This window comes from Mesocricetus auratus, unplaced genomic scaffold (genome assembly GCF_017639785.1).
Source record: "Mesocricetus auratus isolate SY011 unplaced genomic scaffold, BCM_Maur_2.0 Super-Scaffold_6730, whole genome shotgun sequence".
In the NCBI taxonomy this organism is placed as follows: Eukaryota; Metazoa; Chordata; class Mammalia; order Rodentia; family Cricetidae; genus Mesocricetus; species Mesocricetus auratus.
The window spans coordinates 11,005,845-11,073,534 of NW_024429184.1; the positions used below are offsets into that span (position 1 = coordinate 11,005,845).

Sequence of the window (67,690 nt, forward strand, 5' to 3'; positions counted from 1 at the left end):
GAATCTATAGAATTAGGCCTGCTATTTAGTTGATCTTGAAGAATTGGTATCCTTTCAGCAGCATAGGTGTTAGAGGGTGCAGGGAGGCTGGGAGCACCCTAGGGAGAGGGGTCAACAGGAGTGATGCCACAGAGCCTGCTGCAAAGCAGAATAACTGTGTTCAGTGTGTGTCACCTGGTGAGGAGGCTGGAAAGAATCTAGACAAAGTATCATTGTGGGTGATGATGGTCCTGGTGTCTCTTGGAACACACAAATCAAAACTGAGGTGTAGGGTGTTTTTTTAGCTTTGATTTTACAATCTGTAGGGCTATTCCATACAAGTATCTTATATAACACTATAGCAATTGTGAGCAGGAATTTATAGGTGATTAAATAATAACCAGGAGGTAAATGCTCTTTGCAAAGCCTCGGATTTGAACTGAAGGCCAATATAGGAATTTTGTGTACTAGGAATCTTAAAAGTATGAGCCAGAACCCTTGGGTCCAAATGTTTGACTCTTCATGTAGAAACCATACACAATGGGAAACATATACTAAAGTTTATAGTTCATTATGTGTCAGGTACTTTTCTTTCTTTCTTTAAAATTTAAGTTAGAAACAAGCTTGCTTCACATGTCAATCCCAGCTCTCTCTCCCTCCCCTCCTCACCCACCTCTCTTCAGCCCCCCAACCCCCCACCCAACCCCCACTCCGCTCCCCAGGAAGGGTGAGGCCCTCCATGGGGGATCTCCAGAGTCTGTCATTTCATCTGGGGCAGGGCCCAGGCCCTCCCCCATGTGTCCAGAATGAGAGAGATGTCAGGTACTTTTCTAAATGTATACACAATGCATGACCCAATGCTTCAACTCTTTTTCTTCTAATTTATTTTTTAAATTATGTCTATGTGAATATGTCTGTCTGTGTGTGCGTATGCACCTAAGAAGACAAGAAGGGGAAAGAGTTTAGGTGGTGGTAAGTCACCTGACCAGGGTGCTGAGAACTGATGTAGGCACAGCACATGCTCTTAACCACTGGGCCATTTCTCCAGCCTCCAACTACTGTTGTCTTTACTTTGTCATGGTACAAACCTGACTATCATTCTATACTTCAGATTTTGACTTCTCGTTTTTTTTTTCTAGTCTAGCAACGTTGGACAGCAACACCGAGGCCATGATGACACCTTGAGCTTGTGATAGCTTCTACTTTCCATGAGTCTTTCTGGATATTATCCCATTATTGGTGAAGGGATCTGTATCATACCCTTAAACGAACAATCCAACGAAACAAGTTGTATTGTTATTACAATTTTCAGTCCTCTCACCCTAAAAAACTCAAAGACAGTAGAGGAGGGTGGGAGACGCAGTTTCCAACCAGATTTTCTGTTCCTTGGTTTACGTCATAATCCCAACTCCTTGATGTCTCACTGGCACCCCTCTCCAATGTAATACGATGATAGACTGAACTACTGTTCAAAAATATTTACCTCCTCCCTCTACCTTCAGAGGAGGGATCTACTTCCCCTCTTGACTTTGGGTTCAGCCACGTCAACTGCATAGGCCAGGGACAGCAGAAGTAGCAAACAGAACATGGACTATTCTGCAGCTGTGCACTTCTGCCCTGGGATTAACATCCCTGAGTAGCTACAAATCATTTAGCCTGAGATCCTGGAGACCACAGGACACAGATCCACACCTCCCTAGGTGTTAGGTGGTTGAGTGACTGAATTAACTGACTCCCAATCCTGCAGAACTTGTAATACCAGCACATTCCAGTAATATTTGGAGACTTGTAGATAAGAATCTAGATTCAGAGGCTGGAGGGATGGCTCGGTAGTTAAGAGCACGGCTGCTTTTCCAGAGGACCCAGGTTCAATTCTCAGCACTCACAAGGCAGTTCACAATTGTCTGTAACTCCAGTTCCAGGGCATCTGGCACCCTCACACAGACATGAAGGAAGGCAAAACACCAATGCACATACAATAAAAATGAATAATCTAGATCCAGAGACTGAGGGTGTAGCTTAATGGCAGAGTGCATGTTTAACATGCAAGGAAGGCACAGAATTCCAGCTTTGTGCTCCATCCCTGGAAAATCTAGGTTCCTCTTGGCCTTACAAGCAGAGCACCAGCCCGTTTTCCCTTCTTGGTTGTCCTGGTCACTGAACTAGACGATGAGACACCTTGCGCCACTAATTCACAGCGTTTCCTATTCCCACTACAACAAGAACATTGGTTTGGGTGTTTTGAAGGGTTTTTTTTTGAGGGGGGTAGATGGGGTCTTTTTAAAAAGATTTTATTTATTTATTTATTATGTACACAGTGTTTTGCCTGCATGTATGCCCTTATGACAGAAGAGGGCACCAGATTTCATTATAGATGGCTGTGAGCCACCATGTGGTTGCTGGGAATTGAACTCAGGACCTCTGGAAGAACAGCCAGTGCTCTTAACCTCTGAGCCATCTCTTCAGCCCTCAACTTGCTGGCCTCAAACTTGCTATGTAGTTGGGGGTGATCTTGAACTCAGACTTCTCCTGTCTCTGCCTCCCACAAGTTAAGAGTCACAAAGGTGTGAGCCAGGCTGTATATATCCTTTTGATTAAAGAGAATCAGCCTTTTAAATAACAGGATTTCAACACCCCTCCTCCCAGCAAGCCTACAGAAGAGGAAACTCAGACCAGAACTTAGTATCTTAGCAGACATTTTAAAAATGTAGTCCAGATTAATGGCTGGAGAACTCCTACCATTCCCTTGGTAAATTAATGGCTGGAGAACTACCATTCCCTTGGTAAATATACGTGGTTGCCCCAATCGACACTGCAGTATTTCAGACATTTTGCCAGCAGAACTAGAGGTCTGGATCACATGCCCTGGGATTACCTGTCGTGTCCATTCACAGTGATACTGACCTTTCACTCATGGGCTGGGCTTTTGGATAGTGTGAGCATCTGTGCTTCCATGTAGGGCTGGAGTGTGGATCAGTGGTAGGGCACTTGCCTAGTATGTGTGAGGCTCTGGGTTTGATCTCCAGTTCCACACAAACATACCCTAGCTGATGACGATACACTACACTGTTAGCTAATAACCAGATTGTAAGCCTGTAACTGTATTGAGTAATGGAGAGTCAACAGCTGTGTCCTTTAAAAATACTCATAAATCACATTTCTAGGAATTGAATCGCACTCTAAATGCACCAGAGGACTGTTTAAAGAAATGCAATCTTGAAAATTTTCATAGGAAAACAATCATGGGGCTGGGGATGTAACTCAGTTGGTAGAGTGTTTGTCTATTAGGTAAGAAGGCTCGAGTTCCCTCCTCAGTACTGCGTAAGCTGGGCATGGTGAACGCTGGCTTCCACTATAGGTCAGCCTAGCCTGTCTACAGCAGAGCATCCATGACAACAGTAATGTCAAATGCTTGGTATCATTCTTTATTTCAAAAGTGCTTTACCAACACATACTAATCTTCACAACATCCAAGGGAGGTAGATAAGTATTACATCACTTTCACAGATGGAGAAACTGAGGCAGAGATTAGTAAACTGTGTGGAAGAGCATAATATATGGCACAATCGGGAAAGCATTTGTTGCTGTCACAGGTTCCTGGTCACCTTTCCCATGACTTTTGAGTCCCATGAACACAAAGGTAGCAACTGCAGCCTGGAAGCAAGTCATGGAAGCATGGACTGAGGCTACCTCAGGTGCTGAATGAGCAGTCCTCCGAGCATCCCAGCATCAGCACCCCAGCATCAGCACCCCAGAATCATCAGCACCCCAGCATCAGCATCCTCATACCTTCCACCTCTAGCATGGGAGAGTGGAAACTGAGATAAGGGCAGGAGGGGCTGGAGAAACGGGGCTTGGGGAGGAGAAAATACAAACAGAGAAGCAGGGGCACCGAGGAGTAGGAGGACCTCCTGGGAAACAGCCCGGTGGGAAGCAAGGCACTGCAGAAATGGAGTACCAGTCATCTGAAAAGCCCAGGCGTCCTGAAATGCTACCAAAAGGGTAATTCTCAGCAATGACATTACAGAGCCACTCCTCATAGCTTTGCCAAACATAATTATCAGGTCCTTGTGACATTCCCAGGAGGCACAATCATTCCTTTCCCCTGGTCTAGACCAAGTGCTGATGTAATTGACCTGACACTGCAGAGACCGTTGACAACTAAAATGTACTCTCCTGCCATGTCATCTCTGCCTCCTAGACTCTTCAGAAGTGGAACAAAAGGAAAATGCATTTAGAGATTGTCCTGGCAAAACCCTTGAAACATTCCTAAATCATGGACCCACTGGGTTGTAATATTCATATATGGAAGTCACCAACCTTTTTCAATCAGGATTTCTCTATGCAACATGGGACATTAAAAAAAAAAACCCAAAACCAAAATATACCTCAAATTGGTGGGTGCCAACTATCTAGAGAAAAACCGGAGGCCACTACATTAAAACAAAAGAAAAAACAAAACAAAGAACCTCTGGTTGTCTTAGTGTGACCCAATGGAAAAGGTATCTGAGGTGGGAGGAACAAGGACAGGTGAAGAGGAGGAAGTCACTGCAGAGACAGAGCACTCAGCACTGAGAACAAGTGCCAGCGTCTGTACCTAGGCTCCTCTAGGACAAGTCAAATGTCCCAGAGAGCATTTGCATTGTCCGTCCATTTCAGTCATCCGTATTATTCTCCATGAATCTAACTTTGAACACCCTCCACTCTTCTCCAACAAAAACAACCAGCACGTCTGAGTCTCCCCTTCGCCCTGGTCTCCTACCTCCTCCTGGCCCTGACATCTCACCCACGCCAAGTCAGACCCTCCTATCTGTAATCCCCAACTCCAGTCTCCTCCCCTCTCAGTCCCATTTTCTAATTTTCCTCCTGGCACACAGTTCTGATTCGATTTGAAAATTCTCTCTCCCATCTACGTGTTATCTAGTGATGTGTTCTGCTTTCCAAACCCCACCTGCCAAAAAAAATGTCAGCTCTAAAGACTCAATTCAAGCCCCACCCCTCTGTGATTCCTTTCCTCATTTTCCATCAACTGAGAAAGCATTTGATGATGTGTACCAGTTAAATCCATAGTCGGCCGCTTACAAGCCCACCCTCCCTCCTGGGCAATGTCCATGACGTTGAACCATATCTTAATATTTTTTCATATGTATCTGCCCCACAATCCCTGTCAAGAAATGGTTATTGCCTTTCTACCTCAGGTAATAAAAGGCTTAAGAGCAAAATGAATTGGGATGTGCTGTGTTTGCTCATGAATGAAGATGCTTCGGCGAGCACTCGGTAACATTATCCAGTCTCAACATAAAACAAACCGTTGACAGCGCTGCAAGAGAAAGGGTATAGACAGCAGGTTGGGCTGTGTGTTTCAGAACCAAGAGGTCCTGCCTAAAGTCCTCTTTTGCTGTTTACTAGCTACGGGCCTGGTGCCAGACGGGTTCTTCTCTGATCATCAATTCCTTCCTTCTCCATGGCTTTGTGGAATTAAGAACCAACAGAACTACATCTGTGAACTCTGCACAGAGTGGTTCTCAATCTCAATTATGCATCATAATCACCTACAAAGTTTCCAAAAATACTATCAGGCCCCACCCCAAGTCAACTGACTCAGAACCCACTGGAAGTGAGAACCAGTGGGACTAATTATTTAAAAATATTATTTCTAACACACAGTCAAATATTGCAAACCACTATTGTAAACTCATAAATACCATTAGCAGTACAGCAAGGGGGCTTTAGGCTCTGGCTTAATTATCCTGTATTTGTTCAGTCATGAATTAGTTCAATGCTTTTGTAGTCCAATTAAAATGCACTACGGTTTGGGGAAATTTTGGTTATTCTGTGTTGCTGTTTGTGAATTTAAGTCATAAATTCTTAGAAAAGCACAACCACCACACCACTGTATACAAAAGATGCAAAACTCGGTAAGATCCCTTTAAGTCCTGACGTTCAGAGATGTGTTGAGCAGACCAGGCACAACCTGGGACTTGAAAGACTTTCTGTCCCTGTCCTGTACCTGACTCAGGGAGTCAATCTCTATCTTCCACACGCCATCTGAGCTTGAGACTTTAAAACCCCTCACTCTCCAAAGGATCCATTTAATAAAAACCAAGAACAGAAACCCTCATCGAAAGGATCCTACTTCTAGTCTCTCATTGCAGGATATATCTAAAATAATGGACTAATTCCTCCAAAATACTTAAAATAGATTCAATGTACAAAATTGATACCTGCTTATGTTATAATTATGCAGTGCCCAAACTGGGAGTCTGTGAGAACCTTATAAAACCTTACAGGCCCCAGGCCCCAGATTCCAAGGCCTGGCCAGTTCTGGAGACTACCCTGTGCAGACCCATGCCCCTCCCCCCCTCCCCGGCTACCGTGATGTGAGCCGCATGCACACCGGCTACACCGTAGTTAAAGAGTATGTAGACCCAATGCCTTGTTCTGTGGACGGGAAGCACCAGGCCAAGGTGTTAGGGCGTTAGCCAGTCACACAGCAGGCAGGACCACACTTAGCACAGCAGCCCTGACGGTACTCCCGCTCCCCCGTACAGAGTCTCATTCTCAGAAATTGCTCATCTGCCTGGGCACTCAAGTGTCACTCTGCCACTTCCAGCTCCTTCTGCCCCCAACTCAAAATGATCTAAAGGGAACATTTTGGTGGGTTTTTGTTTTTTTTTTTTTAAACATTAGGCTACAGCAGAAGCCTCTCAGCTCAATCGAAGCACCCATTTATCCATCCATATCTCCAAATATGTCGGTAACAGATCCTAACAGAGCCTAATCCTGACTGAAGTGCAGCACCAGCAATACAGCATTACCATTGGCTAACACCTTGATGTGCACAGTGAGAGCAGGGCCTTTCCTAAGGAGGCCAGAGGTGACACAGAGTCAGGGCAACCACTCACTCAGTAGTCAAAAGCGGGGCAGGATATGGGCTGGGCCGGCAGCACCTTTAGAAACATACGCAGTGTAACTACAACATTTTAGGACGTTTTTAGTAAAACAAACAGGACATAGGAACCTAAAGGAACATGAAACCCTCAAAGTGATGTCTCTGCTTCTACTAAAGCCACCACTGTGGGAGACACTACTTGGAAAGCCTCTTTGGGGAAAGCCTTAAAAGGCAGTTTGTGAGCCCTGTTAGGAAATACCCTTCTAAAGGCTGGCTTCCCAGACATCCACACTCAAGAGTTTGACACCAAGAACGTGGAGAATCAGCCACGCAGGGCAGCCTCTAAGTGGGAGGGCTTAACATCTATCTGGGCGCAAAAGCCCCACTGTTAGCTGAAAAAAAAGAAACCCTAAAAAATGAAGTAGAAATCACCAGCCACGCTCCTGTACCACCACACTTGCATTTTGTTAAAATAAAAAACACTCACACACGGTTCTTCTATGAATTCTAATTAAGAAAGGTTACATTCAGAGTTATAGCACGCATAGTGGTGATTTTTCAGAGACTGTAACAGCTTCTTGGCCACTCGAGGGGGGCGCGGGGTGCAGCTCTTTACCTGAACGTATTCTTAAATAAGTGACTACTACCTCTCTAGTCATAGGCCTGTCATAGGCTACCGACCGCCAAGGTCACATCCCAAACTTGCCAGCACAGATTAACTACCGGGGGCCACGCCCAATCCTAGGGTGAGTTGGGGAAGGGCCGGTTAAACGAGGACACGGGCCATTCCTTGGTAAAAGTCTGCAGCTTTCTCTCCCAGTACATCTTCTTCTTGTTGAGGACCTCCATCTTGACCCTGTGCTCCTCCTCCGCCATCTCGCACTCGCGCTCGATCTGCTGGATCTTGGCCACGTGCACCTCGTTCATCTGGATCAGCTGCAGCTGGAGGATGGACATTTGCTGGTGGTGCTCCTCCTCGTGCATCTTTTTCAGAGCGCCTTCCTGAGCGGTTTTGCTCCTGTAGTTCTTGTTGGCTGTGGCTCTGACGGCGGCGGAACACGAAGGTTCGGGCTGTGAGGTCCCCTCGCACACCGGGAAATGGACAAACTCCTTCTCATCGTCGCACAGTTCTCTATTGGAAACAGGAAAGGATTCTAGAAACAATAACAGCAAAAACAGTAGCAGAAAACACGTTAAAAGATTTTAGGAGCAGAAGGCAAATGTCAGTCCAGTTCCAAACAACAGAGTCTCTCATTGCAGGATGACTCTAAACCAGTGTGGGCAATCGGCCCTCACGTCCAGGGCTTTGATAAAGTGTTTTCACTTTGTCATCGGGACATCTCGGGGACATGGTCAGAGAACACGGTTCGAGAATCAGAGATCCTGAGACCATTCCGAACTGAAACGTGCCCGACTCTGAGAAGCACGGGGTCACAGCATGGGGCGTGATGCTAGTTCCCTGTCTGTCTGGTCACCTTTGACAGCTTCTCCATCGGCCATGAACCTTTGTTCTAGAGAGCTCCGCGGGGCTTCCTGCCCATTGGAGCCAGCCCTGACATCCGCTCCTCCTTGGGGATGGTCTACACTCTGGCCTATCTCCCTCCGTCTCTTTAATCGTCTCCGTGCGCCTGTTGGCTCCAGCTTTGTGAGGAGGAGGCAGTGCTCGGCTCCCGGGGACGGAGACGGCTATTATCATCTCCCTTACCCTGTGCCCAGCACTGGACAAACCTTGAAACCTCCTTCCTCCATTAGCTTCTGACTCACTGCCCTCCCCTAAGGGATTTCGTGGCCGCCTTCCTTCCGATCGCGCCTCTCAAGTCTCTAGTCCCTTCTGCCTGTTGCCCTCCATTACTCCCTTGAGGTCCCCATCTCTGGCTCTAACTCACTTCAACTACAGTCTGGTCCCAACCTTGCTTCTTCCTTGTTTTAGTCTTCAGGACATCCTGTGCGCACCTGGCTCCTACCCCAAATACTCATCCTCTGAAGTCATGCTTCAGTTCCCAACTTTGGGTCTCACCGTTCCCACAGCTTGGAGTCCGGCTGGGTGAGCACTTCTCCACGCTCCAAGCCCAGCGAGCGCACGTGCACACACACCCACACACCCACACACCCGGGTTTCTCTTTCAACCTCCTCTGTGACCCCTGCTGGGTGAGCACTTCTCCATGCCCCCTGCCCAGCACCCCCACACCCAGCACGCGAGCGCAGCGTGCAGCGCGCAGCGCGCACACACACACACACCGGTTTCTCTCTTTCAGCCTCCTCTGTGACCCCGGCTGGTTCAGGGCCAACACTGCTTGTTCTGAAACCTCAGGCCTCTCCTTCCTAAGTGTTCTCCTTAACAACACTCAGCACACAGCGTTGTATTTTGGCACAGGTCTTGCTCATTTCATTAACCTTGGATACTAATCACTTTCCTTGGTACCCAGCGGACGGCTAGTAACACTTACTGGCCGGAATACACAGAGAAGAGAGCACATGGATAGGAAAAGGTTCCTTTTGGTAGCTGCAGTGTGAACACTGCTGGTTTTACAGGGTGATAACGTTAGCATAGACACTGTCCATAAGAAACCCACGAACTCCAATGGCTGTGGAGGCCCTGGTCTGCTTGCTTGTTTGTAACAGGGCCTCCACCCCGGCTGTACTCCAAGTGACCGTGCAGCTGAGAATGACCTCTGCCCTTTCATCCTCCTGCCTCTACTCCCCACCCCGCTGTAATCCCTCGGCTGGGATTCTGATTTTATGTGACGCCAGGCACTGAACTGGGGCCTTCTCAGTCTCTCTACCGCCAGCAGCCCACGAAGGTTTCTAGTTGGGACTCTAAGACTTTCCTGAGAAGCGCTCCACAATGAGAACCTTCTCCCTAGAGAAAAGCGACACTAATTTATTAACAGGATTGATTACATTCTATGTCCGTTACCTTGCTCTGGAAGATGGGATGCTGGGAGTGTTAGTAGCTGCTGGGGGAACCTAATTCGGGAAGCTCTGCTGGTGAAAGGAGGGTTCTGGGGGACTGCACTCCAAGGGGAGGTAGCAACTATGAGTAGTCTCTAATTAAGGCTAAAGAAAAATACACAAGTCTGAAACACAGCAGATTCTGGTAGTGAGGGAAAAAGAAAACTCTTCAGTATCATCTAAATAATGAAATGTCTCCCCAGTACCCCCACCAAGAGCTCTCGCCGGGACTCAGTGTCCTTTCTGCAGATTCTGTCTTCCTGGGACAGCTGAAGCCACTGTCCCACAGCCTGTCTCCTGGAACTCAGAAGAATGAGGTATGAGGTTCACCTGCGTGACCTCATCCGGGGCTACACAGCAGACTTCTGCCTCAAAAACAATCCCTGGGGCTGGAGAGGTGGCTTTGGCTGCTAAGAACAGTTGCAACTCTTAGGGCGCACCCACGTGCTGATTCCCAGCACCCTGATACAGGGGAATCTGATGCCCTCTTCTGGCCTCCGTGGGTACTGCAAGCTTGTAACAAAGACGTACTGGCAAAAACACTTACATAAATAAAAATAAATATTTAAAGAGAAATACCCCTGGGCTGGAGAGATGGCTCAGAGGTTAAGAGCACTGACTGCTCTTCCAGAGGTCCTGAGTTCAATTCCCAGCAACCACATGATGGCTCACAACCATCTATAATGAGACCTGGCGCCCTCTTCTGACATGCAGGTAGAACAGTGTATATATAATAAATCTTTAAAAAAAAAAGAAATACCCACCCTCCCCCCCCAAAAAAAAACAAAGAAAAAGAAAGGAGAAAATGCTTCCCCCCTCAAGTCCCCGCTCTTTTGAGGAACTCCCTGTCACGTGCAGCCCAGCGCAGGGCCTGGGACAGCAGCAAGCACTGGACACACGCATGTGGACTAAACTGGACAGTGGTGACACCTCTCCCCGCCCGACACAACGGGGAGAAAGGACTGGAAAAGGGTAAGGCTGGGGACTGGGGCCTCAGGGGTGAGAGCCAACCACGTGGCCTCACGATCCTGTCGCATCTCAAATCTGACAGTGCTTTGTTTGAGAAGACTGAGAGACCCTTTTCTGACACCTCTGCCATCGCAGCTTGAATGCAGAGTCTTTAAAGTTCGCCCATCCACAATGGAAAACTTTCTTCCAATTCTCAAAGAGTCCCCATCATCCTGACAATTCTAGGTTTCAAGGACATGGTGGCAGCAGTGACCGCAGAGGCCACTCAAGTGTACGAGAGCTTTACAACCCCTCATTCAACCCTTTGAGGGTGGTGTGAGTCGTCCAAGGCCATCTGGATACATGGAAATCCAGGGTTCTGATCCAGGCCTGCACAACAACAAAATCATAGCATCGCGATGTCTGTAAGCAAAGAAACGATTCCTTTTAACCCATCCTTTGCGAGATGGGTGCCAACACACATTCCAAAGAAAAACAGCCAGACCTCTTAAGAAGACTGGCAGAAGACAGGACTTAAAGCCGGATGAACTAGTAGAGCAACTTTCAAAGATTAGCACTGATACACAGAGGTCAGAATTCAGACAGGCTGAGCGACCCCTTAATTGGAAAAAGACTAGCCTGGGAATAGCAGCAGCTGCTAAGGCATACCCTACCATCTCTCTCCCAGGTGAAACAATGCCACCCAAAATAGAAAACCCAATTCTATGCAAAAAGAGCAGGAAGGCTTTTCTGGGACTGAGAACACAGCCAAGAGGGTGTTCTATCACTTGGGTAATTTGAGTAAATTTAGCATCCGCAGGAGAAGCCGACTACAGCAACAAAAAGAAAACGGAGCAGCCCGGCCTCCGGTTACTCTCATGAGAATGAGGGAAAGACACGGCTGGGAAAGGGAGCGCGGTGTGGGTGTGTAGGAAAGGAGTTCACATCTTCACTGAAATTCAGAGGCTGGGTTTGCACACAGCGAGGGGAGTGGATCTTGAACACGCTACTCCAGGTGAGCAAAGCACGAGCCCTAGCACGGTGTTAAGCTATGTGCACTGATAATGAGCACACGGGAGAGAACACTGGAGCCTGGCAGAGCCACCACGGTGCAACACGAGAGAACAAGACCCAACGTGGAGCACAGGCTGCAAAGTCTGCGTCTGGAGACGGTGGGAAGCAGCCAGTGCCTACAGGACAGACACTGGTTTTCCTATAACTACAACCCCATTTCTATTCCTGAAACGGTCAGACCACTGTGCTCAAACACGGTTGAACATGTTAAGAAAGTCTTCGATGAAGCCAGGAGCATCCCGGGGTTAGTGACATAGTGATGCTATCTCCCATAAAAAACGTGGCGAGAGGGAGGCCTCTAGTGGAATCTGTTAAACTCCATCCTGCTTAACATTTTATAATAAATTCCAGCACATCTCTGGGAACCCAGCACTGATCAGCAGAGTAGAACACAAACTTCACGAGTAATCCTAAATGCTTACACCCACGTGACAAAAGCTACACTGATTTTGTGATATCTAAAAACTTATGTAAACATCTCATTAACATAAATTTATTGATGAGAATCTTTTGTGGTATTTAGGCTTCAAATTGGTGTGTGTGACTACGAAGCATCTCAGTTTTGTCTACTCACATTTCCACTGCTCACTAGCTTCCTGCCCCTCCTGGCTGCTGTATTAGACACCACAGCGAGCGCTGCAAATAAAAAAGCAACACACACACAGAATCATGTGTCAAAAAACTTATAAGATGGCTGGGCGGTGGTGGCGCACGCCTTTAATCCCAGCATGGGGGAGGCAGAGGCAGGCGGGTCTCTGAGGCCAGCCTGGTCTACAGAGTGAGTTCCAGGACAGCCTCCAAAGAAATACAGAGAACCCTGTCTCGAAAAACCAAAAATAATAATAATGATAATAATAATAATAAAGAAAAAGAAAAACCATATAAGATGTTCCAAATTTTCTACCTTTCCCCCACCAGTTTCCAGAAATGATCACCGATAATCCTAGCCTCCTCCCACTCCTTCTTTCGTTTGTTTAATTTTATTGCCATTTGTGTGAGAGACAGAGACAAGGAGGGAGGGAGGGAAGGAGGGAGAAGTTGGCGGGATGAGCAGGTGCACACGTCCTCTAGGCCAGAGGACGACACCAGATGTCCTGCTCCATCGCTCTGCCCTATTCTCTTGAGACAGGGTGTCTCCCTGGAGTTGGGCTGGTGACTCTAGGGACCCCCAGTCCCCACCTCCTACAGAACTGGGGTCACAGCTGGCTATTTAGGTGCCAGACTCTGAACGGCACGCCCTCTACTCAGAGTCACTTCCTCAACCCTTCTCCCTGGTTTCTTGAAAGTAAATAAACTGAAACGTAAAATGAGTGGAAACCCCAAAGCCATTTTGAATTGCAAAAAGAGTTCCAGTGCCTCAACTGCGAGTGCTAACATTACTTGGGGCATACTCCCAAACTGACTGCTCTCTCAGGTCTGCAATTGGAAACAGGAGTTTTGGCTGTGTTCAGATAAGCACAGAAAGGGAAGTCTCCAGTGTGACCTATGCACAGATATCTAAGTTAAAATAACGCGCAGAGACGGCTTAGTAATAAGAGCACTCGCTGCTCTTGAAAGCACTGGAGTTTGGTTCCCAGAACCCACACCAGGCAGCTCACAACCCATGTAACTCCAGTTCCAGGGGATCTGACACCTACTCTGGACTCCATGGGTATCCTGCACGCATGTGGTGCATACACATACACACATACATACAAACACTAAGTCATGCACACACACACACACACACACACACACACACACACATGGTGCATATACATACAAACGTGTGTGTGTGTGTGTGTGTGTGTGTGCAAAATCAAATAAATCTTTAAAAATGTCTCACAAATGAGTCTCCAGCAAATGCCACTACGGAAAGAGCATCAGGAATCCCTGTTTTGGCCAGGTGTAGTGGCATACACTTTTATAAAAGTTCAAGTATTTGGGAAGCAGAGGCAGTAGGCCCTGTATTAGCTCACTGTCAGCCTGCCCTATATAAAGAGTTCCAAACCAGCCAGAGCTATATAATGAGACTAAATCAGAAAGAAAGAGGGAAATAAATGCAGGAGGGAGAGAAAAACATTTAATTTCATTGTTTGAAAGTTCTATTTGCATAAATGAATTGCATTTTTTCCAAAGGAAAGAAAAAAAAGTCATGAGACGAAATCTCTAGCTCCTACCTCAGATTTTAAAAGTGGGGTACGATGGGGTAGGCATCTTTTGTTCCTCAAACACAGTCCTACAAGAGCTGGTGAGATGGCTCATGGATAAAGCTACTTGTCACCAAGCCCGAAACCTGGGTTCAGTCCCCAGGGTCACATGATAGAAGGAGAACTCCAAAGGTAAAAAGAACAGCTACAAAATGGACACGCAACAATCTAGGACACACATTTGTTAAATAAGTGGCATTCACACGTGTATCCTCCTCAGCACAGCATGGGACCAGTCGACCACATGAAAAGCAGTTCTGCTAACGCCCTTCCCCCATCCCAGAACCACGCCTACAGCTGCACTGAAGGAAGTTCTTCGTCCAAAGAGACAGAAAAGCCAGGGAAGCTACAAAGGTCAGCAAAGCAAGTGCACACCCCGCAGGAGCAGCGCGGAGGGGTACAAGGGCCGACACACCCGCAGGAGCAGGCGGAGGGGTACGAGGGCCGGCAGTGCCCGCATAAACTGTATCTGCCAAGAGTTAGCTCGGCGTGAGACCCTGAGTCAAAACCCAGACACAAGTCTCCTGTATCAGGAAATGATGCATAAGGCCCATGACAACTGACCCCAGTGGTCACCCGGCCTGCCTACTAGCCTGGACTTAACCTTAATCAGCTGATTAGCAAGCAAAGTTTGTGTCACGATTTAGCTTCCTAGGATGATCTGCCCACAGGGAAAAAAGTGTTAATCAAAAGCATGTATTTGGCTCACATGGTAATTACCTTTCTCACTCTACACAGCATTCTTGGTTTCTAACAGTTTCTTACGACTTCTAATTAACAGAAGCCAGGCCCTCAGAGCTCTGTCTTCTCTGGGGACACTGAATTCAGTGTTCTGCAAGCTAAGAGCCAGATTTTCCCAGGCAAGCACTTGCTGGGTCCTTGGAACACCTCCGTGCAGTCCTGTAGCAACCCCACCAACCTTTCTCTGCTTTACAGTGTGCCTTCTGCAAACTGCAATGGACCTGTCTGTAAAGGGGCTACTTCCTGTCTTAAAAGAGGTGGGAACTGTTGGAAATGAATCTACAGACATTTCCACTCTCTGTCTGCCTGGAGACGTGAGGCACGCTTTGATGCCTGCCTCTTGAAGCCACAAGTAACCCTGACTACAGTCTCTTCCTTCCCTAAGAATTGTGTGTAACGGTTTGCTCTTTGCAACAGGAGTATGATGAAATTTAACTCTTGTCCCTAGAATTTCTCTAGACCCCTAGAATGCCACAAATGAAAACTTTGGATCACGATCATTACAGGGAGTAAATCGTTGTACAGGGAGTAACCCATTGGTATGCATACGAATGGGTGCTAAAGGGTGCTGTGCTTTATTCAGCCTCTGTGCTTTGGATGCATTACTTTTTTAAGATCTGTATTTCTAGCCAGGCCGTGGTGGCACATGTCTTTAATCCCAGCACTCGGGAGGCAGAGGCAGGCAGATCTCTGTGAGTTCGAGGCCAGCCTGGTCTACAGAGTGAGTTCCAGGGCAGCCAGGGCTACACAGAGAAACCCTGTCTCAAAAACAAACAAACACAAATTCATATTTCTTTCATTTATCTTTGTGTGTGTACAACCTTATGCGGTTCTGCATGTGGGCATGAGGGTGCCTGCACAAACCAGAACGGGGTACTGACCCCCAGGGCTGGAGCTACGGCAGTCGTACCCTGCCCAGTGTGGGTGCTAGGAACCGAACTCTGGTCCTCTGCAAGACTAGCAAGTGCTCTGAACCTCTGAGCCATCTCTCCAGCTACTAACCTCTGTACTTTTGTTTTTAAGTTGGAAATAATTTACTCATTTAGTATGGCCTTTTGAGTGACTTAAAGTAGTACCTTACACAGTAGGTCCTCAAAAAATAACTTTTTACAAGACTGAATGAACAAACAGAAATCTCCATCCAGTTTCCTTTAATAAACCGGACATAGTTTGAGCTAAGCAACCCAAGTACCTCACTAATGAGCGTGATGCATGTGCGTTCTTCATGGTTAAGCAACAATCACCTCTAAGAGAGGCTGCATAAAAAAACGAAACTTCCATCCCGAAAGCCCTGTGTAACAACCCAGACTTATAGCAACATTTCTTACAAGATTCCTAAAAATGGAACATTTTACAATTCAATGTTAACAGCACTGGCTGCTCTTCCTAAAGTCCTGAGTTCAATTCCCAGCAACCACATGGTGGCTCATAAGCCCCCATAGTGGGATCTGATGCCCTCTTCTGGCGTGAAGTCGTACATGCAGATAGAGAACTCGTGTATAAATGATCTTAACAACAAACGCCAAGGTCAGGCTGTTCCCACTGCACGGGAAGGGGTACCTTGGACAGCTGCATCCGGGTGGTACTCGGGCTCCTCCTCAGGCGGGCTCTGCAGGAAGTACAGCTGCTCCGGCAGCATGCTGCCGATCTTTTCCTTGCCCAGGACGTGGTTACTCAGTAGTGGGCTCCCGCTGCGCTTCACCTTCTCCCGCCTCTCATGGGCCATAATTTTTTTGGTCCGAGCCTTGATGTTCTCCCAGCACTTCTTCAGCTGCTTGAAATCCCGCAGCGACACGCTGGGCTGAGAGTTGTATTCGTGGGCCAGTGCCTGCCAGGTGCGCTGCTTGAGGGCAATAGTTCGCGCATCGCTTTTCTTACATTCCAACACATACTTGTACTTTTCTACTAAAGCAAGCAAGATGCTCTTCTCCAGCTCTGAGAAGTATTTGGCCGGTTTAATAATTTCGTTGTTTTGCATTTTCCACTCTATTTCTCCTGGTCGTTAGCTAGCCTGCAAAGGCAAGTTTGAAGCAAGAATTACCACTTCTAGCAATGACGAGCTCACAATTCACTGACGCTTAATCCCTACCTTGGTGCCCTTCTTTAAACGGGGCAAGCAACTTCTTTTTCATTAACGCTGAGCCACAGGAAAATATCCAGAACTTTACTGAGAATGGGATTTCGCGTTCTCCAGGTTCATTTCCCAGGAGTCTCTGGACACCTACTTATCATCACTCTAATTTCCTAATTCATCTCTGCTTAATGTAAGGATCTGGTTAGTCTCCCAAATGTCAGGCAGCTTTGGAAATGAAAGACTTACTCTTTTTCTTTTCCTTTTTTTTTGGGGGGGGGAGGGCACGGATGAAGGTAGAAGGAGGCCACTGTCTAATCAAACAGATCAAGTTATATAAAAGCATTACCAAGATTTCAGACTCACAAAGAAATTGCTCCTGGATAGATGATCTTTATTTTAATTATTTTTAGATTTATGTATGTGTATGTTTTGTCTGTACATATGTCTATGTACCAGTCACACGCCTGGAGGCCAGAAAGGTCGGAAGAGGACCTCCTGGAACTGGAATTACAGACACTTATGAGCTGCCACATGGTGCTGGGAATCAAACCCAGATCCTTTGCAGGAACAAGTGCTCTTCACCACTGAGCCATCTCTCCAGTCCTGGTATATGTTGTTTTTAGTTTTGTATCCTTGCCTTAGGTGATGCACCTTGGGCAGCCTCAGGTCCTTCTTCAAAGGGGGAAGCCCAGCATGATCGCTTACACCTGTAACTCCGCTACCACTCCAGCAGCTGAGGCCAGGGTCTGCTGTGAGCTGGAGGGCATAGTGAGTTCTAGACCAGTCTAGGCTACAGTGTGAGATCATGTCTCAAAAAGAAAAGAAATAAAAAAAAAAAAAGAGAGGTGAAGTCTATGACCTATCAGGTTTGAGAGCCACGATTTATTATTTATTTACTTTATTGGTTTTTTGAGACAGGGTTTCTCTGTGCAGCCCTGGATGACCTGGAATTCCCTACGTAGACCAAGCCGGCCTTGAAGTCAAGGATCTGCTTGTCCCTGCCTCCCATGCACCACCACCACCTGGCAACTGCGGGCCACTTGTAACATCGATTATACAGAGTCAATTGGTGGTAGCCAACTCCTTTAATCCCATCATTCAGTAGGCAGAGGCAGGCGGATCTCTGTGAGTTCAAGGCCAGCCTGGTCTACAAAGCAAGTTCCAGGACAGCCAGGTTTGTTACACAGAGAAACCCTGTCTTGAAAAAAAGGAGTGACTGTACAGTTTTGGGCAAATGATTTCTGTAATTTCAGAATTGAGTCTGGATACTTAGAGACAAAGTTCAGTGCTCCTCTCCATAACTGAGGGAACCAAACACCAAAAAACAAACAAACAAACAAACAAAGTGAATTGCCCAGGGCATGCAGACAGTGACACAGGGGAGTCTGGGATCTTTTGTCCCAGAAGTCTGGTGTTCTTGGTGTTGTTCTATGACTATTTCTTGGGCTTTGGGCAGTTTCAAACTATTCAACCAGGACTCCTTAAGTCACCCTGCCCTCCTCTGCGGTTCTGAGTATTTCGTAAATGCCTTACTGATCTGATGTACATGAAACCTACATTTCCCACATCTTCTGCTCACAAGACGTTTCCTATGAGAGGAATCCCTCACGTAACAGTGATGGCAAACACACTGGACACAGCAGCTGCGGGAACAGAGTGAGCACAGGAACAGCCCCTGCTGGAAAGGACCAACACAGCCCTGGCCCCTTTATGTTCTCCACGCCTCTGATCTTTCAGCGTAATGAACAAGCATCAGGATTCTGATGATGCAGTCCATTTAAAACTGCCCGCTTCTCATCAAAGGAACTGGGAGCCAACTTCAAAGCAGTCGGCTGATGGCTAGAAGTGAGGTCATCCAAACACCAAGAGTGGCAGACACACCAAGTTCACTGCATTGTTTTCTCAGTCATTTGTGTGTTTGAAATGTTCCATAATAAAAATGTAGGGGGTAAGGCTGTGGCTTTTTTTTCTTTTCTTTTTTTATTACTGGATCTCATGTAGCCTGTGACTTTAAGAAAATATATATCACATTATGGGGGCTGGAGAGGTGGCTATGTAGTTAAGAGATCTTGTTGCTCTTCCAGAGGATCAGAGTTCAGTTCTCAGCACTCAGCAGGGTTATAGAGCAGTTCACAACCAACTATAACTCCAGCTTTCAGTGATCCAGTGCCCTGCCCTCTTCTGGCCTATACAGGGGCACGCACACACACAGACACAGACACACAGACACATACACACAGACACACACACAGACACAGACACACACACACACTTTTTAAATCTTAAAACCATCCTATAAAAATCAAATTTTAAGCCAGCTACTCACACCCATGACACCTGCTGAGGCGTATCCTGTTGCTGTATCAGACTGAGACTGGATCAGACCAGACCAGACCAGCAGCAAGTCTCAAAACTGGGCCTTTATATGAGGGCAAAAGAATCTTATGAAGGCCTTCACAATGCTCCACGCCTCACCCAAAACCAGGCTTAGAAAGAATACTACCGGGTGAGTGAGTGAGTGAGTGAGTGTGTGTGTGTGTGTGTGTGTGTGTGTGTGTGTGTCTGTCTGTCTGTCTGTCTGTCTGTCTGTCTGTCTTAGGCCCTCCCCAACCAGATTCCTCTCTTCACTGCCACACTGGGCACACAGAGTACCAGACTTACAAAGACAACTAAAGATGTGTCAAAAGCAGGTTTGCCTCGGAAAGCAAAGCTAAATAAGGAGCCATTCTTTTTTCAGGGATGTGGCCCTGGCTCCCTTGAACTTTGAAGCCTACGCTTTGATTATATGACTCTAGTAGTCCACAGTGGCACCCAATCAGGGCTCACTGCCCCCCCACGTCAAAATTAATTCTTCACCTTCATCAACGTCTACTCGCTATAATCCAGCGTTGCCCAAACTATAAAGTTTGCGAACACAGGTCCTGCACAGCTGCCTTCTTCCATATCATCTCTATCTTAAAACGCACCCATGTACAACTGTCTGTGGTTTACTGTAGAGTCAGTGCGCACAGTAGGTGTTCTTTAAAAAACAGATAGCTCCCAGAGCCAATTCTGAGTTCCCCACACCAGCGCCTCTGCCTCAGGAGACATGGTATGTCTACTTTCCCCATTCCCCGGCCTCATTCTTTTAAGGATGGCGGCACTCAGGGCTCACATTTCTCTCTTTTTTTCTTTTTTTTAACACTTTTTATTATGTATTTAAATTAGAAACAAGCTTACTTCCCATGTCAGTCCCAGCTCCCTCTCCCTCCCCTCCACGCCCACTCCCCCCACCAGCTCCCCACCCAATCCCAAAGGATCCAATTAAAAAGTGGTCTACAGAACTAAATAGAGTAGGAGTCTAAAATGGCTGAGAGACACTTGAGAAAGTGCTCAGCATCCCTAGCAATCAGGGAAATGCAAATCAAAACAAGTCTGAGATACCATCTCACTCCTATCAGAATGGCTAAAATCAAAAACACCAACGACAGTTTACGCTGGAGAGAATGTGGAGAAAGGGGAACACTCCTCCACTGCTGGTGGGAGTGCAAACTCGTACAGTCACTATGGAAATCTTTCTTTTTTTTTTTTAAGATTGTATTTATTTATTACTTATACAGTATTCTGCCTGCATGTCTGCCTGCAGGCCAGAAGAGGGCAGCAGACCTCATTGCAGATGGTTGTGAGCCACCATGTGGTTGCTGGGAATTGAACTCAGGACCTTTGTAAGAGCAGCCAGTGCTCTTAACCTCTGAGCCATCTCTCCAGCTCAAATAAGATTACTAATTCACAAATGAAAAGGGTTTCACTCCCTACTTTTTCTGTTAGGTATAAAGCTATTTTATATGTAGCCTATATTTGTATATGCTTACTTTCTAAAATATTTCTCTTACCTTGACTATTTCTTCAAAGTCTTTTTACACGGTGTGGCTGACTCACATCCGATTCATGGCACACCAGTGTGTCTGTCTGTCTGTCTGCTTCCCCTGCTCTTGTTGGTAACATTCTAATTCTACCCAAACCTGGAGGTGGAAACCGTCCTTTCATTGCTTAACGTTCTCTGCTCCCGAGCTTCAGGCAGACAGAACACACTCTGAACCTCAGTCTCCGTGACACTTGGTAGAAATGAAACTGTCAGGCACTTTAAAAATTCTCCTTGTCGGGCTGGAGAGATGGCTCAGCGGTTAAGAGCACTGACTGCTCTTCCAGAGGTCCTGAGTTCAATTCCCAGCAACCACATGGTGGCTCACAATGAGATCTGGTGCCCTCCACTGGCATGCAGGCAGAAGACTGTATACACAATAAATAAAATATAAAAAAAATAAAAATAATAATAAAACCTAGCAGGAGACAGGGAACTTCACTCCCTCTAAGGGCTGCTAGCCAGACGGGGTCCCTGTTATTAAAAAAAAAAAAAAAAAAAATTCTCCTTGTCTTGTGTGCAGTACCACCGGCTGCCACCGGGTGGTGACGGAAAGAGATGGATTGGGGGTAAGAGTGCGTCAAATTCACAAAGAGGTTCACAAAGAGGTCGGCCTTAAGGGTGGCCAGTTGAGCCCCGATAGGAACAGATAAGTTTTCCTGAGTTCTTATTGTGGGTTAGACTGCATACAAGTGCTTTAGTTACAGAATATCGTCTCACCTTCCCCTAAATCGCTCTGAGACCAACATCCATTACACTTCAATTTTTCTGTTAAAGAAAATCTAAGTACCAGAAGAAATTATACAACTGCTCTCAAAAGCAAATACCCAGAATTACCAACACCTGGGGACCATTAACAGCCTATTAACTAAACTGTTATTTAATCACTAGCTAAGTACAACCAGAGTTGCTAATTTACTTTGCTTAATTTCATAGAACACCAGGCCTCTCTGGGCCATGTGGATATGCTCAACAGAAAGCTAAAAAGGGATTCTGGTGTAAGCCCTAGCTTTTGTACCCCAAAGTTTCCTTGTGGGTTCCCAACAGTCTTGCAAAGGTAGGCTGCTTAACTCTACAAACTAATTACTATTTCTATTTCCAATGTAAGAAAGCTGAGGCCCAGGAACCTGCCATGGCCACAGAGAGTGGGCGGGAGAACGGAGAGTCACAGCCAGCACGTCTGGCAGCCCACACCCCTCTACGCGGCCTAGTTCTCCATTTCAGCTCCAGTGATGGTTTTTCCTTCCCGCTACAATGGCATCGATTACCTCGCAGTCAGTGATGGAGAAGGTCCAATGGCAGGGCAGCTTGGGGGGGCTGCGTCTGCGCCGCCCACCTCCATTTGCTGGTTCTGCCTCTTCCCTCCCCACCCCTTTGCCTCCCCACCCGCTCTCTCTTAAATTGAGGACCTGCACCTTCCCCCACAAAAGCATCCCTCACTCAGTCTAATCAGAGCTGGGAAATAATTCCCCCAGTCGATCTGATAAAAACCGTCTGGAAGTAACTACAGAGACAATGCAGAGCTTTAAAGTGGTCCACACACCCCCCCCCCCCGGGGTAGGCTGGCATCCCGCAGGAGCATCTGACTGGCAGTTCTCGTCAAACAAGCAACTTGCCGAGTAAGAGATCTCTCCAGCAAAGCTTATCACTGGAAATACCAAGGCCAAAAAGCATAACCTAGCTTAACACTAATCCACGATGTCCATAACAGGTTACCGCTGGCAACACAGTAAGCTTCCCTGCTGTGTGAGTGGGCTGCCTTCCTTGCCCCCTACCTGCTCAGTAGCATCCTCCTTACGGATGTTGTTCTGCTAGCATACTACCTGCTAGTATATTAATTACCATGGCTGTATCCAACAGCAGCCAGTGACTCCCACAAGTGGGCCCCAGTAGACAGTGGATACATACATACATTTTATACAGGCATAAAGCTACCAGCCACACGCAGAATATCATGTAAGACAAAGCCGTGTTAAAGTATACTAAACACTGCGTTAAAGTAAAAATGGTCAATAAAACAGCAAAATCCAAATGCAGTGAAAGTTCCCCTGGGGCTTGGCAGAGACCTGAAAACAGGTCTAAATAAAAGAACACAATAACTCTAATATCGTAAAAGGACAAAGAGAGCCGGGCGTTGGTGGCGCACGCCTTTAATCCCAGCACTTGGGAGGCAGAGGCAGGTGGATCTCTGTGAGTTCGAGACCAGCCTGGTCTACAAAGTGAGTTCCAGGACAGCCTCCAAAGCCACAGAGAAACCCTGTCTCAAAAAACCAAAAAAAAAAAAAAAAGGACAAAGAGGAAGCGATTAGTACAATTCCCAAAACACTGACACTGATTAAACCACCAGAAGTTGACGACCAGGTACTAGTTCATTTGATATTCACTCTAAAAGGAGAATCCAGCTGTCTGTGAACTGAATGGCTGTATGTTACCAACTTCCAATGCCAAATCACTAGTCTCCAGTGGGCTGTGCTTGGGATTAGACGTTTAAAGAAGTAATTAAGACTAAATGAGACCCTAAGTATGAGCCTCTGGCCCAACAGAAAGAGACACCAGAGACCTTGCACACTGTCCCTTCTGCTGTGGAGGGGGTGGTAAGCACACTGAGAAGTGACAGAGACTGACAAGAGCTTCACAGTGAAACCTTCTCTTGCCAACACCTTGATCTAGGTCACTACCAGGGAGAAACTTCCGTGTCCAACACACTCGATCTTCGGTATTTCTGTCACGCAAGTGAAGAAGACTGGTAGGACGGTTTGTGATTTTTAAGTCCACCAAGGGTGAAACTAAGTCTTAAGTCTCGAGCAAAGTCTAGAGAAACGGCAAAGGCTTTTCTCTCTATTGCCTTTTGTAGGAGGAAAGAAAAAGATCACACGTTGAAGTTAACCCTGGCAACCGAGGAGCTAGCATGGAGACCTCAGACAGGGGTCAGGACAGTAATAGCCAGGCTCCCACCGTGAGGTAAAATGAAGCCAGGTGGGCGACACAGACAGCCTGCACTGTGTCCTGACCAGCGCTCGAGCTGTGCACCTCTGGGCAGGTCAGAGCGTCACCTGTGAGTGAGGTGGGTTAGTAACCCTGAACCCACACGAAGCCCAGCAGTGTAAGAAGCAAGATCAGATGGGCGACAGTGCACGGTGGTGCTTTCTCTGTCCCCATGTCAAGCTCTTTCCAAAAGAGCATCATCTGAGTAATGGCTATCAAAACGCGTGCTTACCAGACTTCCATTCCATATACATAAAATTTAACCAATACAGAATGCACTCCAATAGGAGGCTAAGCACTGCTCTAAAATATACGGGGAACACAAAGACAGGTGGAGCCCCGCGTCTTGGGACGAGCACTGGCAGGAGTGGTTTGGGAACAGGCACCATAACAAAGGGCCACCGGCCCCGGGTGCTCAGGGGAGGGAAGGGTGGGTCTGCCCTCCTGGGGACAAGACACCGTGAGCTGGACTTGGAAGGACGTGAAGAGAAAGAGCCAAAGAAGTAATTCAGATTCTTTGAAAGGGGACCGGGGTGGGGCAGGAAGGGCTCTGCACCCAGAGTGGGTCAATGTTCCCAGCGAGAAAAAAACGTGTTAAAGGACATCATGACCAGGATGTGTCTGCAACACACAAGGGTAAGGGAGGAAGAGAACGCAGAGGCACTGAGATACACGTGGCCCGGGAGAGCCACAGCCCTGAGTTGGCATCATAGAGAGTGGCTCTCCCCAAGGTGGAGCGACTGCAGCCCCACAAAAGTGTAAACAGCACAGAGATCCGGAGCACAGTGGTGAGGCAGTATGAGAAACAGCACAGAGAGGTACCCAGGACTTTGTTCCAGGACTGAGCTGTTCCTAATAAGAACCTTAATGCCTACTAGAAACAAATCAGCATCAGAACAAAACGGGATCAGGACTTGGAAGACATAAAGGACTAACGCATCCCATATGGACATAGCGGGTGGGCTCAGGGACCTGCTACACACCGCCCATGGAAGCCTGCCAACAGGTTATAGTCCGCCCTAAGAAAGCAAAAGGCCACCTCCTACTTTCTGTCGCCATTCTGTATCCTGATTCAACATCTTGAAAATAACCATTCTTTGGAATAACCTAAATCCTAGCATATTAAAACTTTAAAAAGAAAAGAAAAAGAGAGAGAGAGACCTCATTCAACCTCTTTCTTCACAAATGAGAAACCAAGGCTTGGCACAGACGAGGGTTTCTTGGGGACCTGGTAACAGGGAGGGGACAGCCTGCTGCTGAAAATTCATGGTTTATTTCCAAGTTCTTTCCCCACATCTTCCCATTAAGGTGCCCTTTTCTTCGAGGTATTTTCAAGCCGTCCCCCGCCGTCCCATCTGCTGTGGTTTGGATCATAAGGCCCCTTGTGTTAGAACCGGGTGCCCAGCTTGACATTCTCTGCAGGAACTAGAACCGTCAGAGGTAGATCTAGTGAGGTGACGTCAGGACGCAGACACCTGAGGGAGAGAGAACTCCAGCCCCTCCCTCATCTCCCCTTTGCTCCCTAGCCTAAGGGAAGCAATTTTTTCTCTACCACGCACGCCCGCCATGCCACAGTGCCCTGCCACAGGCCCCAACCCACAGGGCCAACTGAATAAATGAGCCTGGCAGATGACTCGCACACACCTTTAATCCCAGCACGTGAGGCAGAGGCAGACGGGTCTTTTATGAGTTCAAAAAGCTAACCTCATCTAAATAGTGAGTCCCAGGCCAGCCAAGGCTACATAGACCCTGTCTCAAGCAAACAGGAAGTACAAGCCCAAATAACTTTCACCACCCAATTGCCAAACTTGCGCTGCTAGGGAGTAAACCCAGCTTCAAGCATCCTGGGAAAGTGTCCACTGCTCAGCTACACCCCCAGCCCAGGCCTTTTCTTTTTATAAACTGATTAGCTCAGAGTTTCGGCACAGTGACAGAGAGCTGACTGATGTGTCGCCTGAAAACCATGCCATGCCACACGCCCTCTTCCTCCCTGTCGGGCCTTCATCTCTACATTACAACTACAGCAGGCGCTCGCTCGCTACGTCCCTTCCAGGGCTGGCAGTCCATATTAGCGGTCGTTTCTCCTGTGGCCTAATGTCCACAGCCGCCACCAACCACGGATAGCATTTTCTGATGACTCAAGAAGCTGGTGGGGGTTTGGGACCAGTGAAATAAAACACTACACAAAACGATGAAATGATCCTGGCACTTCAAATTCGTTCTGCCTTATGGCCATATACAGATCTCACTTTATAAGCGAAGCAATTCCAGGTAAAGCAGCTAAGGCCAGTGGTCAGGTCTCCAGGGTCTTGAAGGCTGTCCACCATGCAGCCGGCACTTGGTAAATATTTGCTGAATGCAGGCTAACACACACCTGCCGGCCATTTGTGTGTCTGTACTAATTACAGCTGCATGTTCTACTATCCAAAAGACCTCTTTTGATGCCACAGTGCCCTGCCACAGGCCCCAACCCACAGGGCCAACTGAACAGGGACTAACAGGGAAATTACAGTTTCCTGGTGTCTTGAAAATACCGTGAAGATCCTAAAGGAAGTGGAAATGGCAGTTTTTCAGAGCCTTGCGATAACTGTGGCTGTCATTTTATGGTCACATGCTCAGAGCTCAGACCAGGACGGCCACTGGCCGACCCTTTACTCCCCTCCATCTCCTCTCTCTTTAGGGGGCTTTGCATCAGCACCAACCTTCTCCTAAGTGTTAGCCCCTTCCCCACTCTCTCCAAGTAGCCATGTAACTTGGGAGTGTTTATTTTTGCCTTCTGTATCTGAGTGTGACTGAGGCTGGAACCAGGCTGTGTTTAAGGCAAGCCTCCACTCCTCACCCTCCTCTTCTCTTACTCCCACAAACACAAACCCCTCTTTTAACTACACGAGTGTTCTTCAAAGTCCTGACCCCTCCCTTCATCTCCTCCACGGCTCCATACTAAATCAGCCCCCGCCCAGGCGCCCCTGAAATGCCTTTAGGTTCATTATTAAAGCCTCCCCTGCAGGAAGCGTTTCTGACATGCAGAAGGTGCCCTTCTGGGGGTGTTCCACGCCATCCTGCGGCTTGTGGTAGCCGGGACACTCTCCTCCACTCCCATCACTTCCGAAGGCTGGGTCTCAGATATGCTCTAGCCCAGAGCTCTTCCAGCAAGTTCTCCACACTGCTATCTACCCATCTGCTCTGTCAAGGGGGAACCAAACTGCGTGTGCATCTTTCGCAGTATCTGCTCAGTGCTTGTTCAGACATACTGCCGTCCCTGTACCAACCTCCTCTATCACCGTCCCATATGGGTACCTCAGAAATTACCAATTCTCCAGAGAGCTGGAGCCACACTAATTATTCCCCTACCATCTACAAGTCTCATGATGTCTGGCGATTTCAGCCATTCCCATGGGGCTTCCCAAGTCAAAATCCTCAGCGTATTCTCCAACATGAACAACCAGTGAACAAAACTCATTCTATGATTTATTTCACTATCTCCTTCTGTCTCCCCTATTCTCACTACTCGTCTCTTCTGTCAGACCTTAGTCTGCAACCGGTCTCCCAAGTGCCCAATGCATCCTCCACACAACCACAGGAGAGGTTGCCCTAACACACAGCCCTGCTTGTACCCCGTGACATTCCTTTCCACTCCCTAAGTGACAGAGCAAGCCGAGCTCCTCACGAGGCACTAGGGGCCTTTCTAGATCCTGGTCTCAGCACCTCCTCCACCTGCCCCATCTGCCCCACTCCATGTCTCTCTCAACTCATCAGAGCAAACTTCACCTTCATGGATTCACTATCTTCTCATGGCTCAGTGTATGTCAGACTTCCTCTGCCTATGAGTTTTGTTCCAAGGTCTACTCAGTACTCATTTCTATCCTAACAGACCCAGATCCCATGTAATTGTTCTAAAGCCTAAACTGATGCCCAAACACCTACTTATGTCTAACAGCTTTCCTTCCAAAATGAGTTTAAACCAGTGTAAGATACATTATATTGGTTAACTGTTCTCTGCTCTTTAAGCTTGGTGAAAGCTGTCTCTGGTCGTGGGGAGGCCCTCCGCGGTCTCCTCCAAGGCTCCCTCTCCTGGGGAGGGCAGGCTCCTTACCTCTGTAAGGAGGAAAACAGCAAGAAACCGTGGATATTAAGAACATTTTGCCCTTGAGAACAGATTAGGAAGTAAACTATTTGTAACCAACTTAACTGAACATGAGCATTCATCCATGGAGAGGATGGAGAGGACCCTCTTGCCTAGGATTCTCTCAGTTGGGAATTCCAGCAGACTGTCTCAGCTAACTCAGTTTCTGCTGGAGAGTCGTAAACTCCCAATCTGATTATGTTCTTGACTTGCTGCTGTTTGTTCTTTTACCTGAGAAGACCATCCCACTCTGCCTGGGACTCTTGATTGGAACTCAGCTGGCTACCTCAGTGGAGCTTCTCCAGTAGATCTCTGCTGCATATCTGTGAGCCCCAGATTTGATCCAGTCTTGTGACTGTCATTCCTGCTGGATGTTGTGATCACCTGGTTTGATGCTTTCCATCCAGCTATGGTTTTTCTGCTACTCACGACTTATTTTTTTACTTTCGTTAGCGATCTATTAAATAATTCACTCTTTCAACACTGGAAGCATGACTACTGTAGAACATTCTCTAGACTCTACCGAACAAACAGCTTACACGCTGTATGTACAACGCAGCTGCATGTTTAAGAAAGAGAATGTCACAGCTGAGACTTTAGCATAAATGAGATAAAAAGCAAGCGGTCACGGAACATTCAGAGCCCCCCGCCACAGGGCTCAAGCTCATCGCATTGAAGCACACTGGCCCAGAGTCTCCAGCAAATGGGGCGGTCCACTCTTCTACAAGCCCACTGTCAATCATTAATGACAGCCAGGGGCACATCTCACAGTTTTTGTAATTTTTGCCCTTTGTGCCCATCTCTCTCTCTGGAATGGGGAACTCCTAAGGAAATAAATAATTTCTGACTCATCTCTGCATCTTAACATGTAACATATGACTCAGGAAAGGACTGGCACACAGAAAAAAATTTTGAATGAATTTCCTAGTGGCCGGGAAATAGAGTGACATGCTATTGAGTTCTACTTGAAAAAGGGAATAATCTCTCTGTCTCTGTCTCTGTCTCTGTCTCTGTCTCTGTCTCTGTCTCTCTCTCTCTCTCACACACACACACACACATACCCCACAATCACAAAGCTGAGAGACAGCAGGGAGATGGCTAAGCCCCCCAAGGCGACCGCCTCCCCCAAAGCGCTTGCTCGTTCCCCTACGTGTAATACGTGTTGCCCTTACCATCAATGTGTACCCCAAATCCTCTTCTGAGCCCTAGTTTTAAGCAAAACCCCTTTACTCAAGAAGTCTGTCTTGCTCACTCATGGGAAAGGTGCCACGGGGTAAGAAATCAGGAGCGTGCAGTGGGCCTCCCTGGTGGCAGCGAGCCGGCCTGTCCCCGCTTCCAGCAGGATACTTAAGCGGGCCGTGCTCCTCCTCCTCCTCCTCCTGCAGACCCCGACACCTGCCCAGTCTTCCCATTCCAAACTGAAACTCCAAACTTTCTTCAACCCCACTGTGTCCCTTAAGCAAGTGAAGAGAAGTCCCAGCCCCCCTTCTTCACATCAGTCAGGCTTGGTATTTTACTGGTATTTTAAGCATCTCATTAACCTTGAGGGCTGTCCGGTATCTTCATCTCTCAAAACATGCTACCGGGGACCACTGCATCCTAAGCGGCTCAATGGTCTGCCAGGTCTCATGGCAGCGCCTGCATTTCATCTGAACACTTCCGCCCAGCTGCAGGAGTAAGGACAGACAACTTCAGACCTTCCCACGGGACTCCTCCCACCCCCTCACGGCAGACAGCCCTGTCTCAAGATGCAGCTGTGGGGAGAGGAGACTGCACGACCCCATCTTCCTCCGGGTTTTAGAACTCTTTTTCTCCAGTCCTTGCGTCTCTTTCTGGCCTCAAACTCTCATGGCTGTCCTCAATCCTAACTCAGGAACTATCTTACTAACGCTCAACAATTTTCCTGAAATCACCGTACACCGTGGTCTCCACTGAGCACTGACACGCTAAACACACACACACACACACACACACACACACACACACACACACACACACACACACACACACACACCTCAGGCCCTGTGTCCCAGCTCGGGTTTTAAATGTGTGAGAAGATGTGTCTTCACCCTGGAGCCATGCTCCTAAGTACCGCGAAACGTTCGCGCCGTTAAATGTTATCGCAGCGATAAAACATCCATTCCCTGTCATCAGAACAGGGAAACTAAATTCCTGTTCCTAGCTCCAACATGAACTCTCCCAGCAATCTACAGAGCAACCTGTGTGCCCGTGCGATTATTTAATAATTCGCGGCAACTGTTCGGGACCTGGGGCCTGAGACACGAAGTACTTACGTTTAGCTACCAGACACATTATCTCCCACCATAATACGGGGGGGGGGGAGGCTATTACATCACACCCTACACCCCCGTTACAGAAACACCAACCCAGCCAGGGAGCGTCCCCAAGGTCAGCCGGGCAGGGATGTGATGCACTGTTTCCTCCCGAGAGCGACCCAGCCCCTTAGACCTGGGGACCGAACCGGAGGCGGGGGGAAGGGGGGCTCGATGCAGACAAGTACGGGAAAGCGGCGAGCGCAGTCGCCCGCACACAGTGGGGACGTGAGGACCGCGGCGCCCCGGGCTCCTCCGCCGCCGCCGCCGAATTCTCGCCCCCAGCGCCTCCCGGGCCCCGGGCTCGGAGTCCCCCTCCCGGAAGCTCCAGCGCCGTCTGCGAGGCCCGCGCGCCGGCGCTTTGTGAGCGGCAGGCCGGCCGGGCTCCCGGGGCACCGCGGCGCGCGCGGGCGAGCGGGCGGGCGGGCGGCCGCCGGCCTGCGGGGAGGAGGGCGCGGCGGCTCGGCCCGAGAGCCCGCCAGACCCCCCACCACCCCCGCGCTCCCGCTCCGCCCGCTCCCCCCGGCCGGCCGCGGCCCTCCCGGCCTCAGCCTCCTACCTGCAGCGGCGGCGCGGCGGCCGCGGGGTCCCGGGGAGGGGCGCGGAGGCGCGAGCGCGGCGGCCTGGGTGGCTCTGGCGGGGCTGGGCGGCCGGCAGGGCCGCGGGCTCCAGGCGCCGGGCGGCCGCGCGCCCCCGGCCGGCCAGGCCCCGCCGCGCGCGCCGCGGCCACAAAGCCCCGCTTTGCCGCCGCCCCCTCGCGGGCCGCCGCCGCCGCCGCCTCCTACCGCTCGGTGGGCGCCGCGGAGGGCGGGCGGGCGGGCGGGAGCGCAGTCCCCACCTCCCGGAGCCGCGGTCCCGCTGCGCTGCGCTGCGCTGCCCACCTTGGCCCGGGAGCTGCGGAAGGGGACGGTCTCCGCCAACAACAAAAGAATGCATTTTCCTACACTGGGGAGGTGGCAGTCACCCGCACGAGTTAGCGCGAGCCTCCTGACTGACGTGGGCCCTTTTCTTCGGAGACTCCGCGATGCTAGCGATGGCACCCCCTCCTACTCTTGAGTTCGTCGCCAACTTTTGTGTGCTTTTTTTTTTTTTTTTAAACCGGCCGGATGTGTCTCCTAAGAAGGCGTGCGCTCTCCCTCCCCAAGGACCCTTCTGTGCCCACCGACCTCAGGACCCGCCCAGTGTGCCGACCCGGTGGGACCCAACGCACGCGGCTTAGACCACTGCAAGCGGCCCTTCTTCGGACAAGGCCTTTACCCCTCGCCCAAGGATGGAGACTGTTTCTTTTCCCCTGCATCGGCAAAGAAGATTCCAAACCCAGAAAAGGGCAAAGGAGGGTGGTTAAACTTTTACTTTTTACGCGAGATGAAACTCAACATGGCATAAAAATAACCACTTAAAAATTGACAACTCAGTGGCATTTATTGCGCTTAAAACAGTCAGCAATGACCACTTCAGCTCCTAATTCTGACCGATTCCATCAAAAGGAAACCCCCGCACAAATTAAGTAATTACTCCATTGCCTAGTCTCTGAAAACAGCTAATCCATTTCTTCCTCTATAAATTTACCTTTTCTATACACTTAATATAAATGGAGTTGTGTGCCTTTTTGGCATTGTGTGGGGGTGGGGGTGGGGTGGGTGTGTAACAGGCTGGCCTCAAGCTCACTCTGTAGCCCCAGCAGTCTTTGAACCTACAAATGTCCGGTCTAAGCCTCCCTAGTAGCTGAGATCACAGGCCTGCTCCACCAGGCCTGGTCTTGTCTGGCTAGGTCAAAGAATCCAGACAAGATTATTCCAAGTTGTAGCATGTATCACAGACTACATTGGTTTTCATGGCTACATAGGATGGCATTGTATGTATATACTACAGTTTGCTTTCTGTTCTTACATCTGTTGGTGGATGTATGAGTTATTTCCATCTTCCGGCTAATGTGAACATGTTCACTGAACATACCTATGCATTTGTCTAAATACCCTGTTTCCAATTCCTTGGGATGCATATTTAGGAGTAGAATTTCTGGGCCACATATGGTAATACAATCATACACGTGACTTTTTTGTTTTCCTGCTTTTTGAGACAGGGTCTCCTGTTAGCCCAGGCTGGCCTCAAACTTGATTTGGATGACCTTGAACTTTGGATCCTCCTGTCTCTACCTCTGGAATGATGAGATTACAGGTGTGAGTCACACATTCAGTCACCCACAACCCTTAAACAGGTGATCATCCAGGTGTTTGACTGAAGAAAAAGAAAACAAGAGACATCCAAACATTCCCTAGCGTGGGGACAGAAGTACCTTAGAGAATACTCTAAACTAGGAATTATAGATGATTTTGTTCCTTATTATTACTATTTTAACAATAACTTGTCTGTTATCCCAGGAGCTTTGAAATTACCCAGAGAGTCAGGAAACAGAATGGAGATGGGGTCTTGCATTCTATTGGCAAGCAAACTTTATGACACGCATTGCAGGAGCCAAAGCTGCTCATCATTAGCACTTAGGCTTTCCTCGTAATGATTTAGAAGTCCTTAAAGATAGGATTCTTATATGAGATGGAATCAAAGGAAAACCATGAGCCGTGAAATTAGAAAATCAACCGCCGGCAGTGGGCGGTGGAGGCGCACGCCTTTAATACCAGCACTCGGGAGGCAGAGGCAGGCAGATCTCTGTGAGTTCAAGGCCAGCCTGGTCTATAGAGTGAGTTCTAGGACAGCCTCCAAAACAATACAGAGAAACCCTGTCTTGGGGAAAAAAGAAAGAAAGAAAGAAAAGAAATGAGAAGATCAGTCCAGATCGGAAATTTGAATGATAGGTAGTAAAGTTAGGGAAAGCAGATGTAGCAAGGGATCCTGTACCACCCATTTCCACATGAAGTATTTTATCTACCTGAAACTGTTTTCTCATTCTTTGAGAGCTAACACTGCCTACCTGGTAGGATAGGTAAAAGCTTCCAAACTCACTGGGCATGGTGGCACACACCTTTAATCCCAGCACTCTGGAGGTAGAGGTAGTCAGATCTTTAAGTTTGAGGCCAACCTGGTCTACAAAGCAAATTCCAGGACAGCCAGGGCAACACAGGGAAACCCTGTCTCGAAAACAAACAAAAACAAAAACTTCCAGCCTCAGTAAATGTTCAGTGCTTTTGGTTTAAAATGCTGAAGATGGGCGTGACCACATGAAGATGTGCTGCTATGAACATATTTCACCACACGTTTCGTTTCTCCTCAAATCAAGAAAGTAGGCTACCTTTAAAACCAGTGAGGCCAGGGCAACAACTCAGATTCCTAACCCAGTTTCTGCAAATGGTCTCACTGTTTTCAGTGACTTAGGCAGGCAAATTACCCTGGTCAGGTTTTTGGTTTTTTAACATGGCTCAATCTTTTCTATAACATGGAGTAGCATCTCCTTAATAGGATTTGATAAGATGGTGCATAGGGAGAGCTTAGCCCAGAGCTGGCAAATAGAAAATACTGTTACGTGTATGGATACCAAAGCTGTTACAAATTCTCCAAGGAAAGTAATAGCAGAAGAACAAGATCAACAGAAAGGCAAGTAAATAAGGCTATAGGGGAAAATCAGTCCATTGGAATGACTTGTCTCTTCCTGAAGACAGCTCAGTACATCCCCACGATGGGTATGAGCCCTGCATTGTACTCCAAAGACAGTTTGTTGAGAATAGCTTTAAGCACAGGCCTTTTTGCTCTGGCCCAGGCTTACCAAGCAATCTTGATACAGCTTCTACAAAAGCTCTCTGAGGGAAAGCGTATGAACTGAACATCTAACCTGAATGCTGCCGCATTCTGAGAAATCACGACGTTCTTTGAAAATTGGCGTCTCATTTATCTCTCTGCCTGTTACTATTCTGAGTGGCCAATGTCCGTAAAGTCTAAGTAAGAATGGTTATTAGAAACCATTTTTAAACTGGTTTTTCTAGTAAGTGAGGGAGTCTCATCCAAACTGTCCAAAGGAGGATGCTTATTTAATCTGAGGCCAATTGGAACTACCGACCTGCAAGTATCTAAAAGTCAGCAGGGACTGCATCTATTTAGCTTCAGACTGCTAACCCTTCCTTCTCCATCTTTTTGTTTGACAGTTTTGCTAAGTGGTTCAGACTAGCCTCCAACTCTTCAACCTCCTGCCTCTGCCCCCTGCATGCTGGGATTACAGGAGGCCACCACCACAACCAGTTTCTCAGTGTGTCTTTCTCTGTCTCTTTCTGCCCTGCTCTCTTTCTGTTTGTCCTCTGCGCCTTCTCTTTCTTTCTCTTGAGTGTGTGCTTCCTCTGCTTGACTGCCTCGCACTTAACCATACCAGACATCACTACCACCAGCACCACAGCGTATGGTAAGTGTGGAAATGTCCTCTTCCTTGGTTCATGGTTACCCAGACAAAAGGCAAACAAACAGTCTGAGCCCATTGCTTACAGCATATGTGCTGACTGCTTTTGGGTTAGAAATCCACTTCTGAGCCGGGCGTTGGTGGCGCACGCCTTTAATACCAGCACTGGAGAGGCAGAGACAGGCAGATCTCTGTGAGTTCGAGTCCAGCCTGGTCTACAAAGTGAGTTCCAGGACAGTCTCCAAAGCTACAGAGAAACCCTGTCTCGAATAACCAAAAAAAAAAAAAAAAAAAAAAAAAAGAAATCCACTTCTGATCTAACAGGTTGTTCTGGCATGGAGGAAGGGGCACCAGTTGCAATATGGCACCCGGAATAAAGGGGCTACAAGTGGAAGAATTCACCAAAACTTAGCATAGGAAGAGAGATACGCTGAAGTCCTTGTATTAGTGGATTAATAGGATTGTAGTTTTGAAAAAAAAAAACTTGAGACAGATTCACGTGGCACAGAAATACAGATAAGTGCGACCCCACCCTTCATTTAAAAGAAAAGTCATCTTTTTGTCACAAAGACCATTACAGAAAACCACCACTGCCGCTAACCTCCATTCTGTGAGTTTTGATGCACACCCAGTAGTCAATGACAATGACATCTCATCTGCTGCCTCACTGGCAGCGACTGTAGGAGGCATACCAATTTTCCAGGCTGTAAAATGTGAATGTGAATTATTTAGAATAATAAAATAAAGATCATATGTAGAAGCTAAAGGAGCCAAGGGCATTCACAGATGCCGCTGCTGGATGCTTTAATTCACATTGCTGAGAAAAAGCAACACGTTATAAAAGTGAATATTCAGTGTGAGATTCTTCAGGGAACATGCACACTAACCTTGGGGTTTCTACGGCAGACACTGAAACACTTTACACAGACTGCTAGTTTTCCCAGGCTCTGGGCTGAGACGTGACGGACCAAGTTCTGGAGAGAGGGCTGTAAGCAGACAGTCCCCATGGGTTTCCTTTTGTGAATGAAAACAGCTTGGCGAGCAGACGATGTTTGGCCTTTCCTGTCCAGGACACGGACACAGCGTCTAGAGAGGCTGCAGTCATCTCCGACAAACAAGGACCAGAGCTATCTGCAGCGCATGGTCCACTGAATGGGTGACGAGCCTGGGACCCTGGTGACGTCACTGCGCCTCACCGCTGAGCTTCACTGCTCTTGGTGTGTGGCCTGTCTCTGGGTAAAATGTACTTCTGAGAACAGTTCAGAAGCTTGACACACAGCCACACTGCAACAACCATTATCACCCTCCATTAGGACACTTTCATCAGTCCAAGCTCCGTTCCTGTTAAATGCCATCTCTATGCTCCTGGCCCACCCCTCATCTCTGGCAATCATTCTACTTTGTCTTCATGTTTTGACAAGCTCAAGGAGTTCATATAAGCAGAATAGCATGTTCTTTTGTGTCTGGCTTTGTTTGTTTGTTTGTTTTTCGGGACAGGGTTTCTCTGTGGCAAGTCCTGGAACTTGCACTTGTAGCCAGGCTGGCCTCGAACTCACATAGATCCGCCTGCCTCTGCCTCTCCAGTGCTGGTATTAAAGGCGTGCGCCACCACCTCCTGGTTTACTTTGTTATTTTTAATTATCTGGATCTCCATGAAGGTGTGTGCACTTGAGCATAGGTGCCCGTGGGAGCCAAGGGTGTAAGATGTCAGGACCTGTATATGGAAGCCCATTCCATCTTGCCACAAGTTCAGAGAGCTCAAATCACTCCTATTGTCTTTAAGATATTAACTTAATGGCTACAGGATGCCCTATCTAAATAACAATAGACTTGGGCCCAGGTGGGTTTACATTCATCCCAAAGGCTAGGTGATAGTGCAGCTATGAATCGCCTGATGGCCAAGTAGTATGTGCAGTTAAACACATGGAGTGTCTTTAGGATTAAGGGAAGTAATTGCTGTTTGCAGAAGTTTTCTGCCATTGTCCCCACCTTCGGTTGGCCACTTAAGAGAGTGTATGAATAAACAGAGGTATTCAGTGTGGACTGGAACCGCCCTCCTGACACTAACCTACATCTACCTCTTTCCTTTAACGTCTGTAGCTAGCCTTCCCTCATCCACACTCCCCCACTCAGGAACGGATCCCGGGCTGCTCAGCTGGTCCTGACTGCAGCCCCACAAACACCAGTTTGAGACGGTACGGTACCCCTGGAACTGCAGTTACAGGCAGTTATATGCTAACTGATGTGGGTATTGGCAGCCAAATTTGGGTGGGTCCTCTGGAAGAACAGCAGGTGTTCTTAACCACTGAGTGAGTCATCGCTCTGACCCATCTGTCTTTAAGTTTTTCATTGTATACATTCATTGTATACTTTGTTACATGAGGACATTTTCACACAAGCATAGTTCCCTCATACCTCTATTCTACCCTTTTCCATTGCCCACTAATACTCCCGGTTGCTCTTTTACTTTCAGATCATACATACACATATGATTTTATATATCTACATAAGATATAAGAACTATAAATGAAAAAAACATGCAGCAATTGTCTTTATGACTAGCTTAAAATGATTATCTCTAGTTACACTCACTTTTCTGGAAACTTTGTTCCTTAGAAGTAAAGAAAGAATCCCTTGTGTATATGTGCTTGTTAGTTTTGTTAACTTGACAAGCTAGAGTCGTCTGGGAAGAAGGAACTTCAGTGGAAAAGATGCCTTCACTAGATTGTCTGTGGACAAGTCTGCAGGTATTTTCTTGATTAATAATTGACGTGGGAGATCCCAGCATATTAGGGCCAGTGCCACCTGGGCAGGTGACCCTAGATAGTATAAGAAAGCAAACTGAGCACGTCATGAAAGCAAACAAGCAAGCAGAGTTCACAACTTCCGGCTTCCATTTCCTGCCTTGAGTTCTGCACTGACTCCATTCACGATGCACTATACACTGTGGACTAAAGCAAACCCCTTCCTCTCCAGTTTGAATTAGTCGTGGTGTTTTAACGCAGTAATAGAAAGCAAGCCAGGACATTAGGTAATACCATGTTTTCACTATTCCTTCCTCTATGGTTAAACACGTCCGTTTGTTCCATAACTTAGCTATTGAAGAGAGGGCTATGATAGATATTAATGGACGAGTGTCTCTGTGCTATGATGACATGAATCCTTTGGTAATATTGCATATCAATAGATCTATTTGAGTGTTTTGAGAAGCCTCCACACCAGTTTTCCAGTGTTGGGATTAGTTTGCACTCTCACCAGCAGTGAACAGAGGTTCCTTTTAGTCCATAGCCTCCCCAGCATTGGCTGTTGTTTGTTTTCTTAATGACTCCCATTCTCACTGGGCTAAGATCAAATGGCAGCACAGATTCATCTCTCTGAAGGCTAGTGACGTTGAATAATTTCTATATGTTTATTAGCCCTTTTTAGTTCTATGTATGGTCTGGATATCAGTCCCATCATGTTAAAAGATGTTTCTCCCTTTCCGTAGGCCGTGTCTTTACTTGTGTCCATTGCTACTTTCAGTTTCATGAAATCCAAGGCCGTGGAATAACCCTTCTGTACACCGTGTAAATACATGCCACTATGATTGGTTTAATAAGCAAGCTGACTGGCCAGTAACTGAAAAGGATAAAGTTCGGCAGGAAAGCTAAGCTGAAAATGATGGGATGAGGAAGGGTGGAGGCAAAGGAGTTGCCAGCCAGACACAGAGGTGTAAAGGGAAACTTTTTTCTTGAAAGAAGCCTTCCTGCCAGCCTGCTTCCAGAGCCGCACCAGTCCCAAATAAACACTCAGGAGGCTATATTAATTATGAAGCTGTTGGCCTTGCTTGTTTCTTACTGGCTAGCTCTGACTTAAGTAATTACCCCATAATTGTTAATCTAAGTATTTCTCTTACCGGAGAATAGTTCCGGGCTTCCTACCCCATGGCGTTACATCTTGACTCTCTGTGTTTCTCCTTCCCAGAGTTCTCCTGGACTTCTAGTCCCACCTGTCTTGGTTCCCTATTGGCCCAACAGTGCTCTATTGACATATACATAGGACTTCCCCCATCACAGAGGGAGCAGGAGATGAACGAGCCATGCTAATAAAGGTACTGCCAGGTTGTAAATAAGAAATATGGGTTAACTTAATAAGAGTTAGGTGGTAATAAGCCTGAGCTATTGGCTGAGCATTTGCAATTAATATTATGACTCCGAGTGGTTATTTGAGAGTGATTGCCTGCACAGGAAAACTCCGCTAACAGTCTAGTTTGTCATTTGTTCAGAAAGTTTTTGCATATATCTTGAAGTTTTCCCTACTTTTCCCTCTACCAGAGTGTTGGGTCTTATATTAAGGTCTTTGGCTCATCTAGGGTTGATTCTTGTGCAGGGTGAGAGGTAGGAATTCAGTTTCATTCTTCTACATGTGGATACCCAATTTTTGTGGCATCATTTATTGAAAATGCCGTATTTTTACCAATGTATATTTTTGTCATCTTTGTCAAAAAAAATCAAGTTAGAGTAGCGGTGTGAGTTTATAACTAAATTCTGTAGTCCTGTTCAGTTGAGCTACGTGTCTGATTTAGGGCTAACACAACATTTTTTTTTCTACCATTGCCCTGTTAAATAACTTAAAATCAGGTATAGTGATACTTCTGGTTTTATTCTCTTAGATCAGAATTGCTTTGTCTCTCCTGGGTCTTTTGCATTTTGTTTCTAGCTTATTTAATTAGTATAATGTTATCACTGAGCATTTATAGTGTAATATAAATAATAATTTCACTCTTAACAGTGGGATAAACTTCCAGTCTGCATGTATATGTCACATTTTATCACAGATGCAGGGACATTTGAATTATTTCTTCTGAGCTTTGAGACTAATAAACTGGCTTCCTTTTTTGGGTTTTCATTTTCTTGTAGCTGAATAGATTCATAACTACCACAAGGCATATGCGTACACATATATGCACAAAAACATGGGGAAAGGCACTGGATAATTATACAAGTGGGAGTAGGACAGACAGTACGCATTTCCCTACATCTAAAATCTGAACATTTCCAGTTTTCTCCTTTCCTAGCAGAGGAAGTTAAACAACAGCTATATCTTTGCAAAACAGTGCGAAAAAAGTGGCTAGCAGAATTTGTGTAGCTTTGTGTATGTGGAATCTGGCTGATTTCACATATGACTATGGGATTCCTGGTTGATAGCCAAAGCTAAACATTTTCCTTTAGATTTCAGCAAAAAGTTATTAGTGACAGGCTATGAGGAGCAAAAGGAACAAAGCTCCAACATTGGGAGTGCCACACAAAAATCTTTTTGTTCAATGCTGGCAAGTGCTCTACTATGGAAACATATTCCCAGCACCCCAAACAGATTTTAAACAAAGTATAAATGGAAAGGCTTGTGTGTGTGTGTGTGTGTGTGTGTGCGCGCGCGCACGCGCGCGTGCGCATGTGTGCATGAGTGCGTGTGTTTGTGTGTGCATGAGTGCGTGTGTTTGTGTGTGCATGCGTGTGTGCGCGTGCTTGTGTGTGCGTATGTGTGCGTGCGTGTGTGTGTGCGTGTGCCAGGTTTGTAGATGAATATCATTCCAATGTTTAGGATGCGGTTTAATTTCTAGCCATCTGGCTAAACAACAAAAATGAGCTGTTATGTGACCTAAAGGTGGCAAGGATTGGCGTGACAATTGGCTGTGGAAACTCTAGAGCCCATATCACACATAAACTGCTGAAGCTATTTTACAACTGTGATACAAGACAATGTATCGGGGGTGGGGTGAGGAGAGGAATCAGGGAGGAGTTCTCTCTCATAAGCTTCCAAGAGTGCAGAAAGCTGCTCCCAAATGCCAAAGTCACATTCGGGCTAGCTAGTAAGGGAATTGGTGCATGGGTGGGTGGGTTACATCTGCTTCAATTTAGGCAGGTATTGTTCTGGTCTTCCCCCACATGGCAGACCTCTGTCTTACCTCAGACTGAGTTGCTGTTTGAGCAGCTGAGCAGCTTTGAGTAGAAGTTTTCTATTGCTGAGAAAGTTTTACCTTCCCGGTGGTGGGTGGAAGGGAAGCCGGCAGCTTTTGTGTTCTCCTGGAAGTGTTGTATTACAGTTTAGAGAAGAGCAAAGCATCTAGTAAATGTTACTCATTTTCCCTGTCAGGCTTCTTAGTGTGTAAGAATGGATCCAAAACTCTGAGCATCTCTACCGACTATGTTACTGGTAGCAGAGACAAATCCAAAACATTTGCTGGTGGAATTTGTCATTGACTTAAGTCTATTAGTGTTGATTTTTTAAAGCAGGTTAAAAAAAAGTCATTGCTTTAAAGCCCACTTTGTAATACATTTCAGAAGGAATATGGCTTTTCTTTTATTCAGCACACATGAGATTTGTGTCGCTGTAAGATATCCTTACTTTATGTCACTGGGTATGTTTAACAGTAGCAAGAGTAATCATTTCACCTGCAGAAAGCATGTCTAAGTCTAAGACTTTTCCCTTCAGGACGTTATGCTTATCAGATGCACCCTTGTGGACAGTGGTATTTATTGGTACTGATAGAAAGGTTCTGAAAAAGAATCACCACTGGATTTATAGTCATCAGTTAAATGTTTTAGTAAGCTCTGAACAGAATCTTGTTCATAACTTTGTTTCTGGGTACTACTAAATGTTATGTCTCAGACCCTCTAGTGCTCCCTCCCTATTCCTCTCCTCCTCTGAGATGAAGAGGTAAGAAGCCCCTTCCTGCTATGACTACAAGAGAAATTTGTGGCCCTACCCGGTAACTGATTCCTTGGTAATAAGGTATGAAACATAAAATTATATGGTGCTCAGATTAATTACTGCCAGCCCCCCAAACTTATGTCAGATATTCCTTTTGTTTGGAGAATTTCTCTAAGGCTCATGCTCTCCTTCAGGTCCTCTCCCCTGTTCCTCTAACAGTGGTCCTCAATCTTCCTAATTCTGCCACCCCTGAATACAACTCTTCATGGTGTGGTAACCCACAGCCTTACAATTATTTTTGTTGCTACTTTGTAACTGTAATTTTGCTACTGAGTTAGGTATCTCAGTTCCTAAGACCATTGGACATATGTATTTTCCAACGGTCCCAAGCCACTGCTTGAGAACCGCTGCTCTAACATGTTGTCCATGGTGGGTGTTTCTCAGTCTTTCACTGCAAGCTCTCTCAATAACGCGCACGCCCAGGTTGCAAAGGGAAGTCCTCCCTTCTTTAAGACCCTGTCATACTGCCTTTGATAATGATGCCTTCTATCCCATTGTTCAAGGCCCAACCACGCTTCCCCATTCCTGCTCATGAGGGTCTGTCTCCTAATAGGGTTCATTCTACAGAGTAACTGGCTCAGCTCCCTCTCCACTGAACCTGCTTCTTTTTTATATAGCATTACATCATCTTGCTTAAGCAAAATATTAAAGCGTTCAGAGTAATCAGAGGCAATGGCCTTATAAGGAGCATGACAATCCCATCCAACACCTTGTTTTGTTTTGTTCTTTTGAGACAGGCTCTCTTGCAGCCTGGTTTGGCTTCTGGTTTGCTTCTTAGCTGCGGATGACCTTGAATGCCTAATTCTCCTGCCTCTACTTCCCAAGTGCTGAGATTGCAGGCATATACTATCTATCATACCCAGCGTATGTGGTTCTAGGGCCAGAACCCAGATTTTTGTGCATGATCAGCACACATTCTACCAACTGAACTACTCCCCCTGCCTGACTGTATACATTTGCATATGAAGTGGATAATTTGACCTGACTGTGAGTTTTCATAACCTGCAACCCATCCATATTTTTGGTGTCTTAATTGTAGATTGTGGGAGCTGGGCGGTGGTAGCGCAGGCCTTTAATTCTAGCACTTGGGAGGCAGAGGCAGGCAGATCTCTGTGAGTTCGAGACCACCCTGGTGTACAAGAGCCAGTTCCAGGACAGCCTCCAAAGCCACATAGAAACCCTGTCTCGCCGGGCATTGGTGGCACATGCCTTTAATCCCAGCACTCGGGAGGCAGAGGCAGGTGGATCTCTGTGAGTTCGAGGCCATCCTGGTCTACAAAGCGAGATCCAGGAGAACCTCCAAAACAATACAGAGAAACCCTGTCTCGAAAAACCAAAAAAAAAAAAAAAAAAAAAAAAGAAACCCTATCTCTGAAAACAAACAAACAAAAATGTAGATTGTGGGTAGTTTTCCTTAAAAGGTTCCGATGCTCTTAATTCCTACTGTGTCAACTCCGGCACTCATATAAGCCTTATTCACTAGTAAAGGGAGAGGCCCTGCATAGTGCTTTTACAATCTGAAATGGACTAAGTATTAAGTGTAGTTAGTAAAGACTCACACACATTGTTTTCAGTTTTGAATCTTGAGTTGATGCAGATATGGAAATGGGACAAAGAAACTCTTTTCTGTAATCAGAATCTTTGTGGCAGGAATTCTTGTCTGGAGAGCATGCTTATGTGATCACATTGTGATTCTATAAGTCGGCATTATTAGAGCATGCTAAATGTTGATGTCACATGTGGTGTTGAGTTGTGTGGTTCGTGGTTCATCGCCCGAAGCTGCAGCAAACAACATTTTGAGCTGTCAGCATAATGCCAGGATATCCACAACATGTATGATGTTTACAACCTGTGTGTGTGTGTGTGTGTGTGTGTGTGTGTGTGTGTGTGTGTGTGTTATAGTCAGCAGGGAGGGGTGGGGTGAGTGGAATGAAGTCCATGACTGAGAAACTAAAATAGAAACATATCCTTACCAGCGACCTTCCACAATACAAACCTGATCCCGGAAGCACCCCAATAACACTGCAAAAGAAAGCATTGCTTCCTTTCTGGCCAAGTGCAGGAATGATCAATGGAACTAACCACCATCAGAGCGGCCCCTTGTGCACCCAGCCTCCATCGGAGTCACACAAAGACCAATCAAGATTGTCCTCATTTCCATGGCGGTATCCCCATGGCAGGGACCCAGACTGAAAAGAGGTTGGTTCCCAAATGTAGACCACCAAGTTCTGTTCAGTTTTGTCTGCTGCTCCTTTGTAATATGCTCAGTAAACTTGTCTTACATCAGTCTTGGGTGAATTCTTTCACCACTCACCAATTCCCTACAATGGCATGTTCTGATAAAGTTTCATGTAACATGCCAAGGGCAGCGGGAGCTCCTATCCCAGGTTTTCGCACACGTCCTATTTCCAAGCTAACAAAAACACAAGCTCCAGAACAAATACATCATTTGGCATGTCCTAACCTTCAGACTTGAATCTAATTATTTTGCATGATGTCCAATAGCTACTGATTCCCAAGTACTGTCAGTGTAACAGCTGCATCCAAAAGACCCCGACACGCCACCCACTCGGGACAACGAAATGCTGGTGATGGAAACAGAACCTGGCTGTGCCTGCAACGTGGGGCACGTTACACAGACATTCTCATTTAGCCGCCCAGGAGCCCTGTGAAACACAGTTATTATCAATTCCATTTTCTATCGGCAGAAGTGTGGACAGGTCATTTGCCCAAGACGTAGGCTCAGAACAAAAAGAACTTGAAGCCATAAAGCACGGAGCTCCTAAGAGCTAATCTTAACTGAGATAAGTCAGCGGACAGCACGTGAGCTGTGCAAGGCACGCGGCCGGCGAGTAAACTCGGGCGAGCTCCCCGTGGGATCTCCAGTCCCTCCAGACACCCCGAAAGGGTCCAGTCAAGAAAGAACTCCCAAAGGACCACCTCAAACTCCTTTCGGATCTTTCCTGTCCTCAACTCGCCACGAACTCCACAAGCTCCTCCCCTTCGCTAAGCGCAAGCCCCGCCCGCGCAAGCGCACTATGGCCCGGAACTGGATTCCGAGAATTCACCAGACCGCGCCGAGGCTGGAGGACCACAGCGGACGGGACTACGCCGGTGGGCGGGGCCTTTGCGTGAGCCAAGGGAAAAACAACAAAAACTCGGACCAAACTTTTCTCCCAGTAGGTGTTCCAAGAAGTTTGAATGGCCGGGTGTAGTAAGCAGCACTCCAGAGGCTGAGGCTAGAAGAGTTTGAGCTCTCTGACTCTGCAGCCCTGCACATTAAGATAAATGCAACAAAACTAGCGTAACTCCAAAACCCATCCTCAACCCCAACATCTCGAACCTATAGCAGGCTTCCTGTCTGCTCTTAGCAGGTGAATGACATCCGTGTTGTCTCAAGGACAGTGTTCCATTCTTTGAGGACTCTCCTGACACCTGTACCTAGCCCATCCACTCATCTAGGGGTTACGCAGTCGCCTTTAGGTATCAATGTCCATCAAAGATTATGATCTAGGAGAGTGGGGCCTGAGTCTTGCTATAACTGAATCTCAAAGCCTGTCCCAAGTAAGAGTACCTCAATAAATGGTAAACAAACGGGCAGCTAGCTAATCTCTACAGTGAGCTGTGTAATGATGGCTCATGTACAAGTAGATGAACCGCTCAGACTGTCTAGAAGCTCACTGTGCTGGGTCACTCCACCACTGAAATCAAATGAAGAAAGGAGGCATTCAACAACGGGGCAAATAGCAAGGGATAATCCAGTCTGGGGAAAAACAAAACAAAACAAAACAAAACAAAAAAACCAGACCCTTGCTGTTTACATAGGTTCCCATGAGAAACCAAAAGAGAGAGAGGGACAATGGTGTTTTTAAATATACAAATTAAGATTGCCTGCAGACCATCCTATCTCTCTGTTCCCCCAAACCCAATCCCCTAGTTTCATCCTCAGTGCTGCAACAGAACACAGAACAGCCTTCCCTGCTCCCCCTCTCCCATCTACTGATCTTCCTCCCCTTGTTGATTGGTCCCTGCCCCCAACTCAATCAGGCACCCCCTGCTAACCCAAGGGCCACTTCTCCTAGAGCAATACTGCTTCTGAGATCCAATTTCCCCACTCTCAGGCTCAGCTCTCAACAGGAAACCAGTCATGGTCTTCCTTTCCTCTCTGACCCTATCCCCAAGGGATCACAAAGACTTTCTCCTCCAACCTTCCTGCCCCAACCAATCCCATTATCCCAGCCTCCAACCCCAGCAGACATTCCCTGAGAACACACCAACTGAACAGGCCAGGAAAACAGGCCACACACAACCATCATACTCTGAAAATCCAGAGAGGAAACAGAAACCAAGGAACAAAAATGCTAACCCAACAAAGACAAGTCCAGAGATCAGTACCTAGAACTTTAGCCATGCCAAACACAGATGCCGAGAGGCCAGCAAAAAAACAAAAACAAAACAAAACAAAAAAACCACAATCAACAACAGCCAGGGTGATGTGCCTACACTAGCGCCCAGTTATCCACCACAGCAGGTCCTGAGTATTGTAACACAGCTGAAGCACAAGAAAAAGACCTTAAAACACCCTTTGTGAGTATGATAGAGGTCCTTAAAGAGGAAATAAAGAAATCCAGGAAAACACAAACAGTGGGAGAAAATGAATAAAACTGTTCAAGACCTGAAATTGGAAATACAATCAATAAATAAACCCAAACTGAGGGACTTCTGGAAATTTAGGAACTCAAACAGGAACTACAGAGGCAAGCTTCACCAACAGAATGCAAGCGATGAAAGAGACAATCTCAGTCACTGAAAATACAATAGAAGAAATGGCTACATCAGTTAAAGAGACTGTTAAATCTAAAAAACTTCTGACACAAAACATCCAGGAAATCTGGAACACTATGAAAAGACCAAACCTGAGAATAATAGGTATAGAGGAAGAAGAAGATACTTAGCTCAAAGGTTCAGAAAATGTTTTCAACAAACTCATAGGAGAAAATTTTCCTAACCTAAAGAATAAAATACCTATTAAGGTACAGGAAACATACCGCTGTGGCTGGGGTCTATGTTGATGTCTCTAGCCCCTGTTGCCACCAGGGGACATGCAGATGCCAAGGATCTGGGCCATAATCTATCTCCTTGTTGGTGTCCAAAAGTTATGCCACCACTGGGGCCAGACCAGATATGCATCTGAGGGCCATGTCTGGGTCTGTGGCCCTGCTGCAGCTATGGTCTGTGCTGATATCTGTGTCTCCTGAGACTATTCAAAGGCTGTGCAGATGCTGAGGACTCTGGGCCGCCATTTGGGGTCATGTTAGCGTCCTAGGACCATGCTGCCATGGGGGTCATGCCGGTCTGGGTGGCCTGCACTGCCACCTGGGACCATAGTGACATCCAGACCCAGGCTGCTGCCTAGGAACATGTCTAGGTACGTAGTTCCACCACAGACAGGGTCTGTATTGATGTCTATAGGCCATGTTGCTACAAAAACCACATAGATGCTGGGGGTCTGGGCCATCAGGGTGTCTAAGGACCATCCTGCAACCAGGGACATTCTGATCTGAGTGGCCATGGTGTCTTCCAGGCCAGGCCAGCTGCCGAGAGCTGTGTCTGGTTCTGTAGTCCTGCAGCAGCCAGGGGCTGGGGTGGTGTCCCTGGTTCCTGTTGCCACCAAGGGCTCTACAGATTTCCAGGGACTCGTGAGTCATCTGGGATCACATTGGTGCCCAGAGACCATGTTGCCACTGGTGCTGTGGTGCTTGCTGTCCCGGCCCAAGCTGCTGCTGAGGGCCGTGTCTGGGCCCATGGTTCTGCTGCCGCTGGGGTCTGTGGTGATGTCCATTACCCGTGTCCATGGATGTGCTGAGCCAGATCCTGCCTTTAGCTGCATACCCCAGCAGGAGAGCTACCCACACACACCCCCACACCCTGCACTGGGGAAAGATGGCCCCACCTCTCATCACAGACATGCATTTCACCTGGACAGCCGAGTAAAGTTGACCCTGGGGTTGGGACCGAGGAAAGCTGACCCTGAAGGCATGAGAGCAGGAGAGCTGCCCCCTTTGACTGCCATGTGGTGGCGAAGATGAGAGAAAGAGGCCCCTCCCCCCGTATTACCCAATACCACCTTTGCCAGGTGAGACAGCTGCTCCTAGGGTCACACGGGTCAGAGAGCTGTCCCTGACCACCACCCGCTGCAGTGAAGAAGACAGCGGGCGGCTTCCCATCTGAGCTGACCCTGTTTTGGGGATGCAGGTGAGACAGCCTTGAGGGCATGAGAGCAACAGAGCTAAGCCCCCCATGCCTACCCCATCTGCCATGTGGGGGCATGGGCAAGGGAAAGATGCCCTCCCCCATCCACCCCTTGCTACACATGCTGGCCCCAGGGTCATGAGAGTGAGAGGATTAGCTCTGCCCAACAGCAGCTCAGCTACAGCACACAAGGGAGCAGCCCTGCACCCCACCTGGGCAGCACACTAGAGCTGACTCTGTTATTGGGGCACAAGTGAGCCAGCCCTGTGTATGTGAGAGCAGGAGAGCTGCTCATATTCTCCCTACAGCAAGCCTGGGCAAAACAGAAGAGCTGGCCCTGGTGGTGTGAGTGTGGGGACCCGGATGTGAGGACCTGAGGACAGGAGAACTGGCCCTGATCCTTGCTGTAGGCCGCATTGAGAGAGCTAGGCAAGGTAGCACTGGACAGCTTCCCTGGGCAGTGACAATGAGGGAAAGCAGGGGCTAACCAACCCAGCTACCACCCAGGCCCAGAAACAGGGCTATGAGTTAGTCCATCCCAACGTCTGCTTCATCTCTGAACTGTTGGAGCATGTGAAGGGTGTTATGAATATGGCGTGGGGTGGGACCTTGGAAGGGTCCCATAGAGGGTAAGGGACAAATGGTGGGTGAAAGACAGAGACCTGTGGACATGACTTATGTGGAAAGTTTATTGGGAGAAGGGAAGAACGAGAATACGAAAGACACAGAGAGACAGTGTCCTGTCTCCTTAGAGAAAAGGCAGAAAGAGAAAGTGGGCGGAATTATCTCTTCAAGGGACCTTGTGCCTACGTACAGAGACAGGGTACTGCTTGCCATGTGCAGAGGTGGCACACTTTGCCAGATCCCCAGAGGGCAGGGCCAGGCAACAAAGGGGTCAAACCTACAGATCCAAAACAGCAGGATCTCCATGACACAGGACAACAGCAGGATAGCCAAGAGGAGCCCTAGTGCGAGCCCATTATCAGTGGTGTAGAAGAAGCCAGAGGCCTCAAGCTAGATTCGTGGCATGAGACCAGTGATTCGTGGCAGTGAACACTTGCAAGTAAGATGAATGGACTAAAGGGTAAACTGTGTGACTCAGTGGACCACACTACAGAGTCCAAGATCCTCCTCCTCCTTCTCCTCCCCCTCCTCCTCCTCCTCCTCCTCCCCCTCCTCCTCCTTCTTTTGTTTCTTTGCTTTGTTTGGTTTTTCTTTTATGTTTGGTTTTGATTGTGGGGGGGAAGTTGCAAGGGCAGAGGGTAGATGTGGAGGGACAGGGATCGGAACGCACGATGTGAAATTTAACCAAAGTTAAATCAAAATCAGATAAATAATTTAAATAGGCCTATAACCATGAGTAAAATAGAAGCAGTCATTAAAAGTGCCCCCCTGCCGGGCGGTGGTGCTACACGCCTTTAATCCCAGCACTTGGGAGGCAGAGGCAGGCAGATTTCTGTGAGTTCGAGGCCGGGCTAGACCGACAGCCTCCAAAACAATACAGAGAAACCCTGTCTCGTAAAACCAAAAAAAAAAAGCCCCCCCCAAGAACAGGAAGGTTGAGTGGGGGTAGAATAGGGGAAAGAGGGAATCATAGGTTAGAAGACAGATCAGGCACCATTGTGACCTCTAGTGATCTAAAGGGATAACACCAATTGGCAAGCTAAGCAATAGTGGAGAGACCACCTCAAATGCCCATTCCTGATAATAAACTTGATGTCTATAACCATCCTGGAGCCTTCATTCAGTGACTGATGGAAGCAGAGGCAAACACCCACAGTTAAACACTGAACTGAACCCAAGGAACCCAGTGACAGAGAGAGAGGAGCGATGAGCAACTTGGCAAAGAATGGGCTGGCAAAACCAGCAGAGACAGCTGATCTGAGCAGAGGAGAGCTCTTGGACACCAGACTGACAGCTGGGAGGCCAGCATGGGACTGATCCAGACCCCCTGAATGTGAGAGACAGTGAGGAGGCCTGGGCAACCTATGGGGCCCTGATCAGTGGATCAGTGTTTATTCCTGGCATACAAACAGAGATCATGTGTCCATAACACAAAGAGGGATGGTCTCTCAGCCTGAACTCTTAGGGGAGTGCCTGGACCCTACCCTGAGTAAAAGGACAGACTCTAGATATCCCCTATGTGGAAGGAATTAACAATAGGGTGGGAGGCTGGGGGGGGATGGTGGGAGGGTGCGGGAGGAGGGGAGGGAGAGGGAACTGGGACTGACATGTAAAACAAGCTATTTAAAATTAAAATAATAAAAAAGGAAAAAAGTGCCCCCCCCCAAGCCCAGGTCTAGATTTTAGCAAGAATTCTACCAGACTTTCAAAGAAGAGTTATCACCAATGCTTCTCAAATTATTACACAAAATAGAAACAGAAGTAAAATTGCCAAATTAATTATTTGAGACCACAGTTACCCTAATACCTAAGCACATAAAGACTCAACAAAAAAAATTACAGACCAATTTCCCTTTTGAACATAGATGCAAAATTTCTCAACAAAATACTTGCAAGAATCCAAGAACATATCAAAAAATCATCCACCATGATCAAGTAGGCTTAATCCCAGAGATGTAGAAGTTGTTCAACAGATGTAAATGAATAAATGTTATCCACCATAGAAACAAACTGAAAGAGAAAACCACATGATCATCTCATTAGATGCAGAAAAGGCCGTTGACAAAATCCAACACCATTTTATGATAAAAATCCTAGAGAGTTTTAGACATACAAGAGACATAACTCAACATAATAAAGTTGGTGTACAGCAAGTCCATAGCCATCATCAAGTTAAATGGACAGAAACTCAAAGCAATTCCGCTAATACCAGGAATAAGATAAGGTTGTTCACTCTCTCCATACCTATTCAATATAGTTCTTGAAGTCCAGAGCAATAAGACTACTGAAGGAGATCAAGGGGATACAACTTGGAAAGAAAAGCCGAAGTATCAGCGTTTGCAGATGATATGATATATATGTAAGTGACCCTAAAGATTCTACCCGAGAAGTCCTACAGCTGATAAACACTTTCAGCGAAGTGTCAGGATACAATATTAACTCCAAAAACTCAGTAGCCTTTCTATACACAAATGACAAATAGACCAAGAAAAAAATCAAAGAAACAACACCTTTCACAATAGCCTCAAATTATATAAAATACATTGGACTAACTATAACCAAGCAAGTGAAAGATTTGTATAATTAAAACCTTCAAGTATTTGAAGAATGAAGTAAAAGATATCAGAAGATGAAAAGATATTGGTGAGATTAATACAGTAAAAATGGCCATCCTACTAAAAGCAATCTACAGATTCAATGCAATTCTCATCAAAATTCCAACATAATTCTTTACAGACCTCAAAAGGACAATTCCCAACTTTATATGGAAAAATAAAAAACCCAAGATAGCTAAAACAATCCTGAACAATGAATGAACAGCTGGAGTATCACCATCCCTGATTTCAAGTTATACTACAAAGTATAGTAATAAAAAAAATGGTATTGGCATAAAAACAGACTGATCAATGGAGTCAAATTGAAGACCCAGACCTAAATCCACAAACCTATGGACACTTGATTTTTGATAAAGCCAAAAAGATATACTAACAAAAAAGATAGCATCTTCAATGAATGGTGCTGGCCTAACTGGATGTCGGCATGTAGAAGAACGTAAATAGATCCATATTTATCAGTCTGCACAACTCAAGTCAAAGTGGATGAAATACCTTGATATACAGTCAGGTACATTGAAGCAAACAGAGGAGAAAGTGGGGGATAACCTTGAACACATTGGCATAGGGGATGACATTCTGAACACAACGCCAATAGCACAGGCACTAAGACCAACAATTAATAAATGGTACCTCATAAAACTGAAAAGCTTCTATAAGGCAAAGGAGGCAGCCTACAGGATGGGAAAATACACTTACCAACTCCACATCTGATAGGGGACTAAAATTCAATATGTATGTATAAAGAACTCAAGAAACTAGATATCCAAAAACCAAATAACCCAATTAAAAATGGGGCACAGATCTAAACAGAATCCTCAGCACAGGAATCTCAAATGACTGAGAAACACTGGAAACGTTCAGCATCCTTAGCCATCAGGGGAACGCACATCAAAACTACTTTGAGATTCCATCTTACACCTGTCAGAATGGCTGCTGAGATCAGAAACAAGTGACAGCTCACGCTGGCTAGGATGTGGAGCAAGGCGTTGTTTCACCGTACATCTAGTCCTCTGTGAGGGGAACTCGGGGCAGGAACCCGGAGACAGGAACTGAAGCAGAGATCGTCGAAGAAGGCTGCTCACTGGCTTTCTTACCGTGGCTTTCTCCCCTTCCTCTTTCGTACAAGCAAGGAACGCTTGCCCGGGGCTGCCACTCCCCACAGTGAGCTGGACCCTCCCGTGTCAATCATTAATCAAGAAAACGCCCCACAGTTTTCCTACAGGACAGCCTGACGGGGGCAGTTCCTCAGTTGAGGACCCCTCTGCTCAGATGTGTACAGGTTTGTGTCGAGTTGACAAAAACCAACCAGCAGTAGAGAGAGGGCTTGCCTAGCCTGCAGGGAGCCCTGGGTTCAGTCTGAGCACCATATCCGCTGTGTGGGATGGTGCACATCTGTAGTCAAACACGTGGGAAATGGAGGCGGCGGATCAGAGATGTAAGTCTATACTCATTCTCAGCTACATCATGAGTTATAGGTCAGTGTGGGATACCCTGTGTGGAAAAAAAAAGAAAGAAAAGAAAAAGCAGTCTGCCGTGGGATAGCCGACACTTGTCAACGGGTTACCTTTGTTTTAAGAATAACGATGAAAGCAGGATATTCAGTGTGCCGGTCAAACCCTTCGGTCTTACGCTCTGTTCCTACTCGTCTTTATGTTCCGCTCACTGGTCTTCCTCCCACTCCAGGGACTTCCCGCGTGCTTCCCCTCTTCTCAGCGTGCTCTTCACGTTCTTGACAGAGGTATGTGTTCCAGAACTGACTTTCAGTTCTTTTTTTTAACGTTTTTTTTTAATTTTTAAAGATTCATTTATTATATGTACAGTGTTCTGCCTACATGCCGGAAGAGGGCACCGGATTGATTTGTAGATCTTTGTGAGCCACCATGTGGTTGCTGGGAATTGAACTCAGGACCTCTGGAAGAGCAGTCAGTGCGCTTAACCTCTGAGCCGTCTCTCTAGCCCGAGCTTAGGTTCTTTTTTTTTTTTTTTTTTTTTGGTTTTTCGAGACAGGGTTTCTCTGTGCCTTTGGAGCCTGTCCTGGAACTAGCTCTTGTAGACCAGGCTGGTCTCGAACTCACAAAGATCTGCCTGTCTCTGCCTCCCGAGTGCTGGGATTAAAGGCGTGCGCCACCAATGCCCGGCCCTTAGGTTCTTAAGAGCAACTCTGTCTACCAAGTCTTTCCAAAGGTGAACTATGACCGATAAGCAAGCTTGCCTTTACTTCCCCAGGCGCACCCTTGGCTTTGCTTCGCCATGCTATATTTAGGTCCGCAGAAGCTGACCCACGTGTTTTACCCCGTCTTCCCGGCCCTCTGGCCAGCAAGAGCACAAAGAGGGGTTTAGAGCAAGACAGATTCCCATCAGAGCTGCCGCGAGCCGGTTGCTTCCCCAGCCAAGGGCCCGCTTCAGCTCCGTCAGGCAGCTAGCTCCATGTACATTTCTCCGGACCCAGGTTCCAGGATCCGTCCCTTCATTGTTGTCCCCCCAAACCCAGAGATACTTTCAGCAGTGCTGTCACACGCGACACGCGTTACTTATGGCCCCCCTGCTGCCCACCCACTCCTTCACGAATGGTTCTTCTGTTTAAGGATCCTCAAATCACCCTCTGGAAGTACACCATCTGTTTCCTCTAGGGAGGAAGCAATAGAGACACTGCCCCAGGGGATTTTTCCTGTAAGTAAAACTTACATCATCAGTGGCAAACATTTTCCTTATGGCCCCAAATAAGGGACTATTGAATTCTTTGTGTTTACAGCAAGAATGCTGTTTGTCATTGAAAAATTATGTTTTGAGAACAGAAACTGAACACAAAAATATGGTATGTTTTATTTTAATATTTTTTTAAAAACTCAAAACAGGAGTGTATGTGTTATGAAAGATCCAACAGATATGCTGTAAAATATTGAACATTTGGTTGGTATATCTTTTTTTTGGGTAATTTTCTACATTTTCCTAGTTTCCTGCAATAATGCAAAATTACTTTTTGTTTGTTTTTTCAAGCAGGGTTTCTCTGTGTAGCTTTGTAGATCAGGCTGACCTCAAATTCACAGAGATCCACGTGCCTCTGCCTCCCAAGTGCTGGAATTAAATGTGTGTGCCGCCACCACCCAACGGTTACATTACTATTATTAATGATATGTAGTGTTATTTTAAGATGTTTTTACATGACCTAAGAGTGGAAGTTATAAAAAACACTCATTAATTAAAACATATGAAGACAATGGAAGTATTTTGCATCACTTGGCACGTGTGACAGATAATCTTGGTTGTCAGTGGCCCTGGATCTGGAATCGGCTAAAAGGCAAGATCAAGAGCACTCTGTGAGAGATGTTCCTGCTTAGAGTGCTTGAAGCAGGAGCACCCACACTAAATGCAGATGGAACCTTCCAGTGACAACTCAGAAGAGAAGATGCGAGAAGGAAACACTGCTGTTTGTCTGCGTGCCTTCACTCCCTGCAAGTTCATCCATCCGGTCCCTGCGAGCTCTTTGACACCAGAACTCAGCTTTTTTTATTTAAATTTAAATTATAAACAAGGTTGCTTCATGTGTCAATTCCAGGTCCCTCTCCCTCCCCTTCTCCTGCGCCCTCTGACCAACCCCCCCCCAATATCCCCTCATTTCCCCAGGGAGGGTGAGGCCCTCCATGGGGGTATCCATAGTCTGTCATTTCATCCAGGGCAGGGCCTAGACCATCCCCCAAGAGTTCAGGGTGAGAAAGCATCTCTCATTGTAGGATGGGAGTCCAAAGTCCATTTGTATACCAGGGATAAATACTGATCTACTACCAAAGACTCAATAGGTTACCTAGGCCTCCTCACTGACATCCACATTCAGGGGGTCTTGATTAGTCCCATGCTGGATTCCCAGGCATCAGTCTGGGATTCAAGGGCTAACCCTTGTCAGGTCAGCTGTTTCTGGGGGTTAAACCAGCCCAGTCTTAATCCCTTTGGTCATCAGTCCTCCCTCTCTGTCACTGGATTTCTTGAGTTCAGCTCAGTGCTTAGCTGTGGGAGTCTGCCTCTGCTTCCATCAGTCACTGGATGAAGGTTCTGTTTCCCAGACTCTCTGGCCATGGGATTGTAGGCTGGCACTCCCCAGATCTATGTCTAAAATCCATATATAAGAGAGTACATGCCATGTTTCTCTTTTTGTGACTGTGTTACCTCACTCAGGATGGTTTCTTCTAGTGTCATCCATTTGCCTGCGAATCTCATGATTCCATTGTTTTTTTTTTCTGCTGAATAGGACTCCATTGTGTAAATGTACCACATTTTCTCTATCCACTCTTCGGTTGAGGGGCATCTAGGTTGCTTCCAAGTTCTGGCTATTACAAATAATGCTGCCATGAACATAGTGGAACAGACATACTTGTTGTATGAATGGGCATCTTTTGGATATATGCCTAAGAGTGGAGTTGCTGAGTCTTGTGGTAGGTTTATTCCCATTTTTCTGAGGAATCTCCATACTGATTTCCAAAGTGGCTGTATGAGTTGGCACTCCCACCAGCAGTGGAGGAGTGTTTCCCTTTCTCCACATCCTCTCCAGCATAAATTGTCGTTGGTGATTTTGTTTTTAGTCATTCTTATAGGACTAAGATAGTATCTCAGAGTTGTTTTGATTTGCATTTCCCGGATGGCTAAGGATGTTGAGCATTTTCTCAAGTGTCTCTCAGCCATTTTAGACTCCTCTATTGAGAATTCTCTATTTAGTTCTGTAGCCCACTTTTTAATTGGATCCTTTGGTGTTTGGAGACTTGCTTCTTGAGTTCTTTGTAAATTTTGGAGATCAGCCCTCTGTCAGATGTGGGGTTAGTGAATATTTTTTCCCATTCTTTGGGCTGCCTTTTTGTCTTGCTGACTGTGTCCTTTGCCTTACAGAAGCTTCTCAGTTTCAGGAGGTCCCATTTATTAATTGTTGATCTCACTGTCTGTGCTACTGGTGTTATGTTCAGGAAGCAGTCTCCTGTACCAATTCGTTCAAGGGTACTTCTCACTTTGTCTTCTAAGTGGTTCAATGTGACTGGATTTATGTTGAGGTCTTTGATCCATTTGGAGTTAAGTTTTGTGCATCGAGATTTACATGGATCTATCCGCATTCTTCTACTTGCCGGCATCCAGTTATGCCAGCACCGTTTTGTTTTTTGTTCTTTTTTTTTTGGTTTTTCGAGACAGGGTTTCTCTGTGGCTTTGGAGGCTGTCCTGGAACTCACTTTGTAGACCAGACTGGCCTCGAACTCACAGAGATCCGCCTGTCTCTGCCTCCCGAGTGCTGGGATTAAAGGCGTGCGCCACCAACGCCCGGCTGACAGCACCATTTGTTAAAGATGCTTTCTTTTTTCCATTGTATATTTTTATCTTCTTTGTCAAAGATCAGATGTATCAATGGAATCAATGTATCGATTTCATTAGTCTACCTGTCTATTTTTGTGCCAATACCAAACTGTTTTCAGGACTACAGCTCTATAATAGAGCTTGAGGTGATGGTGATGCCTCCAGATGTTGCTTTGGTGAGTAAGGTTGTTTTGCCTATCCTGGGTCTTTTGTTTTTCCATACAAAATTGATTATTGTTCTCTCAAGGTCTGTGAAGAATTGTCCTGGTATTTTAATGGGGATCGCATTGAATCTGTAGATTGCTTTTGGCAGGATTGCCATTTTTACTACATTGATCCTACCTATCCAAGCAGAACTCAGCTTTTCAGGGATTCCAATGTATAATGAAGACAGTCGTGCTCCAGAACCTTTCAGGCCTTCAGCAACAGACTGGCACTGCTGTGACATCCCATCTGTGAAATAGCCATTATAGGATTATCCATAGCATGTAATTTAAGCAACCCTAATAAACCCTCTTTTAAATATAAATTAATTCATGCCAGTCATAGTAGCACACGCCTTTAATCCCAACACTCGGGAGGCAGAGGTAGGTGGATCTCTTGAGTATGAAGCCCGCCTGGTCTACAAAGTGAATTCCAGGACAGCCAGGGCTACACAGAGAAACCTTGTCTAGAAAAACTATATGTATGTACGTACATATGTATATATGTATGTATATACACACATATATATGTGTGTGTATCTCACATATTCTATTAATTCTGTTGCTCTATTGTGGAGGACTCTGAAGAATACAGTATATATCAATATATCAGTAGTCACTTTGTATACTTTTCTTCCTTTCTAAATGTTTGGTTTGAATGAGAATGGATCCCTAGGCTCTTACATGTGAATATTAGTTCGTGGGTTGGTGGAACTCTTTGGGAAGGATTAGGAGGTGTGGCCTTGTGGAAGGAGGTATTTCATTGGAGGGAGGGCTTTGAGGTTTCAAAGCTCTCTCTGTCTCACGCTTACGGATTAAGATGTAAGCTCTCAGCTCCTGTTCCAGGACCATGCCTCTCTGCCTCCTGCCATGCTTCCCACAGAAACTGTAAGCTCCATATAATCTCTTTTACACTTTCTCATCAGATTTAAGGTCCACAAGACAGAAGCCATATATGACACTGTTATCAGGTCCAAGAATTTGTGTCTAGAGAGGTCACAGACCCTATGGAAGAACCTAGTACTATTATTCTGCTAATTGGATATATTATTAAACTGTCTCCTAATAACAACACCAAACCCACAGAACTATGCATCTCTTACTCATCATCAGAGAAATTTCTTCTTGCAGTAAATGGGGGTTGATCTAGAGACCCACAACTGGTTCAAATGCAAAGAATAAGGGGTTGCAGACTGCTCAGTCCCAAACGTGCCGTCTGTGTCACACCTCTTCCCTCAGGCTCAAGCGGTCATAGAGGGAAATAGGGGAGAGGGAGAACATACGAGACAGAAGATGACCACCAGTCAGTCTTTTCCAAGCACCGCAGGCCAGTTGCACATGAACCCACAGTGGTTGTGACACCATGCACCAGACCTGTGAAAGCTCAAGCCAGACAAAATCCCAGCCCGGAGAGGGGATGGAGCAGGAAGTCCTACTCCTAGCTGAGGGGCTTCTGGGAGAGGAAGAGTCGGTTTCCTTTAAGGCTGTGAGGGCTCTTGTAGATTGACCATGCTCCAGGAGTGGGCCCCACACCTCACAATGTCTAGACAACTCCACGAGATTGAAAGAAGGAATGAAAGAAAAAGAGGAAGAGGAGGGGAAGGTGGCAGAAGAAGAGAGGGGGAGGGGGTGTGTGTGTGTCAGGTCCAAAGGAAACTCAGGGAAAATGGCTGTCTGTAGTGCCTATTAGCATACTGAAGAGTACACTGGCCCGTTGTTGCCCTTTTCCAAATCTTTTTGCCAAGCTTCACTGCAAGAATAAAGCTTGAGGAATTGTAAGAAATGCAAAAGTATCAGGGGTAAGGACACTGACTGCTCTTTCAAAGAACCTGGGTTCAGTTCCCCAGCACCCTCATGGCAGCTCACAGATGCCTGTAACTCCAGTTCCAGGGAACCTGACAGCCATGGCAAAACGCCAATGTACGTAAAATAGAGATGAATAGAAATGCATAAATACTTGTACAGTCTTCATCTACATCAGGAGAGAGAAATTTCCTCTCTCGGGTTCCCTGATGCCTTCTTCCTGTCATCCAGGCCTTCACTCCTTTTCACACACAGCTCATTTTCCTTTCTTTTGTGCCAGAAAAACCAGCCCAAGTCTTCACATGCCCTAAGCATGCAAGCATCTACCACTGAACCACACCACCAGCTGCAACTATACTGTTATCATCATCGCTTGACTCTTGTCTATAATTGAACTTTTGTGTGTGTACATATGTGTATGTAAGTGTACACATGCATGTGGAGGCCATAGGCCAACCTTTGGTGGTGTTTCTCTGGTGCTAACCACCATCTATTGATACTATTGTTGTTCTCATGAATTTTATTTTTTCACATTGAAAAATGACATTATTTTAAGCAGGCAGTGGTGTCACAGGCAAGCAGATCTCTGTCCAGTTCAAGGCCAACCTGGTATGCATAGTGAGCTCCAGGCTAGCAAGGACAGTAAGATCCTGTCTCAAAATAAAGAAGTAAAAATAAATAAAAGAGTATATCATTTTATATGTTCATTTAAATCTACCATGGAGAACTAGGAAAGAAAATGATGTCCTGTTCAAGTCCAAAGGCATGAGAATCAGGAAAGCTGATGGTGTAACTCCAGGGTCAAAAGTCTAAGAGCAAGGTAGTTTATGGCGATTGACAGTTGTGGAGAGTGAAGGCTCAGGAAACAGCAGTTCAAGACCAGGGGACAGAAGTCTCAGCTCAGGAAGAAAGAAAATTCACCCTCCAATCTTTTCATAGTGCTTGGTGGCTAGTTGAATTGTGAGACACCCACAAAGTACAGATCTTTACCCCGTCTAGTGACTAGAATGATAAACTCTTCTTAAGACCCTCTTATAACACATCCAGAAGTCATGCTCCCCTATGGCCTGACATCTCTTATCCCAGTCAAATTGACACAGGAAGCTGAGCATCCCGACTTAGGTTCCCAAATCCCTTCTCCTGAACCTGACACTCCTTGCTGTCTCATACGGTTCCTCTCTGAGAACATGACTCAATTCTCCGTTTCTATGATGTCTTCATTATAGGGATGTACTAGGAGTGGCATCGCACAGCATCCTTTTGAGGTTACACCCAATCATCATTCCCTGCAGGTTCATCCACCTTCTTCATGTGCCAGTAGCATTTCATGACTTTAATGCACCATCGTCTATTTAACATTTTGGTTAAGTTTTTACAGTGAATAAAACTATGAAGGATATCTTTACACAGTTTTTTGAATGTAAGTAAGATAAATTTTCTCTGGGAAACTTTTACTTACATTGAACTGCTTGGTAACCAGAGCAGCATGAGTAGGAGGACAGCACAGAAGCTTATGAAGGCTTCTAAAACTTGTTGGGGGGGGTTGAGTTTGAAAAAAATGTGTTTATCAAAACTCCTCTTAGCAAGAGTAAATAGTGTAAATGACTAGAAAAGCGTTGGATGAGTCCTCAAGCTCCTGTCTTATGACCAATGCCCTAGTCAAATGTAGGCATTTATTTTCCTGGATGGAGCCTGATAGACAAAATTTACAGGAGGGCTTTGATGTGGACTGAATTTTTACACTGAGTTAAACAGACCAAACAGAAATGGAGCTGGGTGTGCTGAGGTTTCCACCCACCTACCGGTTACTAAACTGTTTATCTGAACTTCCAAGAAACCAGGAAAGACAATTTTCCAACTCTCCAGACAGGGCCAGTTTAGCCAGAACGATGAAAACGTTTTCTGCTTTTACTGCTATTCAGAAAGCAGCTTTGAAATGGCCATCCCACTTTGATTTCTGCTTCCTATTGGTGTTTGTGTCTAGAAAGCCAGCCCTCTCTTTTCAACCCATTGCAGCACATGATCTACTTTGAGGGACCAAAGCATTGCCCAGTCCTAAAATCATAAGAGTCACTTCAGATCCTTAGATGCGTAGTTTTTGTCTTTTTCCAGTTCTTGCGACCAACACAGGCATATGAATGACACTGCCTAGGACTTCCCTGGGACAAACAGGAGAGGCATCAATGAACTCTTTTAGAATCCCCAGCCTTCATCACAGGGCCTCCAGGTTTGTAAGCCCCTTGTACAAGTTCGTGTCAAAAACGAGTTTCATGAACCCAAGGGATCTAAAGCTCAGCAGTATTTAAGCTGTGGCTATGAAGGATGAGATGTTCCACGTTGGTGGGTGTGGTAACATAGCTACCTGGAAAAAGATCCAACTTCTGTGTTTTAATATGGCTTCTACAGATGAGTACTGATCACATATCATTGTCAAGTTGAGAAGCAGTAAGCAAAACCACTACATTTGGAGGTCATATCATGGTGGCATAAGCTCACAGCCAGGAGAACTGGGATGAAATTCTCACTCCCCCACTCTAAAATTATATAACTTTGGACAAATTATTTAACCTCTGTTTCCAAGTCCACGGAGTTATAGGAGTAGCTTCTACAGTCTTTCTGAGAATTAAATATGGTGGTGTTGTCCTGTAATTCCAGGATCTGGGAGGCTGAGACAGTGGAATTGTGAGTTAGAGGCTGGTCTGGGCCACATAGGAGATCTTGTCTCAACGAAACAAGGAAATGTTGATTCTATAAAGTACTGTGGTGTTTGAATGAGAACGGCTCCCATAAGCTCATACATTTGAATGTGTGGCCCTCAGTTGGCAGAACTATTTTGGAAGGATGAGGAGGTGCAACCTTTGTCTCTGTGTCATCTGTCTGTTTATCTCTCTTTCTTTCTCTCTCTCTGGGGGTGGGTCACGTGTTCCCCTAAGCAGATTAGATGTAACCCAACTGCTGCTCCAGTACCATGTCTGCCTGCCTGCTGCAGCTCTCTCTGCCGGGATGGCTGTAGAGTAACCCTCTGGAGCCATAAGCCTCCAATATGTATGTATATACATATATATATATGCATATATATATATGTGTATATGTGAGGAGCCGCCCTCACTATCGCTATCGCCATTAGAAGATGGCACTGACATCTGCTGTCAGTTGGAGTTTACCGTTTAAGCTGTGCCTCACCCGTCATCTGGGGTGATGAGCAAACCACCAATCCCGGCTCTACACATCTCACTCGGAGCTCCTAGGCTTATATAAGGGGCTGGGTTTCTTAGCTTGGGGTCTCCCTCTCAGAAGCTGATTATCTATCTCTCAAGATGTATTAAAGCTTTACTGCAGAAGGATCCGAGTGTCCTGCGTCGTTCTTGCTGGCGAGACGGTAGCGCGGGACATCTGGTGCCGAAACCCGGGAACTCTTCAACATCGTCGGCGCCGCGGGAGACCCCTCGGAAGACGGGGCGGATTCAGAACTGCAGGGACGTAAGTTCAGAGAGGTATGCTTTATCCTGAACACCCCTTTTCTCGACTTTGGCCTTAGTTTGTCATCACCGTGGGACGGGTCAGTGGAGGCTTTGGTGCTAGTCCTGTTTGTTCTTCTTCTTCATCGTGGCTGGTACTGACAGAACGGTGCTGTCAGTCTGGTAAGTCGAGCACCGTTTTTTAGATAAGCCGCTAGCGCGATGGGGTTGTCACAGTCAGTGGTTACTGCCCTACAGACTGTGCTAAAACAAAGAGATCTCAAAATTGCACCACGAACACTTCAAAATTTTGTGAAGGAGGTAGATAGAGTGGTACCATGATATGCTTGTTCCGGGTCCCTCACTGTGGCCTCATGGAACAAGCTAGGTAAAGAACTAGACAGGAAGCATGCAGAAGGAGATCTCCGCTTAGGTACCAAAGCCATTTGGAAGCTAGTTAAAAACTGCTTGGAGGATGAGGCCTGTCACCCTGCTATAGTAGAAAGTCAGGGAACCTTAGAGGAAGTTCAGGATAGCATGTCAGAAACTGAACAGAGTGAGAGAATGGGAGCTCGCAAAAGGAAAGACATGTCTAAGAAAACGGCCCTCCCCAAGAAGTTAAGAAAGGGGGAGAGAAAGAAGGGAGTGATCATTCACCCCCTAACAAATCTAAGAAAAAGAAAAAGCCAGAATCTAGCCTATACCCTACGGTAGAGCTAGAAGCCTTGGAGCTAGATAATTCCGATTCTGACACTCTGGATTCTAGCGAAGAAGGTGGTCTAGAGGAGGAGGTGGCACGGTATGAGGAAGAAAGATATCACCCTGATAGACACCGGCCGCTGAAAACAAAAATGAATGTGAGGCCACCGCCTATAAATCCGGCGGGCTCACGCCCCTCGGCGCCTCCGCAGTATGAGCTTCGGCTGAATACTGGTACTGACTCCTTTTACCTTTAGAGGAACGGAGAAAAATACAAATGGCTTTTCCAGTATTCGAGAATGTGGAAGGCGGAAGAGTACATACTCCCGTAGATTACAATCAAATCAAAGAATTGGCCGAATCCGTTCGTAATTATGGGGTCAATGCTAACTTTACCACAATACAGGTAGAAAGGCTTGCTAATTTTGCCATGACTCCCACTGACTGGCAGACGACAGTGAAAGCAGTGCTTCCCAACATGGGACAATACATGGAATGGAAGGCTCTCTGGTATGATGCAGCCCAGGCGCAAGCTAGAGTTAATGCCACAGCTGAAGATGAGAATCAGAGGCAGTGGACATTTGAAATGCTGACAGGTCAGGGTCAACATGCCCTTAATCAAACCAACTACATCTGGGGCGTCTATGGTCAGGTGTCGGCCGCCGCTATTAAAGCATGGAAGGCCCTCACAAAAAGGGGAGAATCCAGTGGACACCTTACAAAGATTGTCCAAGGACCCCAAGAGCCATTTTCAGACTTTGTGGCCAGAATGACCGAGGCCGCCGGTCGCATCTTTGGTGATTCAGAACAATCTATGCCCCTGATTGAGCAACTTGTCTATGAACAAGCAACCCAGGAATGTCGAGCGGCTATCACCCCTCGAAAAAGCAAAGGTTTACAAGATTGGCTCAGAGTGTGCAGGGAGCTGGGGGGGACCCCTAACCAATGCAGGACTAGCTGCCGCCATTTTACAAACGCACAGGCGTAGAGATTTATCTAGTCGAAAAGCTTGTTTTAATTGTGGGAAAATGGGGCACCTTAAGAAAGATTGTCAATCCCCTGAAAGAACAAGAGAACTGAAGCTTTGCCGTCGTTGTGGTAAAGGTTATCATAGGGCTAGTGAATGCAGGTCAGTCCGGGATATGAAAGGGAGGCTTCTGCCCCCTATTGAAGAACCCAAGGTACCCCAATCAAAAAACGGGTCACGGGGCCCATGGTCCCAGGGCCCTCAGAAATATGGGAACCGATTTCAGAAAAGCAATCAAGAGGAAGTAGAGGCTTCCGAGGAACCCCCAGAATGGACTTGCGTGCCACTTCCGACTTCTTACTCATGCCCCAAATGAATGTTCAGCCGGTCCCAGTCCATTCCCCTGGACCTTTGCCCCCTGCCACCATTGGGCTTATTCTGGGCCGTGGCTCCTTAACTTTACAGGGACTCATTATATATCCTGGGATTGTTGACCCGTATCATAAAGAGGAGATTCAAGTTCTCTGTTCTAGCCCTCGGGGTGTATTTTCTATAAAGCAGGGAGATAGAATTGCACAACTGGTGTTGCTGCCCTCCCTCGGGGATGGAGAAACCTACACTTCACAAAAAAGGGCTATGGGATCTTCTGGAAGTGATTCAGCCTATCTGGCTATACCCCTAAATGAGAGACCTACAATAAAATTGTTAATTAATGGAAAAGAATTTGAAGGGATAATGGATACGGGAGCAGACAAAAGCATTATTTCACTCCATTGGTGGCCGAAGTCTTGGCCCACTGTTGTTTCATCTCATTCTCTACAAGGTCTTGGATACCAGTCCTCTCCTGCCATCAGTGCCTCAGCCTTAACCTGGCGGAACGCTGAGGGCAAACAGGGATGTTTTACCCCCTATGTGTTGCCACTCCCTGTAAATTTATGGGGACGGGATGTGTTACAAGCCATGGGCATGACCCTAACTAATGAATACTCCCCCAGGCATCAGCCATTATGGCAAAGATGGGGTATACAAAGGGTAGAGGCTTGGGTAGGCAAGAACAAGGCAGAATAAAACCCATTACACAACATGGAAATCGGGGTAGAAAAGGACTGGGTTTTATTTAGGGGCCGTTGAGGCTTCACGACCCATACCGTGGAAAACAGAGGAGCCGTTATGGGTCTCTCAATGGCCTCTATCCTCTGAAAAATTAGAGGCTGTCACAAGATTAGTGCAAGAACAGGAATGGCTGGGGCATCTAGAGCCTTCTACCTCCCCATGGAATACACCAATTTTTGTTATTAAGAAGAAATCTGGGAAGTGGAGATTACTCCACGACCTGTGGGCCATTAACAATCAGATGCATCTTTTTGGCCCTGTTCAAAGAGGACTTCCTTTGCTTTCTGCACTCCCTCAAGATTGGAAGCTTATTATTATAGATATTAAGGATTGTTTCTTCTCTATTCCACTTTACCCACGGGATAGACCAAGGTTTGCCTTCACTATCCCTTCTCTTAATCATATGGGACCAGACAAGAGATTTCAGTGGAAGGTACTGCCGCAAGGCATGGCCAATAGCCCAACAATATGTCAGCTGTATGTGCAGGAGGCTTTGGAGCCAATTAGGAAGCAATTTACATCTTTAATCATGATCCATTATATGGACGATATTCTTATTTGTCACAAAGAGTTAGATGTTTTACAAAAGGCTTTTCCCATGCTAGTGGCTGAATTAAAACAGTGGGGATTAGAGATTGCCTCAGAAAAGGTTCAAATTGCAGATACAGGCCTCTTTTTGGGCTCAATGATTACTCCCAAAAATATAGTTCCTCAGAAAATAGAAATTCGCAAAGACCACTTACAAACATTAAATGATTTTCAGAAACTTCTGGGAGATATAAATTGGTTGAGGCCCTTTTTAAAAATTCCATCTGCTGATCTAAAACCCCTCTTCGATCTCCTGGAGGGTGAGCCTCATATCTCCTCACCCAGAAAATTTACCCCTGCCGCCCACCGAGCCTTACAGATGGTGGAAGAGGCCTTACAGGAAGCACAATTACAACGTATTGAGGAGTCACTACCTTTTAATCTGTGTGTTTTTAAGACAGCTCAATTGCCAACTGCAGTCCTGTGGCAACATGGACCATTACTTTGGATTCATCCAAATGCTTCCCCTGCTAAGATTATTGACTGGTACCCTGATGCTGTTGCACAGCTCGCGCTTCGCGGAATAAAAGCAGCTGTTTCGCATTTTGGCAGGGATCCTGATTCCTTGATTGTGCCTTATACTGCTGCACAAGTTCAGACCTTGGCAGCCACATCTAGTGATTGGGCAGTTTTAGTTACTTCCTTTTCAGGACAAATTGATAATCATTTTCCAAAGCATCCAATTTTACAGTTTGCCCTAAACCAGGCTATAGTGTTTCCACAAGTGACAGCTAAAGACCCACTCCCAGATGGGACTGTGGTGTACACTGATGGATCGAAAACTGGTATGGGAGCTTATGTGGTCAAGGATAGGGTTATATCTAAACAATATAATGAAACTTCACCTCAAGTTGTAGAATGTCTGATAGTACTGGAGGTTCTTGAGGCTTTTCCAGGACCCCTCAATATTGTATCAGATTCCTCTTATGTGGTTAATGCAGTTAATCTCCTTGAGATAGCTGGAATAATAAGATCCTCCAGCAGAGTTGCTAACATCTTTCAGAAGATACAAGCTGCCTTGTTAAATAGGAGATTTCCTGTTTTCATTACCCATGTCCGAGCACATTCTGGACTCCCAGGTCCCATGTCCTTAGGGAATGACTTAGCGGACAAGGCTACAAAGCTGGTGGCCGCTGCCTTGTCTACCCACGCACAAGCAGCAAAAGAGTTCCATCAGCGCTTTCATGTGACGGCTGAGACCTTGCGCCGTCGTTTTGCTCTATCCAGAAAAGAGGCTAGGGAAATTGTTACTCAATGCCAGAATTGCTGCGAATTCTTACCTGCTCCCCACGTGGGAATAAACCCACGTGGCATTAGACCATTGCAGATGTGGCAGATGGATGTTACTCATATTCCCTCTTTTGGAAGGCTTCAATATGTTCATGTTTCTGTTGACACCTGTTCTGGCGTAATGTTTGCCACACCCCTAACAGGGGAAAAGGCCTCATATGTGATTCAACATTGCCTTGAGGCCTGGAGTGCTTGGGGAAAACCCAGAATTTTAAAAACAGACAATGGACCAGCATATACCTCTCAAAAATTCCGACAGTTTTGTCGGCAAATGGATGTTACCCATCTAACTGGCCTACCTTATAACCCTCAAGGACAGGGCATTGTGGAACGTGCCCATCGTACACTCAAATCATATCTGATTAAACAAAAGGGGAGTATTGAGGATGTTCTACCCTCGGTACCAAGAGTTGCTGTGTCCATGGCACTTTTTACCCTTAATTTCTTGAACTCTGATGCCCAAGGCCACACTGCGGCCGATCGCCACCGTTTAGAGCCTGATAGGCCAAAAGAATTTGTAAAATGGAAAGATGTGCTAACTAATGAATGGAAAGGCCCGGATCCTATTCTAATAAGATCCAGGGGAGCTGTGTGTGTTTTTCCACAGGAGGAAGAAAACCCCCTGTGGATCCCTGAAAGACTCACTCGAAGAGCTCCTTCACAACTCCAGAATAAGAAGGATGGAGGCCAAGTGGGTGATGAAGACTCTCCTACTCGGGATGATGGTTCCTAGTATGATGGGAGAGTTACGGTGGGCCATCATGTCTACCTTCCCCCTACCGATGCCAGTGATGCATAATGCCCAGGAGTTCCCTAGATTTTTCACAACTAATAGAGAGTTGGGGCTTGCCTTTTTGCCTTTAGATCCTCAGATACAGAGTTTTCAGGATGAGAGAACCTTGTCATTGGTAGGAAGCTTGTGCTTTACTGTGATTTCTTCATTAAAGGATAATTTTATTCATATGGATCCAGAAAGATCTAATGCTAATCCTTTTGAATTAATGGAAGCTGTACTGATCTTTCTCCTATGGCAATGATTGCTGGAGGATATAGTGAGAAGGGACAGATTACTTTTGATTGGAAAGGGGCATTAGGCAACAGTCTGAGTGAGGGACAGAGCTCTGGATCATCTGATTGGTCCTCCTCCAATGTTAAGTATACCCCTTTTAAGAGAACTAATTATTCAGCTGCTCCAATTTGTGTTTGGCTGCCCTTTATTTGGGTTGTGAGTAATGATACCTTAGGTAAGAATCAGAAAGAAATAAATTGCTCTGCTTAGAATTGTTTTTATGCATTATGCTGGGATGCTATTAAGCACCCTTTTGCTTTGGTAATGCGCATGCCTCGATTTGTTCCAGTTCCTGTTGAGGTGCCAAGTAGTTTGAGTTTGTTTAGGGAAAAGCGAGATTTTGGGGATCTCTGCTATTATTGTGGGCCTGATAGCTGCCGCCGCGGTTACTGCTTCGGTT

At 46.6% G+C, this 67,690-nt stretch overlaps 2 protein-coding genes across 5 annotated transcripts; one reads left to right on the top strand and one right to left on the bottom strand.

Annotated features, from left to right (window-relative positions):
• Positions 1-3,383: 3,383 nt before the first annotated feature.
• Positions 3,384-31,230, bottom strand: Msantd3 (Myb/SANT DNA binding domain containing 3). Of its 4 annotated transcripts, none has more exons than XM_040738476.1 (3): positions 31,074-31,230; positions 16,337-16,787; positions 3,384-8,025 (listed from the first exon to the last, which is right to left on the bottom strand). In XM_040738476.1, exons 2-3 carry the CDS (start codon positions 16,752-16,754, stop codon positions 7,613-7,615), a joined length of 831 nt encoding a protein of 276 aa, XP_040594410.1. In that variant the 5' UTR covers positions 16,755-16,787; positions 31,074-31,230; the 3' UTR covers positions 3,384-7,612. The 4 variants fall into 4 exon arrangements, with proteins under 4 accessions (XP_040594410.1, XP_040594416.1, XP_040594419.1 ...); XM_040738482.1 differs by lacking the exon at positions 31,074-31,230 and adding an exon at positions 30,752-30,834; XM_040738485.1 differs by lacking the exon at positions 31,074-31,230 and adding an exon at positions 29,401-29,713.
• Positions 30,367-31,248, top strand: LOC121138905 (basic proline-rich protein-like). The gene has a single exon (XM_040741961.1). The coding sequence runs from the start codon at positions 30,367-30,369 to the stop codon at positions 31,246-31,248; it is 882 nt and encodes a 293-aa protein (XP_040597895.1).
• The last annotated feature ends 36,442 nt before the right edge of the window (positions 31,249-67,690 follow it).

Bases quoted from the DNA above. Each gene is read 5' to 3' on its own strand.
- Msantd3 (XM_040738476.1), bottom strand. From the start codon at position 16,754: ATGCAAAACAACGAAATTATTAAACCGGCCAAATACTTCTCAGAGCTG. The intron at 8,026-16,336 runs GTACCCCTTCCC...TATTGTTTCTAG, and splicing joins CCCGGATGCAGCTGTCCAAG to AATCCTTTCCTGTTTCCAAT.
- LOC121138905 (XM_040741961.1), top strand. From the start codon at position 30,367: ATGCAGACAAGTACGGGAAAGCGGCGAGCGCAGTCGCCCGCACACAGT.